The sequence below is a fragment of the Rutidosis leptorrhynchoides genome, chromosome 7 (genome assembly GCF_046630445.1).
Source record: "Rutidosis leptorrhynchoides isolate AG116_Rl617_1_P2 chromosome 7, CSIRO_AGI_Rlap_v1, whole genome shotgun sequence".
Lineage (NCBI taxonomy): Eukaryota > Viridiplantae > Streptophyta > Magnoliopsida > Asterales > Asteraceae > Rutidosis > Rutidosis leptorrhynchoides.
Genome location: NC_092339.1, coordinates 12,551,384 through 12,623,472, shown reverse-complemented (window position 1 = coordinate 12,623,472; position 72,089 = coordinate 12,551,384). Strand labels below are relative to the sequence as shown.

The following is a 72,089-nucleotide window of genomic DNA, read 5'->3' as shown; positions in this document are numbered from 1 at the left end:
TACACTCTAATGATCAGCTCTTAGCAGACCATGTGAGTCACCTAACACATGTGGGAACCATCATTTGGCAACTAGCATGAAATATCTCATAAAATTACAAAAATATTAGTAATCATTCATGACTTATTTACATGTAAACAAAATTACACATCCTTTATATCTAATCCATATACCAAAGATAAAAAAACACCTACAAACACTTTCATTCTTCAATTTTCTTCATCTAATTGATCTCTCTCAAGTTCTATCTTCAAGTTCTAAGTGTTCTTCATAAATTCTATAAGTTCTAGTTTCATAAAATCAAGAATACTTCCAAGTTTGCTAGCTTACTTCCAATCTTGTAAAGTGATCATTCATCCTCAAGAAATATTTATTATTTACAATAGGTTATATTTCTAATTCAAGGTAATACTCATATTCAAACTTTGGTTCAATTTCTATAACTATAACAATCTTATTTCGAGTAGAAATCTTACTTGAACTTGTTTTCGTGTCATGATTCTGCTTCAAGAACTTTCAAGCCATCCAAGGATCCTTTGAAGCTAGATCCATTTGTATTTTTTCCAGTAGGTTTATCCACAAAACTTGAGGTAGTAATGATGTTCATAACATCATTCAATTCATACATATAAAGCTATCTTATTCGAAGGTTTAAACTTGAAATCACTAGAACATAGTTTAGTTAATTCTAAACTTGTTCGCAAACAAAAGTTAATCCTTCTAACTTGACTTTTAAAATTAACTAAACACATGTTCTATATCTATATGATATGCTAACTTAATGATTTAAAACCTGGAAACACGGAAAACACCGTAAAACCAGACATACGTCGTCGTAGTAACACCGCGGGCTGTTTTGGGTTTGATAATTAAAAACTAGAGAAAATTGCACGGATAGTCCCTGTGGTTTGTACCACACAGTGTGGATAGACAAAGTTGCTGTTTTGAGTGTGGATAGTCCTTGTGACTTAAAAGTGGAGCAAGGATAGCCCAGTTCACTAACGCTGTTAACTTTTTCTGTTAAAATTGAATCATGTGACAAGCATGTGAGGGTATTTTCGTCATTTAAGGAGGAGTGGGTGGTTCACTTGATACTTCAACTCTCTCTCATGTTTTCCATAATTAAAAGGAATTGATATTTCCACTTTTACTTTTACCATATCCACCATTATTATAGTGAACTTCCTAGCATACCCTTATTTCAATTATTTTTTATTCTACATTCATATTATTTACCTTATTAAATTATTAAATTAAATCACCTTCGTATCTCTCCTATAACTTCACTCTTTAATGTTGCAAGTTCAAAGATTAAAATACAACCCCAAAAGGCCAAAATTAAGAACGTAATTTGCACTCGAATCCTAATGATTTAGAAGCCAAACTTACACCAATAAACCCGCTGGATTTTTCTGAACATGAGGATACAAATTTCTCCGGCAACCGTCACCATTCATGCTGCCACGCGCCACCCATATGGTGTTGACTTCATAAATTCCGGCGCCGTCGGCGGTTTCAATACCACAACCTTCTTTTTCATCTATTTAGTTATTTAACAGTTTTAGTCTGGGTATTCCTTTTAGATCCAAATTGGTTTTTGGGTTTAGATCTAAACCAATTTAAAGTTTCAGATCCAAAGTTCGTTTCAGATTTAGTGTAAGTTACAGAGTCGTCACCATTCTTTGATGTGTTGTTTTTGTAATATGCGAACAGATTTATAATTTGGTATGTTGTTTTTGTATTTGTTTTAAACATCAAACAGATTTATAATTTGGTGTGTTGTTTCGGTAATATGCAAAACATATTTAGTATCCATTTTTGTTCCGCCATTTATTGACCATTTGTAGCAATTGTGTTTAGTATCTCTTAGTAGTTGGTTATGAAATGAAGGATTTAGGTTTGGTCACTGGAAACCAAGAAATACTACTTGAACCACCTCTGTTCATTACCTGGCCGCCTTCCACCTACTAAGTGTTAATTTTCAGATATATTTTCCGATTCATCAGAATACTCGTCGGAATCTTCATCAATGCAGAAGATGAACCGCCGTTGGATAATGCTTTCTAACAGATCCGGTGACATCTTCAACAGATCTGGTGAGAAACCCTCTATGATTTTCAGTACTCTTGTTAATTTGTAGTTAATTTTTTTTTGGTTTATTAATTTACAACGATGAATGATTCGTTGGAATGGTAGAAGAGATTTGGTCTTGTTTTTAACTTATAATTTGAGGTTTCATGTATATTTAATTTGTGAGGATGAATTTATAATTTAAGGTTTCCTGTATTTATGATAATTGAGGTTTTAGGTGTATATATATATATATATATATATATATATATATATATATATATATATATATATATATATATATATATATATATATATAATTTGTTTTTTAATTTATAGCTTAATAACAAATGTATTAATATAATTTGGGATGTATGACACATTTACCCTCACGTGCTTGTCACATGACTAATTTTAACGGAAAAAGTTAACGAAGTTAGTGAATCAGACTATCCTTGCTCCTCTTGCAAACTACAATGACTATCCACACTCAAAACAGCAACTTTGTCAATCCGTGCTGGCTGGTACAAACCACAGGGACTATCCGCGCAATTTTCTCAAAAAACTATGATAAACTTTGATTTAAAAGTTGTTCTTCTGGGAAAATGATTTTTCTTATGAACATGAAACTATATCCAAAAATCATGGTTAAACTCAAAGTGGAAGTATGTTTTTCAAAATGGTCATCAAGACGTCGTTCTTTCGACTGAAATGACTACCTCTTACAAAAACGACTTGTAACTTATATTTCTGACTATAAACCTATACTTTTTCTGTTTAGATTCATCAAATAGAGTTCAATATGAAACCATAGCAATTTGATTCACTCAAAACGGATTTAAAACGAAGAAGTTATGGCTAAAACAAGATTGGTTATTTTTTGATTGTTGTAGCTACGGGAATTATTGTAAAATTCTATACAAATCATATCCTAGCTAACTTATATTGTATTACATGTATTCTAATATATTATGTAATATTGGGATACCATAGACACGTATGCAAACGTTTTGACATATCATATCGACCCATGTATATATATTATTTGGAACAACCATAGACACTCTATATGCAGTAATGTTGGAGTTAGCTATACAGGGTTGAGGTTGATTCCAAAAATATATATACTTTGAGTTGTGATCTAGCCTGAGACGTGTATACACTGGGTCGTGGATTGATTCAAGATAATATATATCCATTTATTTCTGTACATCTAATTGTGGATAACTAGTTGTAGGTTAATAACGAGGACAGCTGACTTAATAAACTTAAAACATTAAAACGTATTAAAAATGTTGTAAATATATTTTGAACATACTTTGATATATATGTACATATTTGTTATAGGTTCGTGAATCGACCAGTGGCCAAGTCTTACTTCCCGACGAAGTAAAAATCTGTGAAAGTGAGTTATAGTCCCACTTTTAAAATCTAATATTTTGGGATGAGAATACATGCAGTTTTATAAATGTTTTACGAAATAGACACAAGTAATCGAAACTACATTATATGGGTGAATGATCGAAGCCGAATATGCCCCTTTTGCTTGGTAACCTAAGAATTAGTATGAAAGGACCCGTCCTAATCCATCCGGACAAAGTCCATATCGATTATAAACGATTTACAACAGTTGATTACATCGCGAGGTACTTGACCTCTATATGATACATTTTACAAACATTGCATTCGTTTTTTCTAAATACAATCTTTCATTAAATCGAAAGTTGACGGCATGCATACCATTTCATAATATATCAAACTATAATTGACTTAATAATAATCTTGATGAACTCAACGATTCGAATGCAACATCTTTTGAAATATGTCATGAATGACTCCAAGTAATATCTTTAAAATGAGCAAATGCACAGCGGAAGATTTCTTTCGTACCTGAGAATAAACATGCTTTAAAGTGTCAACCAAAAGGTTGGTGAGTTCATTAGTTTAACATAAATAATCATTTCATAATTTTAATAGACCACAAGATTTCATATTTCCATTTCTCATAAGCATACGTCCCATACATAGAGACAAAAATATCATTCATATGGATTGAACACCTGGTAACCGACATTCACAATATGCATCTAAGAATATCCCCATCATTCCGGGATCCTCCTTCGGACATGATATAAATTTCGAAGTACTAAAGCATCCGGTACTTTGGATGGGGCTTGTTGGGCCCGATAGATCTATCTTTAGAGTTCGCGTCAATTAGGGTGTCTGTTCCCTAATTCTTAGATTACCAGACTTAATAAAAAGGGGCATATTCGATTTTGATAATTCAACCATATAATGTAGTTTCGATTACTTGTGTCTATTTCGTAAAACATTTATAAAAATTGCGCATGTATTCTCAGCCCAAAAATATAAAGGGTAAAAAGGCAAATGAAACTCACCTAATGTATTTTGTAGTAAAAATACATATGACAATATTGAACAATGCAGGGTTGGCCTCGGATTCACGAACCTATATCATTTGTGTATATATATTAATACATTTAATCGTAATCGAATAAATATATATAGTATTATTAGTGATATAATTTTTATATTAATAACTTATATATATTTTATATTAATAACTTATATATATTTCATTACTTAATCAAATGTATTTATTTTGTATATAAAATATTAATATAGTTAAGGTATGTATATTAGATATACTTTTATGTAATTATTCTTTTGTTTATAAAATACTAGTTATAATAACTTTAAAATAATTATGCTGATAATAATAATAATTTTCATGGTACTATTAAATATTAATATTAATGATAGTATTAATAATAGATTTTATAAAAATATAAATTTAAAGTATTGATACTTTTATTAATAATTATATTAATTTTCAATAACAATAATACTTGTTAATGATTTTCATGTTAACGAAGTGCTAGTACTAATAGTAATGCTTATATCAATATTATTAATACTAAATTTTTTTTTTAAAATGATACTAATATTAATAATACAATAATATTCTACAATATAAATGATTATATATTACTAATGACAACAATCTTAATCATATTAATAATAATAATAATAATTATAATAATACTTATTATATTTGTAGTTATAATAGTGTCAACCTTACTAGTAACTAGGTTACTAATAATAATTAGAATAATGATAATAATAACATTAAATATTATATCTAATAAAAATAATAATAACAACAATAATAATAATTCATGATAATAATAATAATAAAAATAGTAATAACAATAAGTTAATAAGTGTACTACCTTTAAATACTTAAAAAAATGTAAACCGTCCAAGTCGGGACTCGAACCCTCGACCTCCCTTCTACACCCCTCGTCCCATAACCATTAAGCTGTGTCTGTTTTTCTGGAATAAACCCCCCTCTAATTATATATAACCCGATATCATCTCTGTCCCTAGTCATCTTCTTCTTCTTTAAATAAACTCGATCCTTAAATAAATTAATCATAATACAAAGGTTTATATTCTTCAAAATAATCAGAAATATCATTATTAAGTATTTGTATCATTTGAAAAAAAAAAATTTAAAAACTGAAAATGCCTGCTTCTTCTGGCTCGTCGCTGTTCAACAAAAAAAATGATTTTTGTTTTCGATCGTATTTTAGACTATTGTTATAACACAAACTTGGTTTCAATTGCTTCGTAAAAGTTTTATAAAACCTTAATTGGAACAGAAATATCACGAATATTCCGAATCTGATTTGAAGAACAAAGTTTGACTTTTTACTCACAAACTTTGACTCAAAAATTCGTGTTCGATATTAGGAATTGGAAACTGAAACTTTACAGATAGTTTTAGAAGAAGGTTTTAAACATGATTGCATTTACACATTTTCAAATTGATTCGAAATTAAATAAATGGTTAAATGGGTTCTGCGTATGAGAAAAGGAAGAAAGAAAAAAGAAAAAAATAATATATATATATAAAGAACTCGTTTTTCTTATAAGCTAACAGAAGTGGAATATATTTGATATGGTCTAATTGTTTGATTATACAACAATACACGAGCAAGTCAATATGTAGGGTTGATGATGGTGGACAGGTTTCACGGGTGTACAGCAGGAAAAGAGAAGAAAAATAATAATAATAATAATAATAATAATAATAATAATAATAATAATAATAATAATAATAATAATAATAATAATAATAATAATAATAATAATAATAATAATAATAATAATAATAATAATAATTAAAACTAAAAGTCTGATGGATGGAGACACAGACAAAGTCCTAAACAGCTGGATAGCGATAAGCAATGGTTTTTGATTCTTTTACATATATATATATATATATATATATATATATATATATATATATATATATATATATATATATATATATATATATATATATATATATATATATTCATGTAATTTTCCTATTATTTACTAAAATAAAAATACTGCTTATATATATATATATATATATATATATATATATATATATATATATATATATATATATAAAAATATATATATATATATATATATATATATATATATATATATATATATATATATATTAGTATATTTATGTATATATATATATATATAATATAAAATGTATATCTGTATATGCATATCTATATATACTTTCATACATCAGTATTCGTTTTTATGTATACCGTACGTATTATCTTATCTTGTTATTATTAATAACTTATAATTATATTAATAATAATAATAATAATAAAAATAATGATAATAAAAATAATATTGTTTTTAACTATAAAGATGATAAATATAATATTATTCAGGATAATAATCTGTATTATTTATTATAATAATGATAACTATAATAAATATAAAGATTTCTAATGATAATGATAATGGTAACTAAATAATAATACATATACATATAATCCTATATATATTTATATAGATCCATTTTAAATTATACTTAATTACTTTGTATTTTATTTTACATATTAGATTTTAACATTTACATTTTATAATTTCAACTTATTATATATACTTTCTTTTATATTTATTTATATAATTAAATACATAATTAATTACATCCAATTGTTCGTGAATCGTCGGGACTGGTCAAAGTCAAATGCATTCATGAAAATAGTTCAAACATTATGAGACCTAGTTTAATAGACTTTGCTTATCGTGTTGAAATCACATAAGATTAAGTTTAAATTTGATCGGAAATTCCCGGGTCATCATAGTACCTACCCGTTAAAGAAATTTCGTCCCGAAATTTGAGTGAGGTGGTCATGGCTAACAATAAAAATGTTTTCATGACGAATATGAGTTGATAAATTGAGTTTTATCATCATTGAGTAATATGGATAAAAATAATTCGATTATTCGAAGAGTACGAATGAAGCTATCACCAAAGAGTGAAATGAATAAATGGAGTTTCGTTTTAACTTCTGACGTTGCCTTATTTGAATTCCGGAATTCAAGGGATTTAAAGAAAATCTTCGAAATCTAAATGATTTGATTCTTCGGCGAGTAAGGAAATTAAGATCTCTATAATTAAATATGGTGATCTGCCTCGATTACTCTGTCTGATATTTCCCTTATAAATTAAGCTCTTCCGTTCCATTATTCTCACCATTCCTATACTTTCCTTCTTGTTTCATACATCCAAAAGATTCTGAAAATGCTTAATCCAGTTCTGATCCTTGTCCTTATTCTGACTATCGCAACAATCATTCTCCTTTTTCAACTCCCACCAGAAGAATCTGTTTTCTTCTACTCCGCCCTTGGGGTTATAGTGTTTTTAATTCTCCCATGTCTTTATGTTGCGATAAACATTAACATACACGGTTTGTAATTCCTGTGTTTGTGATCGGCTTTATATTTTCCTTTATTTTTCGGAGCTCCATGCTCTTGTTTTCTCTTCCCGACTCCAAATCAAGCGAATAATGATCCAGAATTGGTAGATATAGAGTTTCGAATGATTATAATGTTCTAAGTAGGGTGGAACGTGATAGCACGATTTAATTTTCAAATTTATCAAAAATACAGACAATAGAACTATCAAGAATATATTCTTCTTGATATGTTCGGAGGTTATGTAGAATGAAAGAGTTATGTAACCTGATATATGATGATGGTATAATCTACTGTGAACCATCATCACGTTTCATTAGAAACTCAGCATGACTTACTGTAATATAATCACGTTGATCAAGTGTCATTATATTATACTAACTCATGCATCAGTTTCTAACATTACTTCAATAACATTCATATTTTAAGCTTGAAAGTTTACAGAATATAGAAACTAACAGTTTCTATATGCTGTAACACTGATATTACGAAGAGATTAATGATTTCAGATAAGAATAGTTATGAAAATATCTTCAGAAATATGGAGGATATTTATAATGAAAGATACTATGATATCTTGGAATTTCTAATATTGAAGGATGATGAAGAAAATTTGTCCGCAAGAGTTTGGAGTCAGAAGCAAGATATTCACTAAAGATTTTAGCAGGCATTGAATCATTTGGATTCTTTGAAGTCAAACTTATTCTTTGTGATTTGTCCACGACCTTCTTCATAGTTTCGCATAATCTGCTTTTCGGTACTAAATTTTCTATTGAATGTTTCCATCATAATGATACAGGAAGCACGAAGAGGTATATAATTTCGGACGAGAATATTTATGAAAATATCCTCAGAAATATCGAAGATATTGATGATGATATTTTGGAATTTCTAAGTTCGATGGTTGATGGAGAAAGATTTTTCTGTAAGATTTTAACATGACTTCAGAGCAAGATATTCTCTAAAGATTTCAACGGATCCAGAATTATCTGGATTCTTTGAATATAGGGTATGGTCCTTGTATTTGTCCTTGGTCTCCTTCATGGTTATCTCAATTTGTTTTCCAGTTCCAACTTTTCTGAGCTTTTCCAACATACTATTCTTTATCATCAAACTTTCGATGATTAAGGTCGTTTTACGGTTGTCTATGGTTTCTGCTGCTTCATTCAGCTTTTTCAACATTCAGAGTATTGATTTGTGACTGAGTACTTTTTAGAATTTCAGAATAAGAGATCATAATTCTAAGAGATAAATGTCATACATATAACTGTTGATGTAGATATGCTGTGAGTTTTCAAAGTACTGATTGCTGATTCTCGGTAACTGTTATGGCAGTTCTCGTTACAAGATGCGGATGAGTATATGATAGGGTTTCAATAAATAAATATAATGATTTGTCAGAGAGATTTAAGCCAAAAAATAACGAGGTTGCTGGTACGTCTTCTGGTAATATGGTGGAATATAAAAGAATTCTCCGTTATCAAAAGGGTAATTGTATATATCAGGATTATAGTAAGGCTACTTCGAATGAAAAGTCGAAGTTGACTTGCTGGAGCTGTGACAAAATTGGCTACTTTGAAAAGGGATCGCAAAGTTATTTTTGATAATAAATGCCAAAGGATCTGACGCGGCTACGTGTTAAACTTTTACTCAGTTGCCGAGAGTTTCTCAGGTGCATAACTATATGCATAAATCTTTCCTTCCGTAGATGAAGTACGGTTGATTCATCCTATCGATTGAGGTGTTTTCAAGAATCATGAAAGGTTTGAACGCAGATTGTAATTGTCAAGATACAGATGAGGTTTAAGATGAGATCAAGTGGCAAACTTGAAGAAATGTTTAGTTTCATATGTTATAATCAATATTTTAATTCATTTTAATTGTCCAATGTCGACAGTCCATATTTGATAGTCCACAATTAACAGTCCGATAATACATATATAGCTTAATATATAATATTCGAATTAATTAATACGTATCGGGACCCGTGTACATGTCTCAGACTCGATCACAACTCAAAGTATATATATTATTATAGACTCAACCTCAATCCTGTATAGAGAACTCGATCATTACTGCATATAGAGTGTCTATGGTGATTCCAAATAATATATATAGATGCGTCGATATGATATGTCAAAACCTTGTATACGTGTCCCGATATTTAAAGTGCGTAAAATAAATAACAGGAATTAAATAACGATAAATAAAGTGCGTAAAATAAATAACAGAAATTAGATGACAATAAATAAAATTGCGGGAATGTAAATTGCGATAATTAAATTGCGATAAATAAAATGCGATAAATAGAATGTAATCAGTTAGCTAGGAACAGTTAGCTGGAACAGTTAGCGTGGTTTCTTAACAAAATTCCATATTGTTAATTAGTCTGTTTCTAATCAATTTTTATTGTGTCCATTATTTCTTCATTATGCCACTTGTTGGATTCTGGTAAGTAAAAATCCAAATATGAAATTGAATTTGAATGAAAATGGTTATTCTGTGGTGAACGGATTCATATATCGATAGATGTAGGTAGGATGGTAATCGACCGTTGAATCGGATTCGAGGAATGTACAATGTAACTTATTAATGTGAAATCTTAAATATTTCTCGGGTATTACCTACCCGTTAAAATATATATATATATATATATATATATATATATATATATATATATATATATATATATTTACCATTAACAGTTTGTACGAAAGAATTTTTAATCACAATCTTTATGAAAATATATTTACATATATATTTTCTTCAGATGTAATTATGGATTTAATGAGTCAATGTGATATTAAACTCATCAGATTTACGATTAGAACTATGATACATAATCTCTAAAACATTAGAGTTTACATAATCGTCATGTCGAACGAAGATAAATGATGTAGAATGATTCGTGGAACGATAATTATACTCGAGGTACAGAATGAGATGTTGAGGCATGGATTGTTGAAACTTGGGTTGTTGGTGGTACTGGTGCCATTGGTGCTGAGGCTGGTGATGTTACTGGTGTTGGTGATACTGTTGATGATTGCAAATTGTATACCGTGCTCTCTAAAGTAAATACTCGAGCTCGGAGTTCTCTAACTTCTTCTACTAACCCTGGTTGTTTATCAATGTGAGGTAGAGGTTGGATATCTTCTCTAGTTCCGTTAATGGTAGTTTCAAGACAAAAAATTCTTGCAAATAGGGTATAAACGGTATTGCGAATGGGTTCGCCGGTGAGCGGGTCAAGTACTCCAAGGTTAGGTGGTAGATTTGATTCATGATATGGAGTACCTTCTTCCTTTCTCCATAGGGTGAGTATGTCACGAACCCACCCCCATTTTCTCCAGTAATCACGGTAGTTGATTGGTTGGTGTGCTCCTGTCACGCTGTCTTCGGAGTCAGAGGAACTTGGTCGATTCGTAGAGGCCATCTTACGCGATCTCAGGAAAGATTTTTGGTATGAAGAGTATAGTGACAGCAATTGATAGTTAGATGGTATTCTCAATGCATAATTTGCATAGATATATATAGTACCAGGATCCCTTAAATTAAGGAGAAATTTACGAGAGATATCAGGCAAGGTCTACAGTAACAGATACACTAAGATATGAATTGTCAGATACGCTAAGATATGAATTTTGTCTATACACTATTCATGCAGTCAATGCAGTAAAATGTGTCTAGACTAAGAATAATGAGCAGGTAATTTCCTAAGGATGATAAGCAGATGATTTCCGATAAAAATGATAGGCAAAACTTTTGACATGCAGACACGGTTGAAGTCCAGACTCACTAATGCATCCTAACGACTATCAGTTAGACACACTAATGCAAGACCTGGTTCGCTAAGACCACCGCTCTGATACCAACTGAAAGGACCCGTCCTAATCCATCCGGACAAAGTCCATATCGATTATAAATGATTTACAACAGTTGATTACATCGCGAGGTACTTGACCTCTATATGATACATTTTACAAACATTGCATTCGTTTTTTCTAAATACAATCTTTCATTAAATCGAAAGTTGACGGCATGCATACCATTTCATAATATATCAAACTATAATTGACTTAATAATAATCTTGATGAACTCAACGATTCGAATGCAACATCTTTTGAAATATGTCATGAATGACTCCAAGTAATATCTTTAAAATGAGCAAATGCACAGCGGAAGATTTCTTTCGTACTTGAGAATAAACATGCTTTAAAGTGTCAACCAAAAGGTTGGTGAGTTCATTAGTTTAACATAAATAATCATTTCATAATTTTAATAGACCACAAGATTTCATATTTCCATTTCTCATAAGCATACGTCCCATACATAGAGACAAAAATATCATTCATATGGATTGAACACCTGGTAACCGACATTCACAATATGCATCTAAGAATATCCCCATCATTCCGGGATCCTCCTTCGGACATGATATAAATTTCGAAGTACTAAAGCATCCGGTACTTTGGATGGGGCTTGTTGGGCCCGATAGATCTATCTTTAGAGTTCGCGTCAATTAGGGTGTCTGTTCCCTAATTCTTAGATTACCAGACTTAATAAAAAGGGGCATATTCGATTTTGATAATTCAACCATATAATGTAGTTTCGATTACTTGTGTCTATTTCGTAAAACATTTATAAAAATTGCGCATGTATTCTCAGCCCAAAAATATAAAGGGTAAAAAGGCAAATGAAACTCACCTAATGTATTTTGTAGTAAAAATACATATGACAATATTGAACTATGCAGGGTTGGCCTCGGATTCACGAACCTATATCATTTGTGTATATATATTAATACATTTAATCGTAATCAAATAAATATATATAGTATTATTAGTGATATAATTTTTATATTAATAACTTATATATATTTCATTACTTAATCAAATGTATTTATTTTGTATATAAAATTTTAATATAGTTAAGGTATGTATATTAGATATACTTTTATGTAATTATTCTTTTGTTTATAAAATACTAGTTATAATAACTTTAAAATAATTATGCTGATAATAATAATAATTTTCATGGTACTATTAAATATTATATTAATGATAGTATTAATAATAGATTTTATAAAAATATAAATTTAAAGTATTGATACTTTTATTAATAATTATATTAATTTTCAATAACAATAATACTTGTTAATGATTTTCATGTTAACGAAGTGCTAGTACTAATAGTAATGCTTATATCAATATTATTAATACTAAAAAAAATTTAAAATGATGCTAATATTAATAATACAATAATATTCTACAATATAAATGATTATATATTACTAATGACAACAATCTTAATCATATTAATAATAATAATAATAATAATAATTATAATAATACTTATTATATTTGTAGTTATAATAGTGTCAACCTTACTAGTAACTAGGTTACTAATAGTAATTAGAATAATGATAATAATAACATTAAATATTATATCTAATAAAAATAATAATAACAACAATAATAATAATTCATGATAATAATAATAATAAAAATAGTAATAACAATAAGTTAATAAGTGTACTACCTTTAAATGCTTAAAAAAAATGTAAACCGTCCAAGTCGGGACTCGAACCCTCGACCTCCCTTCTACACCCCTCATCCCATAACCATTAAGCTGTGTCTGTTTTTCTGGAATAAACCCCCCTCTAATTATATATAACCCGATATCATCTCTGTCCCTAGTCATCTTCTTCTTCTTTAAATAAACTCGATCCTTAAACAATTTAATCAAAATACAAAGGTTTATATTCTTCAAAATAATCGAAAATATCATTATTAAGTATTTGTATCATTTGAAAAAAAAAAATTTAAAAACTGAAAATGCCTGCTGCTTCTGGCTCGTCGCTGTTCAACAAAAAAAAATGATTTTTGTTTTCGATCGTATTTTAGACTATTGTTATAACACAAACTTGGTTTCAATTGCTTTGTAAAAGTTTTATAAAACCTTAATTGGAACAGAAACATCACGAATATTCCGAATTTGATTTGAAGAACAAAGTTTGACTTTTTACTCACAAACTTTGACTCAAAAATTCGTGTTCGATATTAGGAATTGGAAACTGAAAATTTACAGATAGTTTTAGAAGAAGGTTTTAAACATGATTGCATTTACACATTTTCAAATTGATTCGAAATTAAATAAATGGTTAAATGGGTTCTGCGTATGAGAAAAGGAAGAAAGAAAAAAGAAAAAAAATAATATATATAAAGAACTCGTTTTTCTTATAAGCTAACAGAAGTGGAATATATTTGATATGGTCTAATTGTTTGATTATACAACAATACACGAGCAAGTCAATATGTAGGGTTGATGATGGTGGACAGGTTTCACGGGTGTCCAGCAGGAAAAGAGAAGAAAAATAATAATAATAATAATAATAATAATAATAATAATAATAATAATAATAATAATAATAATAATAATAATAATAATAATAATAATAATAATAATAATTAAAACTAAAAGTCTGATGGATGGAGACACAGACAAAGTCCTAAACAGCTGGATAGTGATAAGCAATGGTTTTTGATTCTTTTACATATATATATATATATATATATATATATATATATATATATATATATATATATATATATATTCATGTAATTTTCCTATTATTTACTAAAATAAAAATACTGCTTTATATATATATATATATATATATATATATATATATATATATATATATATATATATATATAATATAAAATGTATATCTGTATATGCATATCTATATATACTTTCATACATCAGTATTCGTTTTTATGTATACCGTACGTATGTTCTTATCTTGTTATTATTAATAACTTATAATTATATTAATAATAATAATAATAAAAAAAATAATGATAATAAAAATAATATTGTTTTTAACTATAAAGATGATAAATATAATATTATTCAGGATAATAATCTGTATTATTTATTATAATAATGATAACTATAATAAATATAAAGATTTCTAATGATAATGATAATGGTAACTAAATAATAATACATATACATATAATCCTATATATATTTATATAGATCCATTTTAAATTATACTTAATTACTTTGTATTTTATTTTACATATTAGATTTTAACGTTTACATTTTATAATTTCAACTTATTATATATACTTTCTTTTATATTTATTTATATAATTAAATACATAATTAATTACATCCAATTGTTCGTGAATCGTCGGGACTGGTCAAAGTCAAATGCATTCATGAAAATAGTTCAAACATTATGAGACCCAGTTTAATAGACTTTGCTTATCGTGTCGAAATCACATAAGATTAAGTTTAAATTTGATCGGAAATTCCCGGGTCATCACATAGTAAACCGATCTACTAATTGACACGAATCCTAAAGATAGATCTATTGGGCCTAACGAACCCCATCCAAAGTACCGGATGCTTTAGTACTTCGAATTTGCTTTTATCATGTCCGAAGGATTTCCCGGAATGATAGGGGATATTCTTATATGCATCTTATTAATGTCGGTTACCAGGTGTTCACCATATGAATGAATTTTATCTCTATGTATGGGATGTATATTGAAATATGAAATCTTGTGGTCTATTATTATGATTTGATAATATATAGGTTAAACCTATAACTCACCAACATTTTAGTTGACGTTTTAAGCATGTTTATTCTCAGGTGGTTATTAAGAGCTTCCGCTTTTGCATACTAAAATAAGGACAAGATTTGGAGTCCATGCTTGTATGATATTATGAAAAAACTGCATTCTTGAAACTTATTTTGATGTAATATATTCTTATTGTAAACCATTATGTAATGGTCGTGTGTAAACGGTATATTTTAGATTATCATTATTTGATAATCTACGTAATATTTTTTTTAAACCTTTATCGATAAAATAAAGGTTATGGTTGTTTTAAAAATGAATGCAGTCTTTGAAAAACGTCTCATATAGAGGTCAAAACCTCGCGAAGAAATCAATTAATATGGAACGTTTATAATCAATATGAACGGGACATTTCACACAGCCTCCTTCATACTTTGGTCAATCCGTTTTCCAGTTCCAAACCTTCTCTTTTTCTGAGCTTTGCCAACACACTATTCTTTATCATCAAATTTTTGGCTGTTAAGGTCGTTTACAGTTTTTTTGCTGCTTCATCAGCATTCAAAGTTATCATAACCGAATCGTCGGTTATCAATCCGAGGTGTTTTCAAAAGTTTGAAGGGTTTGCATGAAGATTGTAATTGTCAAGATACATATAATGTTCTAGAATTTTGAACGATACAAATATTTTTTTTTTTTGGGTTTATGAATAGAAGTGATGTTCTAGCACAGTTTTGAAGTCAAAGTATAGCATTTGAAAGATGTAAGAATCTAAGAGTGATGTTTTCCGTTAAATCTTGGCTTGGATTCTGATTTTTCAAAATCAGAATATGTAATTGAATTTGTATGGAAACGATTGTATATCTCTGTGAGCATAGTTAATAATTTTTGAATCAAAGTTGAAGAATGTACAGTATAACATATTAATTGTGAACTTACATATTTCCCGAGTATTACCTACCCGTTAAAGATTTCACAATTAATACTTTGTACAAAAGAATTTTTATTACCGTCTTTATGAAAATATATGTATGTATATTTTCTTCAGATGTAATACAGATTTGATGAGTTAATATCATATTAAGCTCATTTGATTTTTGACTTGAATGAATAATCTCTAAAACATTAAGGATTACATAATCTTCGCGGAGTATTTCACTAATGAAATCAATACTTCATTATTTATTCTTATTCCTCGGTAAAGGATGTTGATGCTCGTGGAATTTTTGTGAACCTTACAAGGCACAGATGATGTTTTCTGGAAAGTTTTGAGTACATCGAAAATGAAAATGTAAAATCAATTATGTAATTGAATAATATACTTGGTTTATTAGAAAATGGAATTCATTGAGTTGAAACAGAGATTTGTAGTTAACGATGGTTAAGTTGTTAACGAAGGATGTACATCATAGCATATTAGTAATATGAATTAACCGAGTAGTATCTATCCCTTAAAATTCACACGTAATAGCTTAGTACGAAAAGATTCATGATGGTTTTAAAATTTATATATATAAGATATACATATAAATTCTTTAGATGAATTGAGTTATTACTTCATAACTCATTGATACAATATACTCGTTGTTGACTCGTAATGATGTCCACGGTGCTTTCTTGAACTGACGGAGCTTGTGATGTTAGAGGTGCTGCTGATTCTGACGATGTTGACAGCACTAACTGTGCTGGTGAGGCTAAGGGTACTGTTGATGCTGTTGGTAAAACAAGTCTAGCTTGTATCTTACACCATTCTGATAAGGGTTTCTACTCTATCTAATTTAGGGTTAAGGCTAGAATAGATAATCTCTAAACTTTTAGAAATTACATAATCGCCGTAGAATGTTTCTTCGATGAAATTATGAATCCATACTTCATCGTTTGTTATTGCTGGTACTTCTTGGTATCTATGGTGCGTATGATGTTGATATCCGAGGTACAGATTGTGATGTGGAGGCGTGTGATGCGGATGTGGTTGTTGGTGGTGGTAATGATCCTGTTGGTGTTGATAATGGTGGTACCGGTTATGCTGCTGGTGCTGCTGATGGTGTTCGTAACCCTTGTACCATATTCTTCAAAGCCACTACCCGAGCACGAAGCTCGTTGCTTCTTCTATTATACCGGGATGATCGGTGTTTCAGACGATCGGATAAATAAGATTTATAATATGGGATAGTATATAATCATGATGAGATACTCTGGAAATGAGAGAGAAAATAGTATTACGAATAGGTTCGCCGGTAAGTGCTTCAGGTTCTTCGCCAAGAGGTGAATGTAGTGGATGGAAGGGATTACCTTCGTCTTGTCTCCAATGATTAAGTATGCTACGAACCTATCTCCAATTCATCCAGAATAGATGATGGCTAATTGGTTGATCCCTTCCGATCACACTGCTTTCGGAGCTCGAGTGGAAATCCATATCGGAATAGCTGTCGGAATATGAGGAATTTGAACTAGACACAGGATCCATTTTGTGTAATCAAGGAAAAGATTTTTGGAATGAATAGATTATAGGACTAATTTGGTATTCCTCCATACATAGTTTACATATGTATTTATAATACTAGAATCCCATAAGTTACGGAGGATTTTACGGAAGATGTCAGTCAAAGTTTACTGTAATAGATATGCCAAGATATGAATTTTGTCTATACACTATCTATGCAATCGATGCAATAAGACGCATTTAGACTTAAGATGATAGACAGGTAATTTCTGACAAGAAATGATAAGCAAAACTTTTGACATGCAGACACAGTCGAAGTCTAGACTTACTAATGCATCCTAAAAACTATCAGTTAGACACACTTATGCAAGACCTGGTTCACTAGGAGCAACGCTCTGATACCAACTGTGACGACCCATCCAAATCCACTTGGATGAATACGTCATTCATTGATTTCATAGTGAGGTTTTGACCTCTATATGATACGTTTTGTAAACATTGCATTCTTTTCAAAAGGTACACAATAAATGAATATCAATTTATAAGGTTTTCAACATTTGATGATTTATACATATAGACAATCACCATAAATAATAGTTTACCATAATACATCCTTTGACAATGCAGTCAAAATAAGATACACGGTGATGATTTTGTGAATGCAAAGTTTTCTTGAATAAAGCATGTATGACTCCATGCACATAGCTTGTATCACATATAAGCAAACAGCGGAAGACTTCTAGAGACCTGAGAATAAACATGCTTAAAAGTGTCAACACAAAGGTTGGTGAGTTCATAGTTTTAATGTTGCGCATTATCTGTATATAAAGGTGAATCACAAGTTTCAGTTGTTTCATCCAGAAACATTTATCAAAATATTCTACGAAATTGAGCACCCTGGTAACTAAACTTAACGTATATATATTTTATACCCTTTGTATAAACATCTTAATAATACACGCAAACCAACGTGTACGCTTCTCAAATAGCATACGTCCGTTAAAAGGCTAGTGCTCTAGCTCGGACGGGGATATCAAGCCCTATGGATCCATATACTACTACTCGCGCCCACCAGTTCTTATAACTGGCAGTTACTAGTTACCAAAGCTAAGAGATTTTCGGTTCAAATTCAGTGTAGAATTTAGTATGTACTTGTATCCATTGCGTTTAAAATAAAGTGCATGTATTCTCAGTCCAAAAATATAGATTGCAAAAGCAATTAAAAAGGGAGCAAATGAAACTCACCTTAGCAGCATATAAAGTCGTTCACCAAAATGTGACCGAAACTCGGATTACCAAATAACCGTAGATCTCAACCTAGAGAACATATGTTGGTCAATAAATGTCTATCAAGCTAGGTCAGGTCATAGTGTATCACAATCCTAATGCTCGAGATCGACATACAAAAGTTATCCAAAGTCGTTTCAAAAAGTCAATTTTGACAATAATTTAACAAAACGAGACGTGCCTTATATAAGGATTCATTTACTCGGTTGGTAATATTCAAAAATCCAATTTATCAATCTTACAAACAAGTTGTTTAAATATTAATTGCAGATTCAAAAGCAATTCCAATTAACGTCAATCATAATTCAGTTGATCATATCTTTTGATTCGTTCACCGAAATTACGCGATTTCTAAATGAAAAGTTATTGATTTTTCACCAGCTTTCCAAAAACATGCATATCATATACCTTTTATCAGTAATATATGTATTTAATTCGTGATTCATCATAAACTGTTTAACGACGAAATTTAGCATACAAGCATGCATAAACATATATACTCGAGCACTAGACATGGATACATTATTAATATATAAAAGATAAGATATGAATACTCACGTATCAATATTGTGATTCAATATTGCAGAAAAGTACGTAGACGTAACAGAGATGATAAACACTAGGTTTGACTTGCAAAATAATACCCACGAACATTACCCATAACCTCCATAGCTATAACCCATAGTTTCCTTAGCTCTATCCCGCTCGAAAACCATTTTGAAAGTGACACGCTCATGACCTCGTCGTAGTATTTTATGTATAATACTACTAATAATAAGATTAATAATAATATTAATCTTAATAATAATAATAATAATAATAATAATAATAATAATAATAATAATAATAATAATAATAATAATAATAAGTTATACGGAGTGTAAGATGAAAGAATATGAATCACAAAAACTGAATTCGATCGCTTTATATAGACTTGGCCTGAAAAAGTACCCCATGCGATCGCATGGGTCTGAGGAGCATTGGCCATGCGATCGCATGGCCTGAGGATCCAGCTCACAAACTTTTGTATTTTTGTTCGTCGACATATTTATTAATAATATATATAATATATATAATTTAAATTAATTATTATATATTAGATTATATTCTCGTGTATAGGTGACTTGTAATTTTTGTTCCGATAAGTCGTACATCGTCACTCGACTTATGTCCCGGTTCTGGTTTTTCGAATACCCTTTCGTTTACTTATAAAACTTGCATTTTACGTTTCGCGAATCGTACCTTTGTCAAAATATAGATTTAAATTATCCATAAATCATACCACTTGAAATATAACTTATACATTTGAGTGTTTTGGTCATTTACTTCTATAAATCATCGTCTCGCTATTTATTAATATATATTTAATAATATTATTTTAAATCAAATCGTTTTAATATTAAGTTAATATTTTATTTTATCACCTTGTAAAATATATATATACATTTTCATTTTGAAATAGTGTTTTACTGTAGCAAAGTTACTGTAGCAAAGTTACTGTAGCAAATTAGTGTTTTACTTGTTCATCTTAAACGTTTTAGTTCACTTATCTAAATATCAATCGAATTAACAAAAGAATGTTACTATCATTTACTAAATAACTTGAAATCATATATATATATATATATATATATATATATATATATGCACATTAAGTTATATATATATTGTTCGTGAATCGTCGAGAACAGTCAAAGAATAATTGATTATATGAATAGAGTTCCAAAACTTTCGTGACTCAACATTACAGACTTTGCTTATCGTATCGGAAACGTTAATCATACAAAGATTAAGTTTAAATTTGGTCAGAAATTTTCGGGTCATCACAGCGAGTAATGGTCCAGAATTCGTAAGTATGGAGTTTCGAATGAACTTAATGTTCTAAACAAGAAAGAACGTAATAGCACGATTTGATTTGTCAAATTACCAGAATCACTGAGAATAGAACTATCAAGAATATACTTTCTTGATATGTTCAGAGGTTAAGCAGAATGAAAGAGTTATGTAACATGGCACATGATGACGTTAAGATCTGTGAATCATCACGTTCCATTAGAAACTCAACATGACTTACTGTAATATAATCACGTTGATCAAGTGTCATTATATTATACTAACTCATGCATCAGTTCCTAACACTACTCCAGAAACATTCATAATTTAAACTCAAATTTTACAGAATGATAGAAACTAAAACAGTTTCTTTTATGATGTAACATAGATAGCACGAGGAGATAGATAATTTCGGATGAGAATATTTATGAAAATATCTTCAGAAATATCGAAGATATTTATGATGATATTTTGGGATTTCTAAGTTCGATGGTTGATGAAAATAGATTTTCCGCAAGATTTTAACATGACCTCGGAGCAAGATATTCTCTAAAGATTTCATCGGATCCAGAATTACCTGGATCCTTTGAATATAGGGTTTGGTCCTTGTATTTGTCCTTGGTGTCCTTCGTGGTTAGCTCAATTCGTTTTCCAGTTCCAACTTTTCTGAGCTTTTCCAACATACTATTCTTTATCATCAACTTCCAATGATTAAGGTCGTTTACGGTTGTCTACGGTTTCTGCTGCTTCTTTCAGCTCTTTCAACATTCAGAGTATTGATTTGTAGACTGAGTGCTTTTCAAAATTTCAGAATGAAAGATCATAATTCTAAGAGATGAATGTTATACATATAACTGTTGAAGTAGATATGCTGTGAGTTTTCAAAGTATTGATTGCTAATTCCCGGTAATTGGTATGTCAGTTCTCATTACAAGATGCGGATGAGTATATGATAGGGTTTCAATGAATAAATATAATGATTTATCAGAGAGATTTAAGTCAAGAAGTAACTAGTTTGCTGGTACGTCTGCTGGTAATATGGTAGAATATAAAAGGTTTCCCGGTAACAATAAAAGAGCACGCATATATATATCAAGGTTATAATAGGGTTGTTTCGAATGAAACGTCGAAGTTGACTTACTGGAGCTGTGACAAAATTGTCTAATTTGAAAAGGAATTGCAAAGTTATTTTTGGTGATAACAACGCCAAAGGAGGTAACACAGATACGTGTTAAACGTTTACTCAGGTTTTTGAGAGTTTTCCAGGTGCATGCCCATATGCACAGGTTCTCCCTTTTGTAGATAACATGTGGTTAGATCATCCTTTCTATTGAGGTGTTTTCAAGAATCATGAAAGGTCTGAGCGCAGATTGGGATCGTCAAGATACAAATGAGGTTTAAGATGAAATCAAGTGGCAAACTTGAAGAATTATTTAGTTTCATATGTTATATTCAATATTTTAATTCATTTTAATTGTCCAATATTGTTAACCCACAGTCGATAGTCCACAGTTAACAGTCCAATAATTCATATATAGTTTAATATATAATATTTGAATTAATTAATACGTCTCGTGACCCGTGTACACGTCTCGTGACCCTGTATAGAGAACTCGATCATTACTGCATATAGAGTGTCTATGGTGATTCCAAATAATATATATATATGCGTCGATATGATATATCAAAACCTTGTATACGTGTCCCGATATTTAAAGTGCGTAAAATAAATAACAGAGATTAAATGACGATAAATAAAATTGTGAGAATATAAATTGCGATAAATAAAATGTAATCAGTTAGCTAGGAACAGTTAGCGTGGATTCTTAACAAAATTTCTCATAGTTAATTTGTCTGTTTCTAACAAATTTTGTTTTGTCAAATGTTTTTCTTCATTATGCCACTTGTTGGATTCTGATAGGTCAAAATCCAAATATGAAATTGAATGAAAATGATTATTCTGCGATGAACGAATACATATATCTGTGGGTGTAAGTAGGATAGTAAATGACTGTTGAATCGGATTCGAAGAATGTACAGTGTAACTTATTAATGTGAAATCTAAATATTTCTAGGGTATTACCTACCCATTAAAATATTTTCACCATTAACAGTTTGTACAATAAAAATTTTAATTACAATCTTTATGTAAACATATATACATATATATTTTCTTCAGAAGTAATCATGGATTTAATGAGTCAATGTGATATTAAACTCATCAGATTTATGGCTAGAACTAGAGTACATAATCTCTAAAACATTAGAGATTACATAATCGCCATGAAGGACGAAGATAGTTTATGTAGAACGATTCGTAGAACGATGATTATGCTTGAGGTATAGATTGCGAGGTTGAGACGTGTGATGATGATGATGTTGTTGTTGTTGTTGGTACTAGTTATGCTGCTGGTGCTGCTGATGGTGGTACTGTTGATGTCGATACTACAAGTGTTGTTGGTGCTGAGGTTGATGATGATGTTGGTGTAGTAAGTATAGCTTGTAAATCACGCACCATTCTTGTCAGGGTTTCTATCCTGCCCTCTATCATTTCTATCCATCCACTCATCTGATTCGATAGATCTTGATTATCAATTCGAAGTTCCCCAACTTCTTCTAATATTCTCCTTCGATTGGTATTCGGAAGTAGATGTTGAATATTTTCTGAGATTGCAGTAATGCGACCTTCGAGGTGGAAAACTTTAGCAAGAAGGGTGAATATAGTGTTGCGCATAGGTTCACCGGTGAGTACATCGTTTTCTCCAATGTTAGGAGGTAAGTTTGGTTCGTGGTAGGGCTCGCCTTCTTCATTTCTCCATCGAGTGAGTAAGTCTCAGACCCACCCTCATCTCCTCCAGAAAGAAAAATAGCTAAACGGTGGAGACACTTCGGGTTCATTGACTTCGGAGTCTACTTCAATACGCATTTTGAAATTGCTTCCGGAACTAATGGAATCCAAGCTAGGTGTAGGATCCATCTCTTATGATCAGTTAGAGGATTTTCGATATGAAATAATTTTCAGTTATCGGATAATATTCTAATTATATAGAATATCTAATATAGTACAGAAGATCCCGTAGATTACGGAGGAAATTAAGGAAACGTGTCAGATAAAGTCTACAGTAACAGATACGCTAAGATATGGATTTGTCTATACAGTATTCATGCAATCAATGCAGTAAGATGTGTCTAGACTAGGAATGATAAGCATGTAATTTTTTAAGGATGATAAGTAGATGATTTTTGACATGAAATGATAAGCAAAGTTTTGACATGCAGATACGATCGAAGTCCAGACTCACTAATGCATCTAAAGAACTATCAGTTAGACACACTAATGCAAGACTTGGTTCGCTAAGACCACTGCTCTGATACCAACTTTCATGATCCGTCCTAATCCATCTGGATGAATACATTACATTTGGTTACATCGCGAGGTACTTGACCTCTATATGATACATTTTACAAACATTGCATTCGATTTTAAAAGACAATCTTTCTTTACAACGAAAGTTGACGGCATGCATACCATTTCATAATATATCCAACTATAATTGACTTAATAATAATCTTGATGAACTCGACGACTCGAATGCAATGTCTTTTGAAATATGCCATGAATGACTCCAAGTAATATTTCTAAAATGAGCAAATGCACAGCGGAAGATTTCTTTCGTACCTGAGAATAAACATGCTTTCAAGTGTCAACCAAAAGGTTGGTGAGTTCATTAGTTTATCATAAATAATCATTTCATAATTTTAATAGACCACAAAATTTCATATTTCCATTTCTCATAAACATACGTCCCATACATAGAGACAAAAATCATTCATATGGATTGAACACCTGGTAACTGACATTAACAAGATGCATATAGAATATCCCCATCATTCCGGGACACCCATCAGACATGATAAAATCGAAGTACTAAAGCATTCCAAATTCCAGAATGGGGCTTGTTGGGCCCAATAGATCTATCTTTAGGATTCGCGTCAATTATGGGGTCTGTTCCCTAATTCTTAGGCTACCAAGCTAAAAGGGGCATATTTGGCTTCGATCATTCAACCATATAATGTAATTTTGATTACTTGTGTCTGTTTCGTAAAACAGTTATAAAAGCGCATGTATTCTCAGTCCTAAAAATATATATTGCAAAAGCATTTAAAAGGGGAGCAAATGAAACTCACGTAATGTATTTTGTAGTAAAAATACATATGACTATATTGAACAATGCAGGGTTAGCCTTGGATTCATGAACCTATATCAATTGTAGATCTATTAAAACATATAATGGAAATCACATAATTTCCTTTATATATTAATTATGTGTTTATAGTTTATATAATTTATATTAAATTCCATTTAAAAAAATATATACTTATATTATATCTTAAGGTATATGTTATATGTATTTATTTTATATATATTTAAGATGATTAAAATTTATACATTTAATTATATCAATATATATATATATATATATATTTAATATTATATTAAAAATATCAAATTTGTTGTATATAAGTATTTATGTAAGAACTGTTAATATGTCTCTTATATATAGTAGTATTAATGATATTAATATTAATAATATAATAATTATGATATCAAAATTGGTAATAATAATAATAATAATAATAATAATAATAATACTAATAATAATGATAATAATAATAATAATAATAATAATACTAATAATAATAATACTAATAATAATAATAATAATAATTAAGATTAAGATAATAATAAAAGTAATAATAAAAGGACTACCTTTAAAAAGATATCAATTATGACAAATGCGGGACTTGAACCCGAGACCTCTCGCTAACCCACAAATATCCTTAACCATTCCTCTATTCATTTATTTCCTGTCATAAATCGCCCATTAAACCTTTTAAGCCATAAAACCCTGTTTCCTTCTTCTCCTTCTTTTCCTAAAAAGAAATGCCCCAGCCCGGGCTCGAACCCGTGACCTCTTGTTCGAGCACAACAACACCACATGCTTTATGTTATTTTCTCCATAACATAATCATAATCATCATACCATATAAGATCGGGTTTCATTTATCAATATCATTATGATCCCATCATCATTTTCATTTAACAATATCATTATCTAATCATAATCTTAATCATCTAATCATCCTACATTAATTATCATCACCACGGTTTACATCATCATCAAACATATCAACTTCCTTTATTTATATGTGCAACAGCAAAAACAAGTTCACGGCCCACCTGCTAAGTCCCATAACATTATAGAATTACGGCCGAAGTAAACTAAATAAATTGTTAGATGGTTAAGTGTGTGAGAGTTTCGTGTGGTAACAAAACACAACATATCATCATCATCAAAGTCGCTATATCATCATTCTTTTTCCTTCTTTTAACCTCCTAACTAAAGTTCTGTGAAGCATTCAATTACGAATCATTCCATGCAATAAATCCAGCTCACTACACAACTTGTGGTCGGCCATAAAATTTACAATATGTCCCATGCCTAAAGTAAAAAAAAAAAGAATGTCCCTTTAAGTCTAATTGTCGGCCAACATAAATTGTATTTAGCTCCACAGGCACCTAGTCATCTTCCTAACCTCACTTATCATTGTTGCTTTTATCACTAGATTATTTAATATTACTCCGTAACAGCATCATTTGTTCCTCATCCATTTGTTTTTGAAGCCAACAGAAAAGAGCCAAATTAGATGGCATTGTGTAGTCATGAGTGGTGGGGTTATTTGGTTAAGGTGTCGGTAATAGAAAAAAAAATGCAAAGTCCTACCACTAATATATTTCCTAATTCATTCATCAACCCCACCTAATATAATTTATTTAATACCTTGTAATCCCACTAACTAAAGTGTTGTCAAGTGGTATTGTTTTTGTTCCATAAATATTGACAATAGGGAACAACAATAGCAATTATATTTGTTCAAGATTGATCTAGTAGTGGCATCAACATACCATCAATATTAACTTTAACATCTCACCTCATCTCGATCGGTTATAAAATAAACTATAATGCAGCAGGTGTGCGGTGGTTGCAATAAGAACTTTTTCATAGCAGCAGGTTCTTGTCGAATAACAGAAACAGAAATGATAGTGATAGTGTTACGTATGTCTCCGCCTGGGTTCGATGGTAATTATGTGTTGTGGTTGAGGTGATCGAGTAAGAAAGATTTGTAGCAAGTATTAGTTGGTTTAGTGTGGCGGATTAGAGTATTGTAGGGTGACATGGTGGCGTGTGGTTACAGTGGTGGTTGATCTTTGATCTCAGTCAAAAACAGTAACGGAAACTAGTAGCCTTTGATGGTGAGGGTACCGAAGGTTTCTTGGTTTTTCTTCGTAAATTCATCAAATTGAATTTGGTGTAATTGATAGTGATGATAAACAATAGAATGATTGTGAGAGTACAGGTATCATTCCTTTGTTTAAAGCCAAAGGTCGTCGACAGTTTCTGTTTCATCATGTACGAATGAAGAATAAAAAATTGAAAGCAGATGTCTACCTTTAACCGATTTTGTTTGATACTGAGACAAGGAAATCGATTTGTAGATGTAAAAGAGATTATGGCACAGTTTAATAGCTATTTGTAATTGATTCTGGATTCAAAAAAATCAGGCGTATTTAACAGTGTTTAAAAGTGTATATCAGTATTTATACATATTTATATCTGTATATATATATTTATATATATACAACCGTATCTTATATATACAAATGAGCTTGATTATATTTCTGTATTCATATAATCGATTATATATATGAAATCTATAGATTTTTATATTTACAAACATAATTATATTACATCTATTAATAATACAAATAATAATATTACTAACAATAATATTGTTATTAATAACTAGTCTATTAATAATAAATGATAATAGTATGATAATATTATTACTAACAATAATGATAATTTTAATAAAATAATATTGATAATCTTATTAATAACAATACTAGTAACAATAATAATAATATTTAGTAGTAATAAGCATACTAATAATAATAAGTGTTAATTAATAATACTACTAATTATAATGATACTAATAATAATAACAATTAAATTAATGATAACGCAATTGATAATAATTATAACAATTTAAATGTATAAACTTTCATAATTATTTAATGGTATTAATTTTAATGTTAATAAAGTAATAATAATAATATTAATACAACAACTATCTTTATTATTAAATTTAAATTGAATATATCAATATTACATATTATTAATTATGTTGTATAATATATATTAAATATTTAATGCTTTTTACATTCTATATATATGTATTTCTATTTACGATAAATGATTCATGAATCTTCGAGAGCAGTCGAAAGGTAATTGCATATATAGAAACAGTTCAAAGTTTTTGAGACTTAAACTAACAGACTTTGCTTATCGTGTCAAAATACAAAAATCGTATCGAGAGTTTGGTTTAAAATTAGTCGAAATTTTCCGGGTCGTCACAGCCAGCTGCTACAGTGAATTGCTACAGGGCTGCTACAGTGAATTACTACAGGACTTTCTTCTCCGGCGAAAATTCCGACACCGGTCGTCTTCTCCGGCGAGATTCTGGCGAGTTGACCAAACTTTGACCGCGTTTTCTGGGCTCGTTATAACTCCGTTTAAGTCACCGTTTTTTGCGTTGGACTCGGTTCGACGAGACTTCAGAAGACCCAAAAACTCAACCAACGTCTCTAACCAAGCTCTTGATACCACTTGTTAGGAAGAGAGGATTGCCTGGACGTTGGGAGATATAAATTTGAGAGAAAATAACTCTATTACTCACAAGAATAGATTACACGAGTATTTACAAAACTCTAAAAAAAAAAAAAATCTCAAACTCACACACACTATCTAGGTTGTGATTACACTTCTCTGAGTGATTTTGGGATGATTTACAATGAAAGTTTGCATCTCTATTTATAGCAAAAATTCTATTGCGGTGAATGGTGTGAACGAAGAAGGTTGGTGGAAGTTGGCGGCTGTCATCGTGTTCAAGTTTGCCACTTCCATACGCGTTGTCAACGTCGGCAGCTTTGAACATCTAGATGACGGCTGTAACAGAGCCATCTAGATGACGGCTGGAAACCACTGGAAACCATTAGACAGCAGGTCACACAATGTTGAAAAATAAATGTTAAAAATTATACATATTGTCTAAGGCTAGTGGCAAAAAGAGTTTAACTCATATTATGAGTAATCGGGTGGTTAGTACATTCCCTTTTTAAATCATTAAATTATAACTATATTGTATCTCATACCTTATGAGGTGGTTTTACAACAGAAGTTTTCTTATATCCAATTGCAATCATTCCCCCTGGTTCCACTTGATAAAATGACACTGAAAAGAAATATATTACAAAGGAGTTGCAATTATTGAAGAACGTTTGTGGCGAAAAGAAATCGACCAACTTAATTATAGAACAATACTATTGATTAATATCAATCGCACCTTCTTTAGAAAAGTTTAAATCTATGTCACATGCACCCATATTATGTGAATGCGCGTGTACCAGACAGATTACTGGTAAGACAGGTTCGTTAGAAATGGGTAGAGTCAGGTTTGATTTCTGAAATACTATTATAATAGCAATAATAATGCAATTATTTAAATAAGATAACTTGGTTCATGCATTTAAAACACATATTTCTTGACGATTGACATCTTTGACACATTTGACCCTTTTCTTTTCATCTGAATTTCTTAATTTTTATTGTTTGACCCGTTCTGCATTAAACAAGAATCAGCCCATTCATAAGTAAATGGGTCAAAACCATTACTCTTAAAGTGTATATGCACGAGAATGGTAAAAGTTACCTGTATCTCCTGCTTGCAGTTTCCTTGGAACTAAAAAATTTCTGAAACCTTCTAAAATGTATATTCTGCTACCATGATTAGTAGGCCAATAGCGGAAACAAAACTCCAATTCTTTGTTTTCCATATCCAAAAATTTCATCATAATTCCTCTCGGTTAAGAAACTTTTTGGGAAAAAAATCTGCTAAATTGTGAATATTTAGTACAGTATATCAAATACAATCCTATATGGATATGTGAAAATGATAACATAAATATTATGTAAATTCTTTGTTGTCTGACCTCAGCTAATTTCTTTGGAATCACAATGTGACGTGACCTAATATCAGCGTCAGTAGTACTCAGTATTTTTTCAAACAAAGGATTGAAAACAGGTTTGGTACTAACATATGTTCTATCTCTACTCTCTACTCTCTTGACAAGATCCGGCTCATCTTTTGGATCAGTTTGAAATTCACGTGCATAGCGACGATTTCGTGCCTATAACGTTTAAAATTTTACAACATTAGTTTTTCAATTCTGGTAGTAGAATATCAACATATTATACTACGTAACTAAAAGCGAACTCCGCCATACCAGAACAAGACTCTTCTTCGAACATTCTCTGCATATCACCCCACCAAAATCCAGAAGACAATATTGATCGAATGACACGACGCGACACATCCACAATGGACCAACTGCAAATTAAAGTAGAACAACGAGTAAGTTTACAAAAATTTGTGAGTAGACTATGCATTCTTACTGATAATGCTAAAAACGAACATATATTTTATAGCATTATTCCTCAAGAAAGACAAGCTTTTAGTTGCAATTGTTCTATTTACAAGTGATATTCGTTTAAATAATAAAAAGTGAAGACAAAAGATAGATTCAACGAATTGAAGACGCAAACGACCAAAAAGCTCAAAAGTACAAAATACAATCAAAGAGGTTCCAATTATTGATAAGAAACGTCTCAAAATTACAAGAGTACAAGACGCGAAACGCAAAGTACAAGATATTAAATTATACGCAAGGACGTTCGAAAATTCGGAACCGGGACCAAAGTCAACTCTCAACGCTCGACGCAACGGACTAAAAATTACAAGTTAACTATGCACATAAATAAAATATAATATTTAAATAATTCTTATAATTATTTATATATTATATTATTATTTATAAACGTCGGCAAGCAAAGAAATAAAGGCATGTGAACTTCACCAGCTGGCCATGCGATCGCATGGCCTGGAAGGCAGAAAGCCATGCGATCGCATGGCACACTTTTTCAACCCTAGGTCCTATAAATTCGCAGTTTGGTGAACGAAAAATATATCCATCAATCCATCTCTCTATCTATACGTAAATATATTTATATTTATATTATAATTTTAATTTTAATTTTAAATTCTAATAATAAGGGTATGTTAGCGAATGTTGTAAGGGTGTAAGTCGAAATTCTGTCCGTGTAACGCTACGCTATTTTTAATCACTGTAAGTTATGGTTAATGTTATTTTTAATTTAATGTCTCGTAGCTAAGTTATTATTATGCTTATTTAATGCCGAAGTAATCGTGATGTTGGACTAAATATTAAAATTGGGTAATTGGGCTTTGTACCATAATTGGGCTTTGTACCATAATTGGGGTTTGGACAAAAGAACGACACTTGTGGAAATTAGACTATGGGCTATTAATGGGCTTTATATTTGTTTAACTAAATGATAGTTTGTTAATTTAATATAAAGATTTACAATTGGACGTACATATAAATAACCATATACACTCGATCGAACACGATGGGCGGGATATTTATATGTACGAATAATCGTTCATTTAACCGGACACGGGAATGAATTAATAGTTAATAGACTTATTAAAACAGGGATGAAATTATGTACAAGGACACTTGGCATAATTGATAACAAAGTATTAAAACCTTGGGTTATACGCAGTCGATATCCTGGTGTAATTATTAAACAAAGTATTAAGACCTCGTTACAGTTTAAGTCCCCATTTGGTTGGAATATTTGACTTCGGATATAAGGATAATTTGACGAGGACACTCGCACTTTATATTTATGACTGATGGACTGTTATGGACAAAAACCAGACGGACATATTAAATAATCCAAGACAAAGGACAATTAACCCATGGGAATAAACTAAAATCAACACGTCAAACATCATGATTACGGAAGTTTAAATAAGCATAACTCCTTTATTTTCATATTTAATTGCACTTCTAATTATTACACTTTTATTTATTGTCATTGTATTTAATTGCACTTTTAATTATCGTACTTTTTAATTATCGCACTTTTATTTATCGCAATTTCATTATCGTTATTTACTTTACGTTTTAAATTAAGTTGTATTTATTTTTACATTAGGTTTTAACTGCGACTAAAGTTTTAAAATCGACAAACCGGTCATTAAACGGAAAAAAAACCCCTTTATAATAATAATATTACTTATATATATTTTTGTATTTTTACAAATATAGTTTTTAAATATATAGCGTTAAGCTTGTTTAAGAGATCCCTGTGGAATGAACCGGACTTACTAAAAACTACACTACTGTATGATTAGGTACACTGCCTATAAGTGTTGTAGCAAGGTTTAGGTATATCCATTCTATAAATAAATAAATATCTTGTGTAAAATTGTATCATATTTAATAGTATTACGTTGTAAAAATAATACTATTTCCTAGTACACCTCGCACACATCAAGTATTTTTGGCGCCACTACCGGGGACATTCTTGCTTAAATGCCGGAAGCGCAACGCTATATAAAAAAAGATTTTTATTAATTTTTAGTTTACTTTTATAAAACTACGCTTTTATAAAAATACGTTTTAAATATTCGAAAATATAAAAAGAAAAACAAAATTTATATATTTTTAAGAGTTTGTTAAATATTTAAGTTCTATAAAGTTTCTTTATTTTTATTTTGTAAAAATATAAGTTTTATTTAATTTATATAAATATATTATATAAATATCTAAATCAGAAAACATAAAAAAAATAAAAAATAAGCACTCGGCCCGATCACTGTAGCAGCCCAAAGTCTGACCCAAATTCGTAGACCATGCGATCGCATGGTATTTCAACGGTCAGGCCATGCGATCGCATGACCTGATTTGACAGGCCTGGTAACCTCAGCCGACAGTTAGGGTTTAATTATAATTATAATTATTATATATTTAAAACCCTAATTAGGGTTTAGTATTTAATTAATTTAGTTTAGTTTTTAATTAATTTGTTTTAATTAGTTTAATTAGTTTTAATAAATTATAAAATTAATAGTTTTATTAAATAAATAATATAAAAATAATATTTTAATAAAAATTATACTTTTTACAACTTTAAGTATATTTTTATATTTTGTACCTTTTTATTCGTTTTAGCATAATATTTGTATTTTTCACTCGTTTTTAGTTTCAAGTCATAGTTTTTGCCATAGTTATTTTTACTTCTAGATTTTTAGGCTTTGCCATAAAATCCCTTAAGTGCTTTTTCTTTAGACTAAGATTTAAGTGCTTTAGAATTTTGCGACGCCGTTTTTATATTTTAGTACCTTTTTAAGTTATTGCCATTTGGGATATAGAATTTCTTTTAAGCTTTAATATTTTTAGACGCAACTTTTAATTTTTAGTTTTTAGTTCCTTTTTAAGTTTCGACGCGCTACATTCTTATTTTTATTTTTCGACTTTTTATTTTTCGACGTTTTTCGACGCGCTCTTTTTCTTTCTTATTTCTCGACATTCTAGTTTTTAGGACATAGAATTTTTCTATTTCTTCTCTCTAAATTTCTTTAAACTTTAACGAAAAATTATTTTAAGTGGTTAAATTGATAGACATCAAAATTTTTTGGTTCGTAGTAATAGTTGGATTTATACGTGGACCGGTTATTGGAGCCAAACAGTACTCAATTATATTGAGACCAAACGAATCCTGCCCCTCTGCTGCATCTTTTGGCTATTCGAAACGTGGGCAAAATCAGAAAAGTCTATTAATTTGATAACTTATATAATTTTTCTTATTTTTATAACTAATAGGATATTCAGTGAATGCACCGAGCAAAACGTTCACCACCTTTTGTACGCTCACCACCTGTAACTTTATCAAGACATCTAGCAAATATTGTCGCCGTTGATTTTTCTTTAGAATCGTCATCCAGTCGACCAAGTACTCCAATTCAAATTTCCGACAATCCATTTTTTGAACCCAACCTCACAATTGAGAATTCGGAGAATATTCAGGGACAATTCATAGATCCTGAACCATTAATCTCTCCTCCGGAACCACCAATCATTCAAACAGAGATTATTGAGGAACCTACCATTAAATCAGAATCCTATAGTGATTCAGATTCAACAAATTCAATCATGGAGAATCTGGAACCTCTAAGTATGGAAGACCGAATGAGAGCTAAACACACTGGCCAAGGTCACGCAATTACTCAACCTGACATAAATGCGCCAGATTATGAAATCAAGGGACAAATTCTACACATGGTAACTAATCAATGCCAATTTAGTGGTGCGCCGAAGGAAGATCCAAATCAACATCTTCGTACCTTTAATAGGATCTGCACACTATTTAAAATAAGAGAAGTGGAGGATGAACAGATATATCTCATGTTATTTCTCTGGACTTTGAAGGGAGAAGTCAAAGATTGGTTAGAATCGTTACCTGAAGGGGCGATTGATACATGAGATGTTTTAGTTGAAAAATTTCATAAACAATTCTTTCCGGCATCTAAAGTCGTGAGACTTCAAGGAGAAATTGTTACGTTCACACAAAAGCCAAATGAAACTCTATATGAAGCATGGACCAGATTTGGAAAATTATTAAGAGGATGTCCGCAACATGGTTTAGACACCTGTCAAATAGTACAAATATTCTACCAAGGATGCGACATCACTACAAGAAAAGACATCGATATAGCAGCTGGTGGTTCCATTATGAAGAAAACCGCAACTGATGCTTATAAAATTATTGATAACAATGCTTCCCACTCACATGAGTGGCACCAAGAAAAAGATATCGTTAGATCATCTAAAGCAGCTAGAGCCGATTCTAGCCATGACTTAGATTCCATTTCCGCAAAGATAGATACTGTTGAGAGACGAATGGAAAAGATGACTAAAGATATTCACTCAATACGAATTAGTTGTGAGCAGTGTGGAGGACCACATTTGACAAAAGATTGTCTCAGTATTGAACTAACAATGGAACAAAGAGAGAATATTTCATACATAAACCAAAGGCCTGGAAATAATTATCAGAATAATTATCAACCGCCAAGACCAAACTACAATCAAAACCAGAATTATAACCGAAATGTTCCATACAACAACCAACAAGGTCCTATCAATTAACAAGTATCTAACAATACTTACAATCAGCAAAGACCTATTTTTCAAAATAAACCACCACAAACCGATGATAAAAAGCCAAATTTAGAAGACATGATATTGAAGCTAGTTGAATCTCAAACTCAATTTTTTACATCTCAGAAACAAACCAATGAACAAAATGCTCAAGCATTTAGAAATCAACAAGCTTCTATTCAAAATCTGGAACAAGAAGTGAGCAACCTAGCAAGGTTGATAGGTGAAAGAAAACCGGGAAGTCTACCTAGTGATACTAATGCTAACCCCCGGAATGAAACAGCTAAAGCCATTACCACAAGAAGTGGTATCACACTTAAACCACCTGAAATACCTGTAATTTCTGATAATGCTATTCCTACTCCACAAGAACCACAATCTGATCAAGATAAGGAAAAAGAACCGGTAGCTGAAAAGGTTAATGAAGATAACACAGTTAAGGCTAAACCTTATGTTAAACCATACCAACCACCACTTCCTTACCCGAGTAAAATGAGAAAAGAGAAACTTGAAGCCGAGCAATTCAAATTCTTGGATATGTTTAAACAGATAAATGTAAATCTTCCTTTCATTGATGTCATTTCAGGAATGCCTAGATATGCTAAATTTTTGAAAGATCTAATCACAAATAGAAAGAAAATGGAAGAACTCTCGGCTGTTACTATAAATGCAAATTGTTCTGCAGTGCTGTTGAATAAGATACCAGAAAAATTATCAGATCCAGGAAGTTTCACAATTCCATGTTTTATGGGTAGTCTTAGTTCAATAGAAGCATTGGCAGACTTAGGTGCTAGTATAAATCTAATGCCGTATTCACTATACGCTAAACTAGACCTTGGAGAATTGAAACCAACACGAATAAGCATACAACTAGCCGATCGATCAGTAAAATATCCTAGAGGAATAATGGAGAACATGCTAGTTAAAGTTGGAACTTTAGTATTTCTAGTAGATTTTGTTATTCTGGACATGGAAGAAGATTCTCGAGTACCTCTCATATTAGGAAGACCATTCTTAAACATGGCTAAAGCAATAATAGACGTGTTTGGTAAGAAACTGACCCTGAGTATAGAGGATGAGAGTGTTACCTTTTCAGTTGATAGAGCCATGCAACAACTGCAATCTGCAGATGATACATGTTATTATATTCAAACTATAGAATCACATGCAGAATTGTTAGAAGAATTTCCAGAATTACAAGGAACGGGAGAATGTTCTTTAGGAGAAGGAACTGAACCAATTGATGAAACTGAAATGATAGCTACACTTATCGCTAATGGATATGAACCAACAACAGAAGAAATTCAAATGCTAAAAGAAGAAGACAGATATCGATACAAATCATCGATAGAAGAACCACCGACATTAGAGTTAAAGCCACTACCAAACCATTTGGAATACGCTTATTTACATGGTGAGTCTGAATTACATGTAATAATATCGTCTTCTCTTACTGAAAATGAAAAATCTCAACTCATTTCTGTGCTAAAAGCTCATAACCAGCTATTACATGGAAAATTCATGATATTAAAGGAATAAGTCCTTCGTATTAAACACATAAAATCCTTATGGAAGAAGGTCATAAAACGTATGTGCAATGCCAACGAAGACTAAATCCTAATATGCAAGATGTTGTTAAGAAAGAAATTATTAAACTGCTAGATGCAGGTCTAATTTATCCAATTTCTGATAGTCCATAGGTAAGCCCAGTTCAATGCGTGCCTAAGAAGGGTGGCATGACTGTCATCACAAATGAGAAAAATGAGCTTATTCCTACTAGGACTGTAACAGGATGGCGTGTTTGTATTGATTATAGAAAATTAAATGACGCCACCAGAAAAGATCACTTTCCCTTACCTTTTATTGATCAAATGTTAGAAAGATTAGCCGGAAATAGTTACTATTCTTTTCTTGATGGTTTTTTCGGATATTTTCAAATTCCAATAGCACCCGAGGATCAAGAGAAAACCACATTCACGTGCCCTTATGGTACTTTTGCTTACAAACGCATGCCATTTGGACTTTGCAACGCCCCTGCAACCTTTCAAAGGTGTATGATGACGATTTTTCACGACATGATAGAAGAATGCATGGAAGTTTTCATGGATGACTTTTCAGTCTTCGGTGATACTTTTGAAACATGTCTAGTTAATCTTGAACGAATGCTTATTAGATGCGAACAATCAAATCTAGTACTTAGTTGGGAGAAATGCCATTTCATGGTTAAAGAAGGCATCGTTCTTGGCCATAAAATTTCAAAGGAAGGAATTGAAGTGGATAGAGCTAAAGTAGATGTAATTGCTAAACTTCCACATCCCACCAATGTTAGAGGAGTTAGGAGTTTTCTAGGGCATGCCGGTTTTTACCGACGTTTTATAAAAGATTTTTCTAAAATTGCCACTCCTATGAATAAACTCCTAGAAAAGGATGCTCCATTCATCTTTTCAGATGAATGCATCAAATCTTTTAATATTCTTAAAGAAAAACTCACTAATGCGCTGATCATGATAACTCCAAATTGGAATCTACCATTCGAACTAATGTGCGATGCAAGTGATTTTGCAATGGGAGCCGTTTTAGGACAAATGATTGAAAAATGATTTCAACCTATATATTATGCTAGTAAGACGTTACAAGGAGCACAAACAAATTATACAACTACTGAAAAAGAACTCCTTGCTATTGTCTTTGCTTTTGACAAATTTCGTTCATATCTCGTTCTAGCAAAAACGGTGGTCTATACCGACCATTCTGCTCTTAGATACCTATTTTCGAAATAAGATGCTAAACCAAGATTAATCCGTTGGATCTTACTCTCACAAGAGTTCGATATTGAAATCCGAGATAAAAAGGGAGCAGAAAATCTCGCCGCTGATCATCTTTCTCGTCTTGAAAATCCCGAATTAGAAGTTCTAAATGAATCGGCCATACAAGACAACTTTTCTGATGAATATCTATTGAAGATAGATTATAATAAAATTCCATGGTTTGCAGACTATGCAAACAACTTAGTATGTGGATTCCTTGAAAAAGGATTGTCGTACCAAAAATGAAAGAAATTCTTTAGTGATATAAAACACTATTTCTGGGAAGATCCATATTTGTTTAAAAGTTTTCCCGATGGAATAATACGCCGATGTGTATCCGGAGATGAAGCTAGTCAAATCTTAAACCATTGTCACATAGGACCAACAGGAGTGCATTATGGGCCTCAACTTACAGCAAAAAAAAGTTTACGATGCTGGATTCTATTGGCCTACAATTTTCAAAGACGCACACCTTCTTTGCAAATCCTGTGATGCTTGTCAAAGGGCCGAAAAAATAAGTCAACGTGATGAAATGCCACAAAATGTCATTCAAGTATGTGAAGTATTTGACATTTGGGGTATTGACTTTATGGGTCCATTTCCAAAATCTCATAATAATCTCTACATTCTCGTTGCCATTGATTATGTATCTAAATGGGCGGAAGCACAAGCTCTCCCAACTAACGATGCACGAGTTGTAGTCAATTTTTTAAAACGTCTTTTTGCAAGGTTCGGAACACCGAAAGCTTTAATAAGTGATCGGGGTACTCATTTTTGTAATAATCAACTTGAGAAAGTTCTCAAAAGATATGGAGTAACTCATAAAATCTCCACCGCATATCATCCACAAACAAGTGGACAAGTTGAAAATACCAACCGAGCTTTAAAATGTATTCTAGAAAAAACCGTAGGATCAAATCCGAAGGAATGGTCCATTAAATTGGAGGATGCGCTCTGGGCTTTTAGAACAGCCTACAAAACTCCAATTGGAACCACACCTTTTAAACTCGTTTACGGAAAAGCATGTCATCTTCCAGTAGAAATTGAACACAAAGCATTTTGGGCTTTGAAGACATGTAATCTTGATTTACATGAAGCCGAACGTCTACGATTAAGTCAACTAAACGAATTAGAAGAATTAAGACTTGAAGCATAAGAAAATTCGTTAATCTATAAGGAAAGAACGAAGAAATGGCATGATAAAAGAATCAGAAGTTTAAAAGAATTTAAAGAAGGAGATAAAGTTCTTCTTTTCAATTCACGATTTAAGCTATTTCTTGGAAAATTGAAATCAAGATGGTCTGGACCATTCATAGTCAAAAGAGTTTTCCCATACGGAACAATAGAGTTAATAAATTCAAATGGGATTGAATTTAAAGTTAATGGTCACAGAGTTAAACATTACATAGATAGTCCAATGGAAGTCGACAACGAAGTTAATCACAATTTCGACACCACAGCTAACTAAGTGTGGGGAGAATCAAGTCTTTAAAGGATAATATGTATTTCTGTTAGAGTTAGATGTTCTGTTTTCGTGTGATTTCCGAGAATGGAACCCGAATGGTCTTTCCCTAGCAGACCCTAAAGAACTAGTCTTCTCCCCCCATTCTGAATTTTTATTTTTTTTAGGTTTTACGAGATGAAGACTTCATGTGAACTAAACCATGGTCTAATGCTACACACTTTGATCACTAAACGTAATAATGACACCCTTCCAAGTGAAATAGTATCATTAATCAGAGGTAAATTGGACGGAGTAAGAAAAGAATCCAGAAACGAAAATAATAAGTTACAATTTGGTAAAGGAAAATCAAAATCCGCAGCGAAAAGAAGAGCACAACACCTTGAAAGATGTCACAAATGCGGAAAATGGTCACACGAAGGAAAATGCTCGACGAATCAGACATATTCCAATACCGAATTTGTTACTTTATGCAGAGACGGACCGTTCATATGTTTAGAAGAAAAAACATTAAATGCTCGAGGTTACGCCTATGTAGCTATGGAAAATCAATTAGTCCAACTATCTTATGAGTGGGCTAAAGCAGGTCACTAAGAATTCTATTTCACAGGTAAGTTTGTACAGTTTTCAATTTTTATTTTTATTTTTTATTGTTTTTAACCTTTTGATAATAAATGCTAAATCGTTCGCTATAAAGTATTAAATTGGTACTCAATAAAATTAGGTTTTGTGACCGAAATTATTGATATCATACAAAAATTTATTACATCACTGCGAAATTTACCGTTTATTCTTAAGGTATAAATATCTTTAATCAATCAACCCAAAATATTTTAAAAATTCGTCATGAGTTAAATTAGGTCGTTGAACCGAAATTACTTTACCGAAAAGAGGGGCATATATTTTTGATAATATTTGATTGATTAAAGTGGGATAAAAGACCAAAAAGATTTTTAATTTTATTTTTACTTTGTTTTTAAAATTAATATTAAAATAATATTGCAAACTTTTTAAATCAATATATTTAAAATTGTAAATATTTGAAAAATTAATATTTTTAATATAAGTTTGTATATATAAAAATAAAAATATAATATAAGTTTGGTGTGAATTTTTAATAATAATATGAATTTTTAATTTTATGCATTTTAAATTTAAGTTTGGTGTGAATTTAAAAACAAAAATTTACTTTATTTCGCTAAGTTAAAAATATGATTTTTAAAATTCGTCGTGAGTTGAAGACTAGGTCGTTGAACCGAAATTGCTCTACCCAAGGGAGGGATGAGAACTTTTATTATCATTATTTTTAATCTTATTGAATTAAAGTATGCCAAAAACATAAAAAAAAAAAAAAAAACCCAAAAATCTTTACTTTTAAAACCGCGCTTTGAATTGATAAATTTTAAAATTTTGTCGAGGGACGGACTAGGACATCGATCCGAAAAGCCTTCATCCTAAAAAGAAACAAATTTTTAAAATTTTATTAATTATATGTTTTATAAGTTATAAGGTTTTTCTAAAAAAAAAAAAAAAAAAAAAAGGAAAATTCACTGTTCCCGGACTCCATGCGATCGCATGGAGTTTGGCCTTTGCAGCCATGCAATCGCATGGCCCTGGAATTTTGGCCAGAAACAAAAGCTCTCAGCGAGCTGTTCTTCATCAAAACACACACACAAACCCACGAAAATACCCCAAAATTCTCTCTAAAATTCACCATTTTTCACCAAATTCAACCAAATTTCTCGCTATAATCTGCTCTAAACATGAATTTGATAAGGAGTTTATCAAAAAGGGTAACAATTTCACCCCTAAATCTCATTAAATTTGATTTTAAGTGTTCTTGAGCTATATTTTTTATAATTTGATTTTGTTAAGTTCTAGTGTAATTAGAGTTAAATTGTTAGTATTTTATGCATGTATAACCTAGATTGATGCTATTTAACATGATTTGAAGCCAAAAACTTCAAAATTTTTAGAAATCTAGGGTTTGTGTTCTTGAGAAATTTGGGGCTTTTTGATATAAACAGGTTATGGCCGATTTTTGTCATGAATTATTGCTAAATTGAGTAGTGTAACATATTTAGGTAGCTAAATGATCCAAACTTTAATCCTAAACATGATTTTTGAAGATTAAAGTGGACTTTTTAGTTGCAAAATTCATGAACTTGATTAATTTGATATAATTGCCATTTGAGACTTGTTTAATTGTTAGTAAAGGTTGTTTTAACATGTTATTTGAGTTAAATGCTTATGAACTTTGTATACATTTTCATATGTGATTATTTGAAAAAGTGTAAAATTGTAAAAAAAATTTTGAAAATGTGTATAAGTTTAATTTTGATTGAACATGTTATTGTGATTGTTTTAAGTTGTTATTTTACTAACACTAATGCATATTTGGATGCACAAATTTTGTGTTTAATGTGTTTTGCAGAGAGCTGATACTGGAGGTTCATCATCATCATCATCTAGACGACCTGCTCATGAACCAGAACCCGAACCTGAACCAGAACAACAACCGGAACAACAACATCAGCCTGATCAACATGTACCTTATTATGATCCGCTACAGTTTGTTAATGAATTCATAGTATTTCAGATGCATCCACCTGTAGAATACCCAACGATTCCTGAACACACGTTGCATCCTAATCTGAGATTCGATAGACGATGGAGAGATTACCCGGCATATCAAAGTAATAAATTCAAATTAATAACGAAAGATGTAGAGGTGCCTAGGGTAATTGATTGGGATCCTTTGGAAAGGGTCCAACTAGCTGACCGTGTTAGAGAGCATCTGATTCAAAGGTATGGCAGTTCTTCTTTTACCGATTGGGAACGTCTATTCACCATTCGTAGACCTGTATATAAGGAATGGTGTGTTGAGCTGATGAGTACTATAGCATTAAATGTAGATGTAGATAGATTAGATGATAGAAGTTTTCTTAGGTTTATACTAGGCGGTAGGATGTACAGGATGTTCATGCTGGACATGGCCAGGGCATTACAGATATATACGCCCGTTGAATTACTACTACCCGATTGTATGAATTTGATTTATCGTGGTGAAAGGGTAGATAGGAATTTTGACGCGAACGCCGTTTGGAGGCGTATGTCTGATTATAATGTTTTTGGGCGGGGAGGAACACATACCTACTTACATATTAACAGAGCCGAGCTTCGTATAATTCATAGATTTTTGGCTAACTCGATTACACAGAGAGGTCACAACAAGGAAAAATTGACCTTACATGATTTATTTTACCTAAAGTGTATTCGAGACCCAAGAGGCTTTGTTAATATCCCTTACTGTGTTGGTTTTTATTTATCTAAAATGGTTGAAGGAATACAGGAAGGGGGATTATAGGAGGAGGTATTTTTGTTACTCTCATTGGAGAGTATTTAGGTGTAGATAAGAACCAAGGGGGTCCACTTTTGGAATGTAGGGAACAGGTTGAGCTTTTAGGATTGAGAGTTTATGCGGGTGCTAAGGTATTGAAGAGTAGACGCAACCAGGCAATACCTTATGTAGGTAGTCATCCGCAGGTAGAAAGAGGATCAGACGAGGAGATGGGGGAAGCGGATGACATTAGGGATGTCATTCGGGAGGCTATGACTGATGTCTACCAGCGTGTAGAGGAGGTAGATATGACAAACGCGGAGAGATTTCGTCGGATGGAGCAGTGGCAAGCCCGGAATGATTACGAGCATTCCAGGTAACGACAACATGATAGATGGGACTATCATCAGTGTCAGATTATGAGCCGGCTGTCACCTCAGGATCACTACGTCCCGACCCGACCCGCTTACTATCCTCAACACCAGCCCGAGATGAGACCACCTTATACACTCTACGACCCTAACCAGGCATACCAGTACACCTATAACCAACCATGGAACCCGGACGATGACATGAACTGGAACCCCTATCCAGATTGATTTAGTTCCGGTTGGTAATTTATATGATTTCTAATTTTTTATTATTATTTCTGTTTATTTATGTATAAACACATTATATTATGATACTTTTATTGTAATGTTTAATATTTTTATTATGTTGTACTAATGTTTCATATTTGATTTGAAAGTGGGATTTTAAGTCCCATTTCAAATTACCATGCACGTTTATATTTGTATGTATGTATATTGTCAATTGTACAAAACAGGGTAAAATAGCGCATTTTCAAAGACTGGCATTAAGTTCAGCAAAAGCTACTAATTTTGACGACAAAACGAAAAACAAATGTGATGTAACAACAAGATGGAATGAACAAATGATATGCACCATTTATCATCCAGCAAAAAAACGCCAATATGTTTGGAAACTTTGGTAAAATTTAATCATTTTTCTACGCTAATCACCCTCAATAATTTAAATTGTTACTGATTTCTTGCAACTGAGGGCATTGCAAGATCTTAAGTGTGGGAAGGGGTTAAATTCTTTCGGATTTTTAAATTTTTTTTTATACACTTGGTTACCATTAAAAATACTAGTAACGCAGTAGTTGTATTAGAATCTAGTGCTCTCTGATAATAAAGAACAGCCCTAATCTTATATACTGACTACCCAATTTTAGTAAAAATTTTCAAAATGAACTCAAAATCATGTTTATACATATTTATGAACGATAAAACTAGGTGTTAACACCGAAATTATTGTTACCTCGGAAAGGACATAAATTGAGAGACAAACCAAAATGTTAGAATTCATTTAAAATGGAATAGATGACAATAAAAAGGAAAATAAAAGCCAAGTGTGAGAAAATCTACCAAGTTATTTAAAACATATATCACATATTTTTGTACAAATAACTGAAGATACTTTTGCTTTGGACTAATCTAAACAGTTTTACCCAATTTAGTATAATATATATGAAAGAAAGATGGATCTACACGATGAATCAATTCCATCATTAAAAGGAAGTAAAGTCTTCCGAAAAAGAAACGTGCTTCTTGATTTAGGTCATGAAGTTGTCGTCCAGACCAGCTGTAGGTTGACGAAAAATCTAGAAAAGTCATCACTAAAATCAGCAGGAAATCCACGGACCTCAGCATCAAACAGGGTCGCCAAGTGGTCAGACTTATCCTAACCATGAGAGGATCTGTCTTGTAAAATGGGGATGACGCCGTGCAAATTAGCTGGATAAGACTAATGAATCAGATCCCCAGAAAGGATAACCTCCTTAAAAGATCAAAAATCAGCTTTTAAGACTGATATTACTCAATCCTAGAGATTGACTTTTAAAGATTGAGAATTACAAATTCATGGAATTCGATGATATCTAAACTCGAGCTTGAACGAGAAAATATTTTGATCAAAATTACAAACCGATTTGTTTTCTGAAAACCCATTTTCAATGCGTTCATTACCATTGAACGTAAAATTCTAGAAATTCACCTGGAATTCATTAAGGTCACCTGAACCAAATCGGGTGTCAACCGTAAGAACGGTGGTTGCATAGCATGGTCAAGGACATGACCTTGTGTCAGACCAAAAAATTATAAGGCTGAGCTTTACTATTGCTCCTACCAAGGATAGTAATTGCATCCGACACGTTATAGACCATAATTAAAAGCATGTCAGGGGACATTGCCTTAACAGTTCCTTGTTCAACGCTTTCCTTTACAACCGGACGGTAGTTTACCGAAAGGTAATATACGGAGTAAGTATACTGGACGTGTTGCTTTCTCAACACAAGGTTAGCAAGTGGGTGACACAAAACCGCAAGTTTTGAGCTAAAATTTTCAAATCTGAAACCCACCAAACCCACAAAAACAATTTGCAAACACCGGTGAAGGGTTATTCCGGAAAACTTATCTAGGGTAAAAGCTAGATTTAATTTTCAAAAGATCAAATGTTTTCATAAATATCCAATTTCCTTAAGGATCTAAATTTTTATAGTCATGTGGGACTGTAAACCACATCGTTACTACCATTGTTCATACCGCCGTATAGAAATCACTGATGTACAAAGTGTGAAGAATAAAGTAGTGATTCTAGTATTTTTATTTCAAGACTATATTGCTTGAGGACAAGCAACGCTCAAGTGTGGGAATATTTGATAATGCTAAAAACGAACATATATTTTATAGCATTATTCCTCAAGAAAGACAAGCTTTTAGTTGCAATTGTTCTATTTACAAGTGATATTCGTTTAAATAATAAAAAGTGAAGACAAAAGACGAATTCGACGAATTAAAGACGCAAACGACCAAAAAACTCAAAAGTACAAAATACAATCAAAGAGGTTCCAATTATTGATAAGAAACGTCTCAAAATTACAAGAGTACAAGACGCGAAACGTAAAGTACAAGATATTAAATTATACGCAAGGACGTTCGAAAATCCGGAACCGGGACCAAAGTCAACTCTCAACGCTCGACGCAACGGACTAAAAATTACAAGTTAACTATGCACATAAATAAAATATAATATTTAAATAATTCTTATAATTATTTATATATTATATTATTATTTATAAACGTCGGCAAACAAAGAAATAAAGGCATGTGAACTTCACCAGCTGGCCATGCGATCGCATGGCCTGGAAGGCAGAAAGCCATGCGATCGCATGGCACACTTTTTCAGCCCCAGGTCCTATAAATTCGCAGTTTGGTGAACGAAAAATATATCCATCAATCCATCTCTCTATCTATACGTAAATATATTTATATTTATATTATAATTTTAATTTTAATTTTAAATTCTAATAATAAGGGTATGTTAGCGAATGTTGTAAGGGTGTAAGTCGAAATTCTGTCCGTGTAACGCTACGCTAATTTTAATCACTGTAAGTTATGGTTAATGTTATTTTTAATTTAATGTCTCGTAGCTAAGTTATTATTATGCTTATTTAATGCCGAAGTAATCGTGATGTTGGACTAAATATTAAAATCGGGTAATTGGCCTTTGTACCATAATTGGGCTTTGTACTATAATTGGGGTTTGGACAAAAGAACGACACTTGTGGAAATTAGACTATGGGCTATTAATGGGCTTTATATTTGTTTAACTAAATGATAGTTTGTTAATTTAATATAAAGATTTACAATTGGACGTACATATAAATAACCATATACACTTGATCGGACATGATGGGCGGGATATTTATATGTACGAATAATCGTTCATTTAACCGGACACGGGAATGGATTAATAGTTAATAGACTTATTAAAACAGGGGTGAAATTATGTACAAGGACACTTGACATAATTGATAACAAAGTATTAAAACCTTGGGTTACACACAGTCGATATCCTGGTGTAATTATTAAACAAAGTATTAAGACCTCGTTACAGTTTAAGTCCCCAATTAGTTAGAATATTTGACTTCGGATATAAGGATAATTTGACGAGGACACTCTCACTTTATATTTATGACTGATGGACTGTTATGGACAAAAACCAGACGGACATATTAAATAATCCAAGACAAAGGACAATTAACCCATGGGAATAAACTAAAATCAACACGTCAAACATCATGATTACGGAAGTTTAAATAAGCATAATTCCTTTATTTTCATATTTAATTGCACTTCTAATTATTACACTTTTATTTATTGTCATTGTATTTAATTGCACTTTTAATTATCGTACTTTTTAATTATCGCACTTTTATTTATCGCAATTTCATTATCGTTATTTACTTTACGTTTTAAATTAAGTTGTATTTATTTTTACATTAGGTTTTAACTGCGACTAAAGTTTTAAAATCGACAAAACGGTCATTAAACGGAAAAAAAACCCCCTTTATAATAATAATATTACTTATATATATTTTTGTATTTTTACAAATATAGTTTTTAAATATATAGCGTTAAGCTTGTTTAAGAGATCCCTGTGGAACGAACCGGACTTACTAAAAACTACACTACTGTACGATTAAGTACACTGCATATAAGTGTTGTAGCAAGGTTTAGGTATATCCATTCTATAAATAAATAAATATCTTGTGTAAAATTGTATCATATTTAATAGTATTACGTTGTAAAAATAATACTATTTCCTAGTACACCTCGCACACATCACTTACGTATACATGCTCTTAATAAACGCACCTTTCCACATGATTCACAGTCTCTCCAACCAGTGTCGGTTAAAAATAACATTTCACAGAAACTAACCTCCTCATAAACATATCTACATTGAGAACATTTAAACCGATTAGTGTAACTAATAGATATGATTACGCTTCAATTTTCGAATTAATTAGGATCAATAATCGCAAACAGTGAAGCATTTGTTAAGTCTCAATAAGTCTCCATAATTACTTGCAGAACACATACCCAAACACTCCATAAGACGTATGATCCCAAAACCTAACGTATTCACATTAGATCAAATACTTGAATAGCATAATTATAACATCAAGACCGCTCTAAAACTTGTTACATGTGGAATTTAGCCCGCAATTGCAACCCATGCAGTTGTAATCACACAATGCAATTGTATTCGCACCTTAAATCGTACACGAGTAAATAATCCAATTGCAATCGATAGCTCTCTCAAGCATACATAAGCTAATCATCAGTAACAAAATCGAAGCATTAAACTTACGCGCAACGGTAGCATAGGTGAGCGTGTTCGCCATCACGAAATCTCCAGCCGTTTTTGAAGCAATTGGAAGTTGAATTCTGACATTGAGAGCAAGATGATTTTGATAATAAAGAAGAAAAAGAAGACGCCATTAACAGTTGTGATTACGATCAATAAACCCAAGCTATGTATGTAAATATTGAAGGTTTCCAGCCTACAATCTAGAAGCCCACCTTCTAGATGTTCAAAGTAGCTTTCTTTGAACACCATGTGGAAGTAGCAAAGTTGAAAATGGTGACGGCCGCCAACCTTCCACGTTCACACGTCACCTTCCTCGTTCACACCCATCTACCGCTATAAGATCTTAACTATAAATAGAGGTGCAAACCTCAGTTGTAAATCATCCCAAAATCACTCAGAGAAGTGTAATCACAACCTAGATAGAGTGTGTGAGTTTGAGAGTTTTTTTTTAGAGTTTTGTAAATACTCGTGTAATCTATTCTTGTGAGTAATAGAGTTATTTTCTCTCAAATTTATATCTCCCAACGTCCAAGCGATCTTCTCTTCCCAACAAATATAACTATATATGTGTATACAAAAGTTGGTTTGTTATAAAGTTAGGGTTTATATGCAACAAACTTTTGAGAAAATGTAATTTATTACCGCCTAGAATCGACTAGAGGGAGCAAAATTGAGACGTGGAAATTATTGATGAAAATGAAGCTTTTTTGTTGGCGTTAAAATTCTTTTGGAAATTTTAACGGTCATTTTTTATACCGAAGCAAGTGGTTGACTAATGTCATTTGGATTTCTTTGTAATTTATTTCCAATTTTGGAAAGGGTAATGTATCCCCACCACGGGTCATACGTTAAGGTGCATTACTTGAAATTTCTTTAATTATCAGGATTTTTAATTAATAAACGTATATAAATGGTAATTATTAAATTAAATTAATAAGTTTTAAATACAAATTCTAATAATTAAGAAAATTTCGAGTGCATTAAATGCACCTTAACGTATACCCCGTGACATACGTTAGCAAAATCCATTTTTAAATCATTGTTGTAATTATTGTCATTTAAATCCTTTTTTTAGATTAGGTTAATAAGGTAATTTTACATCATTAACATTGCTCATTTAAAATGATTATCAAACAGCTTATTGTCATTCGGAACCAAACTCAATTAATGTTTAAGGAGCATAATTCCATAGTAGAACACCATATAATACCTGCAATGCTCCAGCAAAAGATGCAGCAAGCAGCAGAGGAGCGACATAACCAGTCGTGTACGTCAACAGTAAGCTGCCGCCTATTATGGGATCCTGTTTCAGTAAAAACTCAACCACTTTTACTTCCCACAATAGCAGACAGATATTGCGTTAGCCGTGTGATTAACAGAGAATATTATGGAATCAAAACAAGTATACATATCAAATCCTATATACATGTTTAATACCTTGGATGCTGCTACATATCCAAGTAGAGTGGCCAGGACAGGTGTACTGCAAGGTGATGCAGCTAATGCGAAAGTAAGTCCCGCCAAGTATGCTTGAATGCCTGATACGTCAGACATATGCTATTTATAACTTTTAAAGGATTGATAATTTAGAGTTAACTATGGGAATATAAAAAATTAATTACTTGAAGGAAAATTAGCAGCAGCAGCACGTGGATCAAAGTTATCCAAAAATGAAGGCAATTGTAGCTCTACTACCTTAAATAGTAGCAAACAGAACCATCTTATTTCACTTGCAGATTTAATTCTTCACTATAGGGAAAGTGTACCACCGACAAAACATGATTACTTACCTCGAGAAGATTTAATCCCATAATAACCGCTAAACCAGAAGCGGCCAACGGTAAACCCTGCCCTACCTGTCCATACGCCTTTCCAGCAAATGAGGCTGCTATACCAAGTAATGCTAGCGTAGTGGCTAAACCCAATGCAAATGCAAGAGAGTCCCCTACAATCTATCGGAAACAATTTCAAAAGTCAAATAAATATACTCCTTCCGTCCCATATTAATAGTCCAGTATTCCATTTTGGCTGTCCCAAATTAATAGTCTACTTCCATATATAGAAAAGAATAATAAGGTAAAGTTCTATTATGCCCTTGATGTATGTGGACAGGATTAAAAGAGAAAGAAAAAGTAAGGTTAAAACTGGAAAATAAACGAAAGTACAGTACTTTTATGACATTTCCTTAAACTGTGTGTTTTTTGTCTGTGGACTATTAATATGGGACGGAGGGAGTTTAAAATACTACTGTATATGAAATCACAAGTCAGCATTTGGTTATTTCTTCAAAAATTCAGATTCCATCATTTTAAAGTTGACTTAACATTTTGAAAAGTTTACATATCAGCCCACCCAGATTAACCCATACCTCCTCCGACCTCTCATTTTTCCATCACTACATAAAGCTAACCGAGATGGGGCAACAAAGAAAAAAGACAATACGCTGATCAATCACCTGTGCTCTACTTTTTCCAGATCCAAATGCACCTGAATAGTTGCAACATGCCCATTGATCATCTCGTGAATAACAACAGACAACATTAGGAAACAAGTGTAGGTATCATTTAACGCTTCTTACCAATATAACCAAGGGTCAGAGGTAAAACACTTAACGTGCAAGGGGAAAGGCTAGTGACGAGGCCAGCGCCAAATATAACTGCCAAACTGCGAAAAGAATATTATCAGACAATATTATAGGATTGTGATTAACATAGTATTTTCTTAAACATTTAAATATGCTAAAATGAATATTGATGCACCTAGTAAAACTAAGAGCTCCTAGCTGAATTTGAACAGCTTCATTTGCTTGCTGTCCAGCTGAATACATGACGCCTCCAAACCAATCTCCAAGGCTTCCATCAGCCACGGTGTAAACAGATGAAGCTGTTCTTTCCTGAATTGAACAAAAGTAATTGTAATTCCTCAGCTTAAAATATTCGTCTATCGAGTACACGTACTAATGATTAAGAGGATGTCAATGATTAAGATACGTGTAAACTTACTACCCATGACCTATCTCTAGCTTTGATTAATTACCATGTAGAAACTTAGCATCAATGAACAGTCAACAAATAGGAGAAAAACAAAAGGCAAACAAGAACAAGGTGCGAACCATGATTTCTTCAATATTCACGGCATGTGCAGTCTGACTAGAAACCAACGTTGCAGCTAAAACATCAATATAAGATAATTTAACATCAACGCCTGAATATAATAAAACTATGCCCAGAAATTAAAGTACACAAATCTTTATGTGTGATCTAAAATACACGAATAGAATCAGTTCTACTTTTGAACTTTCCTAAGATCACAAAAAGATCACTGGTAAAAGTCATTTTATCAAAATAATTTTGAGTTTCTTTCAATAATCAGTTATGATGGTCAACTCTTTAGATAATCAAAACCAACTCAGTTTTATTTAGACTTCAAATTACAATAATCATTTAAACGCACATCAAACACTCACTAAGTTTCACGTAAGGAAAGGTTAAAATAAGACGATATACATTAAACTAGTACGGAACCCTAACCTGTGATACCGGCCGTTAATGAAGTGATTTTTAAGCTTAAATTCTGGTCAAACTTCGAATTAGACGCTATTTCCTTTGCAGAATCATCTTTAATTGACGATTTAGTGATCAAATTGAACCGAAAATCATCATATTTTCCTTTCATTTCAGAAACAAAGTTACGGTAATCAATTCAATGAACAATATATGCGTGTGTGTGTGCAGATAATAGTTGCAGACTTGCAGCATAATAGAGGGCGATAAATTAGGCAAAAGCGATTAAACTAACGAGATATGGATTTGTGTGGACGATGAAAGCTTGAGATGACGCGATGAGCACCGCCATTAATGCACAGATTCATAGCAGCAGCTTGAGAGTGATTTTGGTTGCAGAAGAGTAGAGCACACCCGTAATTTTGTCAACCACAACTTAAGGATTGAAAACAGGTTTGGTGCTAAGATATGTTCGATCTATGCTCTCTACTCTCTTGACAACATCCGACTCATCTTTTCGATCTGTTTGAAATTCACGTTCATAGCGAGGATTTCGTACGTATAACGTTTAAACTTTTACAGCATTAGTTTTTCAATTCTGGTAATAGAATATCAACATATTATACTAGGTAATTAAAAGCGAACTCCGCCATACCAGAACGAGACTCTTCTTCGAACATTCTCTGCATATCACCCCACCAAAATCCAGAAGACAATATTGATCGAATGACACGACACATCCACAATGGACCAACTGCAAATTAAAGTGGAACAACGAGTAAGTTTACAAGAATTTGTGAGTAGACTATGCATTCTTACATATACATGCTCTTTATAACGCACCTTTCGACATGATTCACAGTCTCTCCAACCAGTATCGGTTGAATGAAACTTTTCACAGAAACTGCCCTCCTCATAAACACATCTACATTGACAAAAAAAGACGTACTTAAGACTAACTTCTGATAAGTCAACAAAACTTAAGTTTATGAAACGCATATCCATAGTTCTTCTCTGCAGTAAACATTTAGGCAAAAACAAGAAATGTTTTGATATAATCACAAACTTAGTATACATGAATTGTTAAGCATCATCAAATTCAACAACCTCTATCAAATGCGCGGCTAGGCTTACTTCTAGGATTTACAACAACAGGTGTTTGGATGTACATTTAAACCGATTGGTGTGACTTTTAAGTGTTTCGATAGATATGATTAGACTTCAAATTCCGAATTTATTAGGATCAATAATCAAAAACAGTGAAGCATTTGTAAAGTTGCAATAATCACTTGCAAAATGCACATCCAAACACTCCATAAGACGTATGATCCAAGAAAATCACAAAAAAGTGAGGGTAATTACACTAACAAAACCTAACGTAATTACATATTTTAGATCAAACACTTGAATAGCATAATTATAACATCAAGATCCCTCGGAAACTTGTTACATGTGGAACTTAGCCCGCAATTGCAAGCCATGCAGTTGTAATCACACAATGTAATTGTAACCATCAGTAACAAAATCGAACCGTTAAACTTACGCGCAACGGTAGCAGAGGTGAGCGTGTTCGCCATCACGAAGTCTCCAGCCGTTTTGAAGCAATTGGAAGTTGAATTCTGACATTGAGAGCAAGATGATTTTGATAATAAAGAAGAAAAAGAAGACGCCATTAACAGTTGTGATTACGATCAATAAACCCTAGCTATGTATGTAAATATAACTATATATGTGTATACAAAAGTTGGTTTGTTACAAAGTTAGGGTTTATATGCAACAAACTTTTGAGAAAATGTAATTTATTACCGCCTAGAATCGACTCGAGGGAGCAAAATTGAGACGCGGAAATTATTGATGAAAATGAAGCTTTTTTGTTGGCGTTAAAATTCTTTTGGAATTTTTAACGGTCATTTTTATACCGAAGCAAGTGGTTGACTAATGTCATTTGGATTTCTTTGTAATTTATTTCCAATTTTGGAAAGGGTAACGTATCCCCACCACCGGTCATACGTTAAGGTGCATTACTTGAAATTTCTTTAATTATCAGGATTTTTAATTAATAAACGTATATAAATGGTAATTATTAAATTAAATTAATAAGTTTTAAATACAAATTCTAATAATTAAGGAAATTTCGAGTGCATTAAATGCACCTTAACGTATACCCCGTGACATACGTTAGCAAAATCCTTTTTTAAATCATTGTTGTAATTATTGTCATTTAACACTAATAAAAATGAAACTTATCTAATAAGATACTCTCATTAATAATTAAATCAATGCATAAAACAATTTTACACTAAGTTGGTATATGGAACTTATTTTCAAGAACTGATTTTCACTCTTATTAAACATGAAAACGAAACTCAAATGAGGTCCCTTTGAAATTCAAATTCCATCAAGTCAATTAAGCATTCTTGTAAAATTCCATGATACAAAAATTTGAAATCGTGCAAATGATTTCCATGGAAGTGAACTCTGCTTGTTTGGCCAAAGTGTTGTATTCATTTAGAGATCGCTCTATGCCTCTATACCACCAGGAGTAACCATCATCGTAAACATATCAAGGGCGATAGTATTCTTATAAACTTGATCATCAATACTACCGCTATAATCATTTTCATGGTCACGCAATATTGCTTCCACCACTACCACCTTCCCACCGTCTTGTAGCGCTGTCCAACAGTTCTTTAGAAGCTTGATGCAATAGATGTCATTCCAATCGTGAAGTATCCACTAATAAAAACAAAATTCATCGTATCGTATATTATATTATATTATAGAGTAAACTATATCGTTACCGAGTATAATTTACTACTCGTATATTATAAGATGCTAATTAACCTTATAATGTACTAACCTTCATGAAAATAACATCACCTTCCGAAACACTTAAACATATCACCTCCAACATGCTTCACACCTATAGAAAATAACGTACATATAGACCAATATTTAAATAAATAAAAAAGTCTGCGCGAATTAGTTGAATTGAATACCTGGAAATGGAGGTGCATCTTTGATGACGTGGGGTAGGTCAAAATTGATTCCCTATTTCCCTTAATGTTAGGATACTTGGAAACAATAAGCTGAAGGTTAGCTCCTAATCACCACCTACATCAACTAACTGTTTTGCTCCTTCAAATCCTTAGTACTTGTCATGAATGATCTTCATCACTATCATCGTATGGTTATACATGCTCGTGTTGAATTTCTCACCAAAACTCTTGTCTTTTGCACAGTATTCAAATAGACTCATCCCATGGGCCCTTTCAAATGGGATCCCACCCTCAACTATTGCATCTTTCATATGATACCTATATATATATATATATATATATATATATATATATATATATATATATATATAATTTATAAATATAATTAAATCATAGGCGTCTTCGGGTATGGCCAAGATGGTCAACCGCCCATGGCATAAATGTTCAGGAGAGCCTGAAACTTTGAATACATATATAGTTTTCGCAAAGTAGTTAAGTAAATTAAATAAAAATTGTCAAATAAACTTAATAAAAACTAGAAGCTTCTGGGAATAAAACACTTTGATACGGCTGTCTCGGGAACTTTTTTTAGTATTATCTTTTTATATGTATTAACGAAATTTTTCGTGTATAAAGGCGAATTATTATTTTCGCCCAGTGCCTTGTAAATTGTTGAGACGACCCTAAATTGAATAAATTATCATAAGTAAAATGGTGGTAATGCAAATAGCAAGATATATAGAAGATGGATGGATAACGTCAAGTACTCACCAACAATCGACAACTACTATATCGTAGCAAACAATAAGTGATGAAGCCAAAGATGTCCCATCTTCATTTTGGACAAAGTAATTGGAAACCACATTCATGCCATATAACTTGATACATTTTCCATCTTCATCAGTTACAACATTCGATGTAAGAATCGATTGACTAGCAACAAAACGGAGAATACGTTCAATTAAAACAGGGGTTTCAGGGGATTGTTTAGAGAGACTAGAAGCAAGATCATAACAAGAGAATTGACCACCTGGTTTCTTTGCCATTATCTCAAACAGATCAAGTTCAACCACGGTTTTTATCACCATCGGAACAAGTATTCCCCCATTTATTTGACTCACCCTTAGTAACCCTTCTTCTTCTTTACACATCTTATCTTCCTTTTCTAAGGACCCCACTGTTGAACAACTCATGTTCAATGCTTTCAATCGTGACTTAATATTGGGAAGGATCCATTGCTTATTGTTATATGTACACCATTACTTGTGAGTTGATTTTTTATTTTTATTTTCATAAACACCATATTATATTATATACAAGTACAATTTAGAAAACATGGAAATGTGATTCCGGTACATCGGTAATTACAGTTCATGTTAGTTATCCCTGACTTTCTGCCAGGCCGGTGGGTGACTCTTCTTTGAAGATTAACACTTCATTTTGATTTTCTACTAATAAACAATTACTCCAACTTGCTTAATTTTTGTAACAGAACAAAAATGTTTGATTTTAGACACATGAAACAGTCATTCAACACAACAAAAACAAAAATGTTGCCCTCTAACTGTCACTAACTTGATAACTTCTACAGCACGGAAAACTAGTTTAATATTCCAGTCAGTCATAAAGGTTTTTTGCAGACTTGGTTCTCAATGTCTTGCTTTCGTTCTTCTCAACCTTCGTTGCAGACTTTTCATTCTGAGAGACAGCTTTTGCGATGGCCTTTTGCTTTCTAATATTCTTAGTTCGCTTCATTTGTACTCCCTTCTTCACCTTTCAAATAGATGGAGATAAGTTTACATACATAAGTCCTTTATAAAGATGATAAAAAACGTATGACAAGTAAAAAAAAAAATGACGGAAGTTTAACAGGATATGAAAGTTTAAAATTAAGATCAATTCAGATAGAAGTATGATTCTTGATAACCATATCATACTAATAAATTGTCAAGGATCAAATGAACTCGGCAGATAACATCAAACATGATGACAAAGCAAGTAGACGTTATCAAACATGTGCCATTTGATCAATGATAATAAAACTTAGAAAGGCATAACCACACTTTCAGCATCAGGGCTATTCTGTGCAAATTTCAAAATTTTCAATTTGAAGTTCCATGGTAGATGCAGATGCTGTTGAATGCTAGTACCATTTATTACTGTTCGGCTATATATAATGGTTTCCGACTTTATATCAAATCATCAGTAAACTCATAGAGAACCTAATGTTAATTTCTGACCTGCTAATTTGAGACCGAGTAGAAGCAACAGTTTCTGAAGTATCCATCGCTGTAACTGCAAGTGAGAATTCATTAATTACTACATAAATTAAAATTAAGCAATTAACTGATTAGTTGTAAACATGTGAGAAACAATGCACTCGTAAACAAATTGTATTTATGTACATGTGTAGATATAAATAGATACATAACATACCTTGAGGTGAAATAACGGTGGTTTCATCGGTGTTCATAGCCGTTGAACCAGTTTTCTTACTCCTCTTCCTGTTCTTCGCCATTATTACAGGAGAAAAGGGTTCGAAAGCGTGAAAAGGTTTGAAACCCTATCTTTAAACTTCAAATCTGGATGCAACTAATCGGCTAGTCTGGATAGACTGGGCCGGGATGGGCTGGGCTGGGCTGGGCTGGGCTGGGCTGGGCAGAGCAGAATGGGCTTCTGGTATTGAATGACCTTTTTTAGTCTCTTCAGCTTAATTACAGCCATTGATTTTGAGTTTGAATTTTGAACTTCAAACTTTGAAGGCAGTTTACCGGAATCTCTAATGATGGGATTAATTTCATTTTTCTTTCCTTTTTGCGACACAGTAAATATGTTTTAAGTGATAAAAATTTATATAAGAGGTCATAAAAATCCGAATTAATCTAATCTAGGATGCTTTTTACATCACTCACTCTAAGTGGTGACTTGGAGTCATTTTTATGTATATTTTAATAAGATAACTGTAACGTGACTATTTTTTTCGGGCACAATGGTAAACGTTATGGCTAGTGCTTATGATCAAATTTTTTTTAATCATCATCGAAAAATTTCTAGTCTTGATCGAAAATTTTATGGTGGAAGCCGAAAATTTTACGTAGTCACAAGCAAAAAATCGGGCCACCACCACAAAATTTCTGATCGCGACCTAAATTTTTTCCATCATGACCAAAGATTAGGCTACTCACAAATCCACAAGTGACTTTTGCGATTTGTAAAGGCATTTAGGTTAGTCGATTTTTAAGGGCGTTTTGTAAGAGTTAGTTACTCCATTAATTATGGAACTCGTATCATCGTAAACTTCCGATCACTTTATTAAACTAATAGCCGGTTCATCATTCTACCGTATGCAGGGCCGGTCTTGTGTAATCTTGTGCCCTGGGCAAGTCCAGGAAAAACACCCTTTCACAAACAAATTACACATTATGATTAGAGTTTGGAGTCTAGTCAAGCTAGACGAAATCCTCATGCCAATGTAATTATCAGATTAAAGTTTTACAATGTGAGGAGATCAACTCCGAGTTACAATTTGATACATCACCTACTCCGAGTTACAATCTGATACATCAACTCCGAGTCTAGTGTCAAGCTAGACAAAATCCTCACGCCAATGTAATTATCATAAATTTGGTTCACCAATGTTTGATTTACCAGAAGAAAATCATAATGAAAATGAGGATGTCCTTTTTATTATAAAATAGTCAAAGTTCTAACACTAAATTTTTCAAAACACATTAGAGTTGAAATGAATATTGTAAATGTGATTATTGTAAATAAAAAAAAAAAAAAAATTAGAATTTAAGTACATGTGATTTTTAGTCATTTTGCCTTGATGATCAGTTTAGTCTACACCTTAGAGTTTAGGCAACACAAGTACACAGCCAATTTAATATATATAGCAATGATAATTAATTTACACATATCACATCCCAACTCATAATTTACAAGAATAATGGTCACATAACTTAAGCACCAGGCACAAACTTGGTAGCATAGACCCATGCATTGTTAGCCACAGGTAGGGATAGTAATGGATCGGATATGGATCGGGTGATATCGTATCCATATCCATATCCATTTAGTTTTTATTCATCCATATCCATATCCATTTAATTTCAGGTCATCCATCCATATCCATATCCAATGGATTAAGCGGGTTAATGGATATCCATTGGATATTCAAATAATGTTATATTATTTTCTAATATGCGATAGAAATAAAAACGTTGTATAGCAGAAATAAATATAGCATGATATAATTAAAGTCTATCCAAAAGAAAATGTAATCTTCGTCGAAGATAGAACACAATTTATTAAATTTACTATTAAAAATAGATTATGAAAAATTAAATATGTAATTTGTATGATTATTTTGTTAGATATATGCGTGTTTTATTATAATACATCATAGTTATTTGATTATTTTGATTATAAGATTGAAAGCAAAATGTAAATATAACGGTAAATGAATTAGTAATGGTAAATACGTAAGCATATATCTATATATATGTATTTGTATATGTATTTCGGGTGTAAATGGATATATCCATGGATGAAAATTTTCATCCATATCCGTATCCATTTAGGTTCATCCATATCCGTATCCATATCCATTTAAGTTTATCCATATCCATCACGAAGCGGGTGGATCGGATGGATATCCACCGAATCGAGTGACCATTGCCATCCCTAGCCACAGGGTTGTCCAAATGGTCCAAAAGGTTCTCTAATGGTCCTTTCCCTGTTACAATTGCTTGCACAAAGAATCCAAACATTAAAAACATTGCTAGTCTTCCATTCTTGATTTCTTTCACTTTCAACTCTGCAAAGGTTGTCGGGTCATCCGCAAGCCCCAACGGGTCAAAGTATTGACCTCCCGGGTAAAGGTTGTTACCATCTCCAACACCCTCAAGTCCATGAATGCGGAACCCTTCTACGAGGCCCATTAGGATCACTTGAAAACCGAGCACTGCTAATATGCTTTGGGCATGGACTAAGTTGGGGTTACCCAAGTAGTCTAGTCCACCTTCTGAGAAGATTTGGGCTCCGGCTTTGAACCAAACGAATAAGTGTGACAAGTTGATTCAAAATAAATGTATCTTTATATAGAGAAAGATAGATTAATACCATTGTGAACTTGCCATTGACTATAGTAACAGAATCTCTAAGTGAGTTGACATTGGAGCTTCTGGTTTGACCCAAGAATGGTGTGGCTTTAACCACAGTGATGGAGCTACCAGAAGTTGCAGCCATGGATGTTATTATTGATAGATATGGAAGCTTCTTCAAAGAGTTTGAGAATGAAGGTGTGCAAATGGGCAGTATGTATAGGCATATTGAATATGCATATTTGTGGTTCATATTGTATTGTGGTTTGGTGAAAAATAGCAATTTCAGATGAACCAATCAGTTCACTCCAAAATATTCTCATATCTCCATTTCATATTCTTTCTATCTATATCTATATTTTATCCTGTATTCCTGTGCTTTAGTATTTATCATAAAAAATCAAAGATTTGTCTTTATAAAAGTAATAATTCAGCAGCTCTTTTTCTATCTATATTTTATCCTGTGCTTTATTATTCAAAGAACAAAGATTTGTCTTTATAAAAGTAAATAATTCAGGACTCAGGAGCTCTTTTAAGCATAAAAAGACAATAAAATGCGGTGAAGGTGGATCGAACACCTGACCTTCAGATCTTCAGTCTGACGCTCTCCCAACTGAGCTATCCCCGCAACACGCTTTAATATTACCAAAATTTCATAATATGGTATTATTATATCTTATTTTTGTCACTAAGATATTTTTGAGAATTATTTTACAAATTACTATTACTATTAAGTAGTACTATACATACATATTATTATATTAATAGCTAATTCAATATTTAATATAATAATTAATACGATGAAAACTCTAAGGCTTAATTTAAAAAATATATCTTATTTATTTTATATATATCCTTAATAAAAGTATGATATACTAGTGAACAATAAAATATCAAACATTAGCAATATATTTATATTTTAATTTCATTGGTATATATATATATATACTAGTTAATGATCCGTGATTACACGGGTTTGATAAAAACAAAATTTATGTAAGATAAAATGTCACCGAGTTGCAATATTAGTAATTTTTTGTAATAAATCCAATTTCAGGTGCAACTTTCAAGTCGAAGTAAGTAGCAATTGACCTGATGATATGAATTTAGAAGATGGTAAAGAGATTCGAACAAATTATACATGAATCTAAGAAGAAACAAATATAGAATGTCATTTCTTATATCAATAATAAATCCGTCGAAGAGGGACACATATGTGATATAGAACAAAACATCTATGTAAGTCTTTACGTCTTCTCTTCGGATCTTTCTATCTCTCCCATCTTCAGACCCCAACTATCACTCTTGATCAAACTATAATTTTCAAAGTGACCAAAACCACGAATTTGGTCAAACTGCATAAATACTGAAAATTCAAGCAAATCACAACATGTCCACCCAAAACTTTGAAAAATCAACATGTCCTAACCAAAATATTCTCACATCACAAACGTGACCATACTACCATAACAATCACATATCACCCCAACATCATTTTAATATACCACAACAATCACATATCACCCCAACATCATTTTAATATAAACTGCACGCATACATACAACACATGCCATGTTCAATACCTAAAGAAAGAATAGCAGTTAAGAATTCAAATTTTTAATCAAATGAATCAACCCGTAACAAATTTTTTATTTTGGGTCATTATCAGAACTGCTTTTCTAAATTGTTTTTGGATTCTAAAAACAGATTATGGGTCAAAATTGTATATTTAAACTAAATCTATTCTAAACTAAATTCAAAAAGTATATATAAAATTTAAGAATATTTTTACCCATTTGAGCTTTTAGAATTCATAAAGATTAGTCCATCTTGAAAACTTCATATGACTAAAACGCCACTTCATCCATCACTATTTTTAAGACTTATAGTTTTAAATTTTCTATAATAATGAAATTATAAATTGTAATGTATATAGTATTGAATTCCAAATAAAGGAAAATAAAATCATAGTTTTGACTAAACCAACAATATAAAACTCTAACATCAACTATAAATATCATTACAAGAAATGAATAAGTTCAATGTATTTTTTCTCTCTCTGGAATATGATATGTCTCTTTCTCCGGCAAACTTCCGACTAACAGATTTCTAATCTAATCTAATCTTCTTTTATTTTTGATTGCAACAACCATCATGTTCTCAATACCTGTTTCTCCGTTCACACCACATCCTCCTTCATCCAAAAAGTCGCTTCACCCTCAACCTAACACAATCAATCACATCAAATATCAACCAGACAGTGTTGGAGTTTGGGTTAAAATCGATCGGGATAAAAACAATCAGCCTGCCCAACCTTCGATTAATCAAGTCCCAAAGCCCAATAACTATCTATGAAGATAATACAGCTTACATAGTACAAATGAAAGAAGAGTATCAAAAATGACAGAACAAAACATAAATGCTGACGAGGCGCTAAAGCTATAAACGGTCTTAACGGTCATAAGTTTGATGGAAAAGAATGGTATATTGGTAAGGCTCAGAAAAAGACTGAAAGATAATAGGAATTGAAACAACAGTTTGAGCAAACTATGAAGGAGACTGTAGACAAATCACAAGGGTCAAACTTGTACATAAAAGATTTAGATGATACAGTTTCAGATGAAAACCTCAGATTCTTCTCATATACTCAAGATCTCGTAAAAGACAACCAGATTAAAATGAGATACGTTCAATCAACAACTCTGGTGATCTTTATACCAAAGCACTGTCAATCGCTGTTTTCAAAACATACGTTCACAATATTGGCATGAGGCAAGTTCAAAAGATGTGACGACTCAGCGTTGTCTACTTGAGGGGGAGTCAACTCTATGCTGCACTCTTTTTCCCTTAGCTAAAGTTTTATCCCACTGAGTTTTCTTTAGCAAGGTTTTTAACGACGCAGTATTAATTGCTCTTTAAAAAAAATTACCATCCAAGGGGGAGTGTTGTAAATTTAGTAGTTAAATATGGATGGTAATTAGTCAAATATGGATAGTAAAATTTGTACTATATATATGTGAATAATGTAAGTTACAAAAACACACATATACATTAAATACATCACACCTCTCTTCAACCTCTTTCTCTCCTATATCTTCTACAACACATCTCTCTTTTATTGGTTCTTTCAATTTGAATATATTGAACCAGACCACTAAAGGTAGTTATAAGCCTACTGAAATATAACATATTTATATTTCCATTTAATACTTAATCCAATTATATTTTAACACATCATCACAATACTCTTAACTAACATCAAAAAGTAACACCACCAATACTCCACTCAACAAAGAAACACGTCATACTCATTCAAAAAGTGCAAAAAGGCAAGTGACACCGCTAAACATTAGAAATGGTCTTAAAGGTCGAGGACACCTGGTTTTATTTTCGTGGTATATATATATATATATATATATATATATATATATATATATATATATATATATATATATATATATATATATATATATATATATATATATATATATATATATATATATATATATATATAGTGGTAGGATCAAGAGGGAAGTAACCATTCGGGGGGAAGCGGGGGAAAGCAAAAACTTTTTTTTTTTCGTTTTTTGAAAAAACTTTGTTCACGAACATTATAGATGGATGAAAATATGAACATTTAGTAGAGACACTTTGTGATAAATGTTTTTATTTTGGCGGGAAAACACTCGAAGAAGTAATATATAACAATTATCGTGTTTTTCGAGCGTATTTTGAGGTTTTAGCTATTGGGGTTTAGATATTAGGGTTTAGATATTAGGGTTTATAGGGTTTAAATATTAGGGTTTAGAAATTTAGGGTTTAGATTTAGGGTTTAGATTTAGGATTTAGATTGAGTTTTTAACACGAACGGTTTAGAGTTTAGGGTTTAGGGTTTAGGGTTTGGTGTTTTGGGTTTATGGAATAAACCCAAAACACCACACCCTAAACCCTAAACTCTAAATCGGGCTAAATTTTACTTCACAAAACATGAAAAAAACGTTCATATTCTCCGCGAACAATATTATCTTGAATGTTATTTTTGTCGATCGTTTTTCCGCCTAAATAATAACATTCATCACGAAGTGTCTCTTCTAAATGTTCATATTTTCATGTGATCTTGATGCCGGAAAAAAAAAATTTCAAAAAAAAAGAAAAAAAAAATTTTTGCTTCCCCCCGCTTCCCCCCGATTGGTTACTTCCCCATTGATCCTGCCCACTATATATATATATATATATATATATATATATATATATATATATATATATATATATATATATATATATATATATATATATACACTACAAAAATCAAAGGTTCACTAAGAAAAGTATCGAGATAACTATCCTACCTTAGAAGTTATGAAAGTGAAAAGGTGAATATATATTCGTTGAAAAAAATGGTGTAAAGTATTTTAGTTTGCGTTTCAAAAGAAAATTTGTACAATACTTATAGCTCATGTGATAGTGACATGCATCTTTTAACGAGAGTTCATGAATTCAATTCTTAAAGTGCAGTATTGTACACAAGGTTGTGACTGTGATTAAGTCTCACGGGTGATCCCGGTAAATACTCCATCCGTCCTATATTAATTGTACCCAGACAAAAAATATACAATTTAAGAAAATGTCACATACTTTCTATTTATTCTATTTATTTTTCAGTTTTATTCTTAATTTTTCATTCTCTTATAAATTATAATCATACCCAGACTAAGCGATTGTTTTTTTTTTTTTTTTCTCTTCTAGGGTCTTGCTAATTTGAGGTTGTTTATAAATGGAGGTTCGAAAAGAAAAAAAAATAAAAATTCTTTTTTAAATTATGTTTTGAAGTTTCACCATCATTGTTCTTTTAACAAAATTATAATAAACTACTCCGTACAAGGTTCCACCTCAAACCTCGAGATATTCTGGTAGTAAATTAGAATCCCAAACCTCTTGCAAGGAAATAAGACATCAACCATTAGGGCTATCATTATTTATTTTATTTTTTTTAACGATAACAATTCTACATATCTAAATAAAGATGACTTCAACAGAATTGCTAACAAACTGCTATTTGATTTGTGTAGAAAGTGTTCATATTAACCCAGTACAAGGGTACCATCTTACAATTCGATGATGTGTTTATGATGTAAACCCTGAAATAGAACCAAGACACCATGTTCTATATTTCTGTTTCATCTATACACATTTCACTATGAAGACAACTAAAACTACATCACCATCGACGTTGGTGGGAAAGCCTTATCCAGAAGTGTATAAACACCCCCACCTAACAGGAGTGCACCACTGCAAAAAAAACAGTTTAGCATGCATCAGTAATCGGCACAAGAACAATAATATATCGACTTTAATACGCTTTAATATTACTGAAAATTAGGTCTCAGAAAGCAAAATTATTATTTGAATTAAAGACTTAAGGTTGTGGACTTCTGCACAAAAAATTGGATAATACAAAGATGCTGCAAGTTACCTCATAGGGTTAATCCATGCTGAGAACTTGCGGAAAGAGAGCAGACTCTATACATATTAACAGATTCGATTATTCAAAATTTAATAAGATAGTGATCAAATATGCAGGAATGCAAGAAATAATACATGCAGTATTCATGTTGGGAGTCAACATTTCTGAAGATTAATGCATGATGAAATACAGCCTGATAAGCTTTAGGGTACATATAGCCTTCCAAAAGATATTTACATATATATATAAATGGCTTGGTAGGTTACATTCAATGTATAAGGAGCATAGTGCCATAGTATAATACCATACCTGCAATGCTCCAGCAAAAGAGGCGGCAAGTAGCAGAGGAGCGACATAACCAGTGGTGTACGTCAACAGTAAGCTGCCGCCTATTATGGGATCCTGTTGCAGTACAAACTCAGCACTCAGTTCACCTCAAAACTACAATTCAAATCGTATATACATGTTTAGTTTAATACCTTGGATGCTGCAACATATCCAAGTAGAGTGGCCAGCACAGGTGTACTGCAAGGTGATGCAGCCAATGCAAAAGTAAGTCCCGCCAAGTATGCTTGGATGCCTGACACGTCAGACATATGCTATTTATAACTTTTAAAGGATTGATAATTTAGAGATAACTATGGGAATATAAAAAAAGTTAATTACTTGAAGGGAAATTAGCAGCAGCAGCGCGTGGATCAAAGTTGTCCAAAAATGAAGGCAATTGTAGCTCTACTACCTTCAATAGTTGCCAACAGAAACATTTTAATTCACGTGCAGATTTAATTCACTATAGGAAAAGTGTACCACCGACAAAACATGCCAAGCAATATGATTACTTACCTCAAGAAGATTTAATCCCATAATAACCGCTAAACCAGAAGCAGCCAACGGTAAACCCTGCCCAACCTGTCCATACGCCTTTCCAGCAAATGAGGCTGCTATACCAAGTAATGCTAGCGTAGTGGCTAAACCCAATGCAAATGCAAGAGAGTCCCCTACAATCTATTGGAAACAAATTGAACGAGTCAAATAAATATGTAAAATACTACTGTATACGAAATCACAAGTCAGCATTTGGTTATTTCTTCAAAAATTCAGATTTCATCATTTTGAGAAGTTTACATATCAGCCCACCCAGTTTAACCCATACATCATCCGATCTCTAATTTTTCCATCACTACATAAAGCTAACCGAGATGGGACAACAAAGAAAAAAGACAAAACGCTGATCAGTCACCTGTGCTCTACTTTTTCCAGACCCAAATGCACCTGAATAATTGCAACATGCCCATAGATCATCATCGTGAATAACAAGAGACAACGTTAGGTAACAAAGGTAGGCATAATTTAACACTTCTTACCAATATAACCAAGGGTCAGCGGTAAAACACTTAACGTGCAAGGGGAAAGGCTAGTCACGAGACCAGCACCAAATATAACTACCAAACTGTGAAAAGAATATTAGCAGACAATATTACAGGAGTATGATTATCATAGTATCATAGTATTGTCTTAAACATTAAAATATGCTAAAATGAATATTGATGCACCTAGTAAAACTAAGAGCTCCTAGCTGAATTTGAACAGCTTCATTTGCTTGCTGTCCAGCTGAATACATGACGCCTCCAAACCAATCTCCAAGGCTTCCATCAGCCAAGGTGTAAACAGATGAAGCTGTTCTTTCCTGAATTGAACAAAAGTAACTGTAATTCCTCAGCTTAAAATATTCGTCTATCGAGTACACGTACTAATGATTAAGAGGATGTCAATGATTAAGATACGTGTAAACTTACTACCCATGACCTATCTCTAGCTTTGATTAATTACCATGTAGAAACTTAGCATCAATGAACAGTCAACAAATAGGAGAAAAACAAAAGGCAAACAAGAACAAGGTGCGAACCATGATTTCTTCAATATTCACGGCATGTGCAGTCTGACTAGAAACCAACGTTGCAGCTAAAACATCAATATAAGATAATTTAACATCAACGCCTGAATATAATAAAACTATGCCCAGAAATTAAAGTACACAAATCTTTATGTGTGATCTAAAATACACGAATAGAATCAGTTCTACTTTTGAACTTTCCTAAGATCACAAAAAGATCATTGGTAAAAGTCATTTTATCAAAATAATTTTGAGTTTCTTTCAATAATCAGTTATGATGGTCAACTCTTTAGATAATCAAAACCAACACAGTTTTATTTAGACTTCAAATTACAATAATCATTTAAACGCACATCAAACACTCACTAAGTTTCACGTAAGGAAAGGTTAAAATAAGACGATATACATTAAACTAGTACGGAACCCTAACCTGTGATACCGGCCGTTAATGAAGTGATTTTTAAGCTTAAATTCTGGTCAAACTTCGAATTAGACGCTATTTCCTTTGCAGAATCATCTTTAATTGACGATTTAGTGATCAAATTGAACCGAAAATCATCATATTTTCCTTTCATTTCAGAAACAAAGTTACGGTAATCAATTCAATGAACAATATATGCGTGTGTGTGTGCAGATAATAGTTGCAGACTTGCAGCATAATAGAGGGCGATAAATTAGGCAAAAGCGATTAAACTAACGAGATATGGATTTGTGTGGACGATGAAAGCTTGAGATGACGCGATGAGCACCGCCATTAATGCACAGATTCATAGCAGCAGCTTGAGAGTGATTTTGGTTGCAGAAGAGTAGAGCACACCCGTAATTTTGTCAACCACAACTTAACGGTTATTTTAATAATTTATATACTCCGTATATTTTTTCATCGAAAAATATAATGCTTCGTATTTTTTATCAGATTTATTTTTATTTATTTAAGTATTTAAATTTAACTACTAAACGTAACTTAACCCAACTACATAACACTTTTTGCAAGACTATGTGGAGTGCTACTTCTTACAGTTAGTTATTTGCATTTTGCCCGCCAATCGAAATCATCTTTCAATGGTTAATGACAATAAACAACATAATTTAGCAAATGTCACATACTGAGAAAATTCGATTTTCGGAATTTCGGAAGCGTACTTAAGCTACTATAATTCGTCATCTGCAAAATGCACGATTTAGGGGAACTTTTGACGTTTACGTTCTTTGCATCACAATACAAGTCATATATATTGTGCATCATACTCGGTATTATTGTGTTATTTAGCTTTTTGGATAAGATGCGTCATTAGATCGTGTTATGAAACCTTATGTTGTTACCACATCTTAATGAAGTGTAAAATACAAATTTATTTGGCCTACAAAAGCAAAACACTTGACCTTAACTTCAATTGGAAATTGCTTTCGAATCTGGTAGAACAAAATATCCAGGTACTAGTGACATTCAACTTTGCATCAATCAAAAATACAAATCTCATAGTTGTATACTTATACTATGGTATACTTGGATTTAACCAAGTTTTTCATTCTCATCATGATGATAGGTATTTCAAGCAAGATATTCTATAAATCCAAAAAAAATATTCTCTGCCAATATAGTTTCTAATAATATGTTTACCTTGATCTAATCACTCTACTATCAAGGTGTAAAATATTTCCTGTTGACAACAACAATAAAAAAAAAAAAAAAAAAACACTTTTGCAAGCGCTGAAAACTGTAGCAATTAACTACTTCACTGTAGATAGATGGTTGTTGCTGGACTTGTTTCACAGATAGCATCAGGTGGATGTCTGCAAAAATTTAGAAAACATTCAGCCATAAAAGTATCGTTATCGGCACATTAATCAGCTATATTTATAATATATGACAGCAGGTCACACAATACTGAATAATAAACGTTAAAAACTATACATGTTGTCTAAGCCCAATGGCAAAAAGAGTATAACTCACATTATAAAATAATCAGGTGGTTAGCACATTCCCTTTTTACATCACTAAATTTAAAACAATGTTGTATGCAGTGGCGGTACCAGGATTTTTTTTCACTGGAGGCAAAAAAAAATTAAAACAGTAGCCATTTTTTGGGCAAAATATGGAGGTTTTGGGGTAAAAAATGGAGGTTTTTAGGCAAATTATGGAGGTTTTTGGGCAAAATTTGAAGGCTTGTGAACAAAATTTGAAGGTTTGTGGGCAAAATTTGAAGGTTTTGGGGTAAAATTTAGAGATTTTTGGGCAAAATCTGAAAGTTTTGGGGCAAAATATGTAAGTTTTGAGGCAAAAAAAAAAAAAATCCACCGGGGGCAAAGTCGAAAAATCCAAAAATTTTACACTGAAAATTGTAAATCCACTGGAGGCGGCTGCCCCCGCTTGCCCCTAAATAAAACCGCCCGTGGTTGTATGTCATACCTTATGAGGTGGTTATACAACAGAAGTTTTCTTATATCCAATTGCAATCATTCTCCCCGGTTCCACTTGATAAAATGACACTGAAAAGAAATATATTACAAAGCAGTTGCAATTATTAACGAACGTTTGTGTCGAAAAGAAATCGACCAACTTAACTATACATCAAAAATGTAGATTAATATCGATCGCACCTTCTTTAGAAAAGTTTAAAGCTATGTAACATGCACCCATATTATGTGCATGCGCGTGTACCAGACAGATTACTGGTTAAGACAGGTTTATTAGAAATGGGTAGAGTCAGGTTTGATTTCTGAAATACTATTTGTTCAATTTAGAAAAAGAAAAATGTAAAATAATTAGTTTGTCAACTATCACTACAAAACTTATATATACTATTATAATAGCAATAATGCAATTATATTAATAACATAACTTGGTTCACGCATTTAAAACACATATTTCGTGACGATTGACCTCTTCGACACATTTGACCCTTTTCATCTAAATTTCTTGATTTTCATAGTTTGGCCCGTTGGATATGAATTAAACCATAATAAGTCCATTAAGTAAATGGGTCAAAACGATAACTCTTAAGGTGTACAATGCGTATATGCACAAGTATGGTAAAAGTTACCTGTATCTCCTGCTTGCAGTTTCCTTGGAATCAAAAAATCTCTGAACCCTTCTAAAATGTATATTCTGCTACCATGATTAGTAGGCCAATATCTGAAACAAAACTCCAATTCTTTGCTTTCCATATCCAAAAATTTCATCATAATTCCTCTTGGTTCAGAAACTTTTGGGAAAAAAGTCTGCTAAATTGTGAATATTTGTTAATGTCATTGCAACCAGGCATCTTCAGTACAGTATATCAAATACAATCCTATATGGATATATGAAAATGATAACATAACTATTATGTAGATGCTTTTATGTGTCACCTCAGCTAATTTCTTTGGAATCACAATATGACGTGACCTAACATCAGCGTCTGTAGTACTCGGTATTTTTTCAAACAAAGGATTGAAAACAGGTTTGGTGCTAAGATATGTTCGATCTATGCTCTCTACTCTCTTGACAACATCCGACTCATCTTTTCGATCTGTTTGAAATTCACGTGCATAGCGAGGATTTCGTACGTATAACGTTTAAACTTTTACAGCATTAGTTTTTCAATTCTGGTAATAGAATATCAACATATTATACTAGGTAATTAAAAGCGAACTCCGCCATACCAGAACGAGACTCTTCTTCGAACATTCTCTGCATATCACCCCACCAAAATCCAGAAGACAATATTGATCGAATGACACGACACATCCACAATGGACCAACTGCAAATTAAAGTGGAACAACGAGTAAGTTTACAAGAATTTGTGAGTAGACTATGCATTCTTACATATACATGCTCTTTATAACGCACCTTTCGACATGATTCACAGTCTCTCCAACCAGTATCGGTTGAATGAAACTTTTCACAGAAACTGCCCTCCTCATAAACACATCTACATTGACAAAAAAAGACGTACTTAAGACTAACTTCTGATAAGTCAACAAAACTTAAGTTTATGAAACGCATATCCATAGTTCTTCTCTGCAGTAAACATTTAGGCAAAAACAAGAAATGTTTTGATATAATCACAAACTTAGTATACATGAATTGTTAAGCATCATCAAATTCAACAACCTCTATCAAATGCGCGGCTAGGCTTACTTCTAGGATTTACAACAACAGGTGTTTGGATGTACATTTAAACCGATTGGTGTGACTTTTAAGTGTTTCGATAGATATGATTAGACTTCAAATTCCGAATTTATTAGGATCAATAATCAAAAACAGTGAAGCATTTGTAAAGTTGCAATAATCACTTGCAAAATGCACATCCAAACACTCCATAAGACGTATGATCCAAGAAAATCACAAAAAAGTGAGGGTAATTACACTAACAAAACCTAACGTAATTACATATTTTAGATCAAACACTTGAATAGCATAATTATAACATCAAGATCCCTCGGAAACTTGTTACATGTGGAACTTAGCCCGCAATTGCAAGCCATGCAGTTGTAATCACACAATGTAATTGTAACCATCAGTAACAAAATCGAACCGTTAAACTTACGCGCAACGGTAGCAGAGGTGAGCGTGTTCGCCATCACGAAGTCTCCAGCCGTTTTTGAAGCAATTGGAAGTTGAATTCTGACATTGAGAGCAAGATGATTTTGATAATAAAGAAGAAAAAGAAGACGCCATTAATAGTTGTGATTACGATCAATAAACCCTAGCTATGTATGTAAATATAACTATATATGTGTATACAAAAGTTGGTTTGTTACAAAGTTAGGGTTTATATGCAACAAACTTTTGAGAAAATGTAATTTATTACCGCCTAGAATCGACTCGAGGGAGCAAAATTGAGTCGCGGAAATTATTGATGAAAATGAAGCTTTTTTGTTGGCGTTAAAATTCTTTTGTAATTTTAACGGTCATTTTTTATACCGAAGCAAGTGGTTTGTCATTTGGATTTCTTTGTAATTTATTTCCAATTTTGGAAAGGGTAACGTATCCCCACCACGGGTCATACGTTAAGGTGCATTACTTGAAATTTCTTTAATTATCATGATTTTTAATTAATAAACGT

The 72,089-nt window shown here is 32.0% G+C and overlaps 3 protein-coding genes, 1 non-coding gene and 1 pseudogene across 4 annotated transcripts; all 5 read right to left on the bottom strand.

Annotated features, from left to right (window-relative positions):
* Positions 1-29,940: 29,940 nt before the first annotated feature.
* LOC139858951 (cytochrome c-type biogenesis ccda-like chloroplastic protein) lies at positions 29,941-51,996 on the bottom strand. Its single transcript, XM_071847777.1, has 12 exons — positions 51,871-51,996; positions 51,603-51,740; positions 51,185-51,240; positions 50,832-50,965; positions 50,651-50,736; positions 50,528-50,559; positions 49,863-50,024; positions 49,695-49,767; positions 49,510-49,610; positions 49,283-49,375; positions 30,144-30,341; positions 29,941-30,042 (listed from the first exon to the last, which is right to left on the bottom strand). The coding sequence occupies exons 1-12, from the start codon at positions 51,941-51,943 to the stop codon at positions 29,941-29,943; spliced, it is 1,248 nt and encodes a 415-aa protein (XP_071703878.1). The 5' UTR covers positions 51,944-51,996.
* Positions 51,997-53,982: 1,986 nt separating this feature from the next.
* On the bottom strand, positions 53,983-55,767 carry LOC139858950 (caffeic acid 3-O-methyltransferase-like; annotated as a pseudogene).
* A 2,505-nt stretch (positions 55,768-58,272) lies between these two features.
* On the bottom strand, positions 58,273-59,824 carry LOC139858949 (chlorophyll a-b binding protein 3, chloroplastic-like). Its single transcript, XM_071847775.1, has 3 exons — positions 59,713-59,824; positions 59,250-59,621; positions 58,273-58,286 (listed from the first exon to the last, which is right to left on the bottom strand). The coding sequence occupies exons 1-3, from the start codon at positions 59,822-59,824 to the stop codon at positions 58,273-58,275; spliced, it is 498 nt and encodes a 165-aa protein (XP_071703876.1).
* Positions 59,825-60,234: 410 nt separating this feature from the next.
* On the bottom strand, positions 60,235-60,307 carry TRNAF-GAA (transfer RNA phenylalanine (anticodon GAA)). The gene has a single exon. It is a non-coding gene; the product is annotated as a tRNA-Phe (tRNA).
* A 4,585-nt stretch (positions 60,308-64,892) lies between these two features.
* LOC139858113 (cytochrome c-type biogenesis ccda-like chloroplastic protein) lies at positions 64,893-67,861 on the bottom strand. The gene is made up of 12 exons (XM_071846966.1): positions 67,736-67,861; positions 67,468-67,605; positions 67,050-67,105; positions 66,697-66,830; positions 66,508-66,593; positions 66,384-66,415; positions 65,987-66,148; positions 65,810-65,882; positions 65,623-65,723; positions 65,453-65,545; positions 65,153-65,199; positions 64,893-64,968 (listed from the first exon to the last, which is right to left on the bottom strand). Exons 1-12 carry the CDS (start codon positions 67,806-67,808, stop codon positions 64,893-64,895), a joined length of 1,071 nt encoding a protein of 356 aa, XP_071703067.1. The 5' UTR covers positions 67,809-67,861.
* Positions 67,862-72,089: the final 4,228 nt, after the last annotated feature.

Excerpts from the sequence above, each read along its gene's own strand:
- LOC139858951 (XM_071847777.1), bottom strand. The coding sequence starts at position 51,943 with ATGAATCTGTGCATTAATGGCGGTGCTCATCGCGTCATCTCAAGCTTT. Across the intron at positions 50,560-50,650 it reads TCTGACCCTTGGTTATATTG|GTGCATTTGGATCTGGAAAA; the intron begins GTAAGAAGCGTT and ends GCAACTATTCAG. Across the intron at positions 30,342-49,282 it reads CTTTTGCTGGAGCATTGCAG|GCACGAAATCGTCGCTATGC; the intron begins GTATTATATGGT and ends TAAACGTTATAG.
- LOC139858949 (XM_071847775.1), bottom strand. The coding sequence starts at position 59,824 with ATGGCTGCAACTTCTGGTAGCTCCATCACTGTGGTTAAAGCCACACCA. Across the intron at positions 59,622-59,712 it reads TTCTGTTACTATAGTCAATG|CCGGAGCCCAAATCTTCTCA; the intron begins GCAAGTTCACAA and ends TTTGGTTCAAAG.
- LOC139858113 (XM_071846966.1), bottom strand. The coding sequence starts at position 67,808 with ATGAATCTGTGCATTAATGGCGGTGCTCATCGCGTCATCTCAAGCTTT. Across the intron at positions 67,606-67,735 it reads TCCACACAAATCCATATCTC|GAAAATATGATGATTTTCGG; the intron begins GTTAGTTTAATC and ends CTGAAATGAAAG. Across the intron at positions 65,724-65,809 it reads TGCTGCTAATTTCCCTTCAA|GCATCCAAGCATACTTGGCG; the intron begins GTAATTAACTTT and ends CTGACGTGTCAG.